Here is a 72,089-nt window from a genome sequence, read left to right as displayed (position 1 = left end):
TAATACTAATTTGCTCATCTGCATTCCGTTTTCGTTAGCTGCTACCGTGATTGGACAATGCCCATTTGTGCGTGTCCCGGTTTACTACTTGCACGTTAAACTGGCTAGAACCAGTTTAAAACCCATGTTACTGGCGCGTTTATTTTAGTGCATCTAGCCTTAAATCAGTACTTGGTGCAATGGAGGGTTAAGTGATTTGCCCAAGATTATAAGGAGCAGCAGTGGGATTAGAGCCCTGGCTTCCCTGGTTCCGCTCTAACCAATTCAGGTAATAATAAGTTGTTTGAAATAATGGTTGTTCTTTGTGAGGGTTTGTTTGAATAGGAACGATTTGAGGATTTTGCGGAATCTAGTATATGATATGCAGCTAGAATCTCATTTTGTCCACTACCGACACCTTGCCCATGATTGCTGTTCCGATCCAAAATGTTATGAAAGAAATTATCTGTAAATTATCATAGTAACATAGTAAATGACGGCAGATAAAGACCTGTACGGTCCATCCAGACTACCCAACAAGATAAACTAATTTTACATGGTATGTGATTATGTATACCCGAGTTTGATTTTCCTTGCCGTTCTCAGGGCACAGACCGCAGAAGTCTGCCCAGTACTGTTCTTGTACTAAGTTCTGAAGCTAACGTCAAAGCCCCTTAAAATTTACACTCCAGCCCATCCCTATCTATTCAGTCACAAACAGGGCGTAGACCGTAGAAATCTGCCATTTTGTTTCCCAATTATCGGCGGCGTCACCCAATCTCCGCTAAGATTCCACAATGCAGAACCATTCCTTCTAAACAGGATTCCTTTGTGTTTATCCCATGCATGTTTGAATTTGATTACCGTTTTCATCTCCACCACCTCCCGCGGGAGGGCATTCCACGTAGCCACCACCCTCTAAGTGAAAAAATACTTCCTGACATTAGTCCTGAGTCTGCTCCTCTTCAACCTCAATTTATGTCCTCTAGTTCTACCACCTTCCCGTCTCCGGAAAGGTTCAAAGGGACAGGAATGACTGCATCCAGAGTGAGTAAAGAATCCATAGCTGCCTAAGTCACCGATTCCTTGACATCTTTAGAGGTATGACTGGGTGGGAGAACTCTAGTTTGTAGCCATCTCCGAGTATTTTCAAAACCCACTGGTATGATGTGATCAAGGCCCACACCTCTACAAAGTCCTGAAAACGACCTCCCACTGGGAGAGGAGAGGAATGTTACATGTTATCATATTATCAATACAAATTCTTCAAATTCAAATTATTGTTTAAAAAAGTCTACATCGCTGTGACATCATTAAGAGTAAGCTGATACCCTGGGGGTTCTTTTTTTCAAAATAATGGTAGTTTTACAGTGTAGATATTTTTGAACAAGTTTTCCACTCAAAGGCTAGGCAGAGACGATTCTACTACTAGTTAGACTAGACATCCTCCTACAGTTGACACACTTTTGGGGGGGGGGGGGGGGGGAGGAGGCAGCAGACTAGCAGGAGCACAGCCAGCAAAGCAGCTCTCTAAAGCCACTGTCAGCATTGGGTCTTTAATCAGGCCATGCAGCTATTTACAGGCTTCCTGACCCAATTTCCTTTCTGTTCTGGTAGTGTGTGAGTGGGAGCAGGGGGAAGGAAAAAGGAGGGAGAAGATACTTGAGGAGAGAAAAGGGGAGATGTATAACACATTGGGGAGAGAGGAAAAGAGAAGGATACAGGTCATTCTTTTTTTGAGAGGGGGGGGGGGGGAAGAAGGCACTGCACATCTTAGAGAGCAGATGAGGAGAGAGATGCTGGACTCTTTGGTGGTGGTGGTGGGATAGAGGAGGAGATGTAGGAGACAAGGAAAGGAAGGGGATATACTTGACTACATGGTGGAGACTTGAGCCTCCGGGGGAGGGGGGGGGGGAAGGCCTTGAACCACCTTGGAGTGAAGGGAGTAAGATCTTGAGCCAACCAAAGGAGAGGAGAGTAAGGCCTTCACCTAAGACATCAGATACTTTTGGGCCAGCCAGCCATCTCCTCACAGATGGAAAGTGCCTTAGAGTCCTTCAATGCCTGTTCATTACTAAGCATTTTGCAACTTTGTTAAACCCAGGGCTTTTTTTGAGGGGGTACTGAGTACCGGCACCTTTTCCATTGTCTGCTAAAATTGATCCATGGACCACCCCCAAGTTTTAATGAAAGAGCTCAGGCTCTACACACCAATTCTGCCTTGTCATAGATTCTGTGACTGGTTGCAGGGGGCCTGGCTATTGTGGGATGGGTCGCTCAGTGATCATCCCCACCCCTGAAAGGTGGCCTAGCATTTGAGTACCGCAGTGGAGTACCAAGGGGGGGGCGGTGGGGGCGGTCCGCCCCGGGTGCACACCGCTGGGGGGGTGCCACGGCGCGCGCCTGCTCAGCGTTGGCTGAGTTCGCTGCAGCCTGCAGCTCCCTCTCTGCCCCGGAACAGGTTACTTCCTGTTCCAGGTCAGAGGGAGCTGCAGGCTGCAGCGAACGCGCCAACTCAGCCAACACTGAGCAGGCGCGCGCTGCAGCACCCCCCACAGCGGCGTGAACCCGGGGGGGGGGGGTGTCCACGCTGCATCGGGGGGGGGTGCTGCACCCGGGGGGGGGGGGGTTCTTTCGCCGGGGGGGGGGGGGCGTCCGCGCTGCATCAGGGGGGGGGGTGGTGCTGCACCCGGGGGGCGGGGCGCCGCCCCGGGTGTCCGCCCCCCTAGGAACGCCACTGGAGTACCGGCACCTTTTTTGCTAGAAAAAAACGCACTGGTTAAACCTGTACATCTCTTGCTGGTGAAGAACCTGCCAGTGATTTGCTGATTTTCCCATGCTAAGTTCATTTAAGCCTCTTCCACTACTCTTGCCACATTTCCCTCACCTTCCTTGAAGCTTTTGGAGGTACTGAACTCAGCTGCAACTCGTATGCTAGTTCAGACATGACAGCAGCTGCCTGTCTCCTGTAGCAGATTATCACTCAGTGTGGCAGCGTTAAAGTTTGGCATAAGTAAAAACGAACAGCTACCCAGAGCCCCTAAGGGAAGGCAGCTTCCAACAACTGTAGAAACCCATCAAGAGCCATCTGTCTGTCATTCCCCAAAGCATCCCTGAATGAAAACCAGGCTCCTTAGACTGTCTGAATCCAAGGTGTGATTTCCAGTTCTTGGGCAAATAAATGATGGAAACCAATCTTGCTCTTGGCACTATCCCTGGCTGTAGTTCTTGAACCCCAGTGTTCTCAGTTCAGCAGCTAAGTCTTCAGCAAGACTTGGAAAATTCTGTGACAAAGTTTCTGAAATTGTGTGGCAAAATTTGTGATCTGCATATTGAATGATGTACATTTTATTTTATCAGGTCATCATCTGTCCTTTTTTATGTGCCTGGATAATTGATTTTTTTTGTTTGAGGACTGGGGATAAAGGTTCCTAGGGGCCATTTTACTAATGTATTTATTTATTTATTTAGATTTTGCTCACACCTTTTTCGGTAGTAGCTCAAGGTGACTTACAATCAGGTACATTGGATATTTTTCTGTCCCAGGAGGGCTCACAATCTAAGTTTGTACCTGAGGCAATGGAGGGTTAAGTGACTTGCCCAAGATCACAAGGAGCGGCAGTGGCCACCTCTGGATTTCAAGACCGGTGCTCTAACCACTAGGCCACTTCTCCACTGCTGCGCGTCTACGCGCTCAAATGGAGTTACTACCCGGCTACCGCGTGACTCTTGCAGTAATTTCATTTTTGGCGTGTCTGATACGTGCATCTGAAAAATAATTTTTATTTTCGGACGAGCATATCAGACGTGCACTAAATGGCATTTGGTGTGCATGGGTCATTACCGTCCAGTTACCATGTCTTTACCACTAGGTCAATGGCTGGTGGTAAGGTCGCAGACCCAAAATGGACACACAGCAATTTTGATTTTGCCGCACGTCCATTTTCGGCAAAAATTTAAAAAAAGGCCTTTTTTACAGGCGTGCTGAAAAATGGATCGACGCGCGCCCAAAACCTGCGCCTACACTACCATAAGCTATTTTTCAGTGCACCTTAGTAAAAGGACCCCTTAGTGATCAGTATAAGAGGAATGGGAAAGAGGTGATCCATGGGGGGGCATAGAGAGGATTGGAGATGGCGGGAGGACTGGATCACAGATGTGGGGTGAACAGGGCAGGTGGAAGGATTAGAAACTGAGAAAACGGGATCTTCGGAAATGAATGACTGGCAAAGAGAACAGAGAACGGAGAAAGGAAATCCAGGGTCAAGAGACAAGAGGTGGCAAGAGCTACATAGTCAGAAAGAAAAATGTTTTTAAAGTTTTTTTTGTATGGAAATCATACAATCAATTATACGATGCCCTAATGTGGCTGTGCCACATGAACTTTATCTTACCACAACATCGCTTTGTATTTGTTCACACCGGAGTCTGCAAACGCCCTCTCCGGTACTATGTAAGCCACATTGAGCCCACAAATAGGTGGGAAAATGTGGGATACAAATGCAATAAATAAATAAACTCTGGTATAGAGCATGATCTCCTGTAGTGGAGGAGTGGCCTAGTGGTTAGGGTGGTGGACTTTGGTCCTGAGGAACTGAGTTCGATTCACGGCACAGGCAGCTCCTTGTGACTCTGGGCAAGTCACTTAACCCTCCATTGCCTGCCGCATTGAGCCTGCCATGAGTGGGAAAAGGGTGGGGTACAAATGTAACAAAAAAAAAAAAAATGCACACAAAAGATCGAAGTTGACCAGAATAACACACCTACCCTGGCTTAATGTCTTTGCCAAGGCTACAGTAGAACCCACCACAGTTTCAGTTATGAATTGTTTCTGAAACCCAGATTGAAAGTAATGCAGAATAAAATGTGACCGTATGTATGTGTTACTCTCAAACTTTGCTGAATGTTTGAATTCCAGAATCATTTGGTAGATTTAAACTTTGGGGCTGGGTCTTAGTTTAATATGCTTTTTAATAAAAGTTAAAACATACCCTGCCGATCCAACATAAATGCCTGATATCTAAAACACAACAAAACTAAAGTACGTAATGGACAATAACACAACTCTTCCGTTTTACAATGCCCTAAGGTGGCTGTGCCACATGAACTTTCTTAACACAACATCACTTTATATTTGTTCACACCGGAGTCTGCAAACGCATATCCGGTACTATGTAAGCCACACTGAGCCTACAAATAGGTGGGAAAATGTGGGATACAAATGTAAGACAATAGAATAAGCGGATCTGATTAAAACAGATATGCAGAAAAATAAATGGAGGGGGGGGGGGGGGGGGGGAAGACCTCAGACAGGTGATAATCAGCCAAATTGCTGGAATTGCAATTTGGCTGATTATCACCTGTCTGAGGTCTTTTCCCTCCCTCCATTAATTTTTCTGCATATCTGTTTTGATCAGATCCGCTTATTCTATTGTTGTCTAACATAATTTAAAGCGGTATTCCCCCCCCCCCTTTGCATTTGTTACCTGGATACAAATGTAATAAATAATAATAATAATATGTTTTTCTTGAGTTCACTCATTTAGAGAGATTGCTTAATGAGAAATCCTCTTCCTAATTTCTAAACCAGTGAAGGGTTAGATAGGTAGAGTCCTAGTCATGTTAGTCACCACAGAATTTGGAGATGTTCCTAGGTCTCTAGATTTAGCACCCTTCTTCCTTTCCATGATGTGGGCTAAATTACTTGCTGTGCTTAATATATTTCCTTTTGGGTGATGTTATTTGTGTTGAGTTTCTTTTTTTCCTGTATTCAGCAAGATAATTTTCTCTGATTTGTGATTGAAATGTATTATTTGAAATGCCACTAAAAATGTTTTGATTTTATTCAAATTGTCCCATGTCCTGTTATCTCTTCTGATACTGGATCTGATTAATCGCACATCCTGTTATCAACCCAAGTGTTGAGTGATCACCATATACTGCCCCTACCTTTTCTATTCCACTCTGCATTATTTAACTATTGCACATTGCCAATGAGTCATCTGTCAGAACAATAAATCTTCATGTAACATTATTATCTTATGAATGCTGTTTACATACATAATAAAATTTTCTTGAAGACAAATAACATTTTCATTAAACTAATAAAAAGTGAATCCATTTATCACTCTTTCAAAATGTACAGTGGTAGGCAAACTTCTACAGTCTGTGCACTGAGACTGGCAAGGACAAATGAAACTTGGGTATACATATAAATCATTGCATACCATGTAAAATGAGTTTATCTTGTTGGGCAGACTGGATGGACCATACAGGTCTTTTATCTGCCGTCATTTACTATGTTACAAAGACCATGGGACACTCAATGAAATTGAATGGAAATACTTTTAAAACAAATAGGAGGAAATATTTTTTCACTCAAAGAATAGTTAAGCTCTGAAACTCTTTGCTGGAGGATGTGATAACAGCAGTTAGCGTATCTGGGTTTAAAAAAAGATTTGGACAAGTTCCAGGAGGAAAAGTCCATAGTCTGTTATTGAGAAAGACATGGGGGAAGTCACTGCTTGCCCTGGGATTGGTAGCATGAAATGTTGTTACTATTTGGGTTTCTGCCAGGTACTTGTGACCTGGATTGGCCACTGGTCTAAATGGACCGTTGGTCTGATCCTGTATGGCTATTCTTATTTAAAATAACCACATAAGGAATGTTAAAGAAAACAAATATGCTTTCAGATTTTTACAAAAGATTTTTAAAAATTCTTACCATACGTCAATAGACAAAATAAGAGGTCAAACAAATGTTTATTAATGCTACAATACTTGAACCAATTAGTAATGTGTGTGTAGCAAAAGAAGCACATTGATCCAGTTGGTGCAGTTTTTGATCAGTAACCCCCCCCCCCCCCCCCCCCGTTTGTTAAGCTGCGGGCAGTGCCAGCACAGTGCGGCTTAGTAAACAGAGGGATAAAATTGGGTGTAGTCTAGTGGTTAGTGTAGCCGACTTGGATCCTGGGGAACTGGGTTCAATTCCCACTGCAGCTCCTTATGACTCTGGACAAGTCACTTAACCTCCATTGCCCCTGGTACAAAATAAGTACCTGAATATATGTAAACCACTTTGAATGTAGTTGCAAAAACCACAGAAAGGCAGTATATCAAGTTCCACTTCCATTATCAGTTCTTATCCACATGTGCTTTTAACTCTATGCTGCCTGATTGGTGAAACATAGCCATGTTGAGCATTGTTTTTTTTATTGTTTCAAGTGCTGGAGTAACATTAATAAACACGACCTCATCTGGTCTGCTATCTCAACTTCGCTGTGGTTTTTGTGGATCGGTTGCCTTGCTGTTTTCTTGTACCTTCTAGGACAGGCAAAGTGTTCCATAACTGATCCCACCACTGAAAATAGTTGTGCACACACATATGTATTGTGAACAGATTTCTCTTCACCCCCATTAACTTGCACAGCTGCATTCTCCACCAATTGCAATGATCTTATTGCAGAAACCAAACAACAGCTGAACACAAGAGTCCCACGTAGTAAATGCAAAACACCAAAAAAGTGGAAAATGGAAGGCGGCTTAATATACAAGGGCACTTCAAAAATACTATGTTTAACTTACATATATGGTATAGAAATGACATAAAATGGAACTTGTATTGCCGTTACATAAATTGCTGTTCTTGCAAGACTCTTGCCGCTACCTAAAAGACCCGATACGGCACCATGTTTTGGCATCGAGTGCCTGCCTCAGGAGTCTTTTCTAGATATAATCCAATACTAAAACTGAACAGCTCCAAAAAAAAGGGATATCAGATGGTCTTTCAAAAGACCGTGTACAAGAAATAAAATGCACAATGTTGAAACAAGTCCTTTAAAAGACTGTGCAAAAGAAAAAGTGCACAATGTTGAAATGTGTTCACAAATAACACTTAGACAGGGGCGTGGCTAGGTGGGGCATGGGGGCAAGGGCCTCCGTAGATTTAGCCCTGGCCCCCCTGCTTTCACCCCCCCGCCACTGACCCTCCCCTGCCACATTCGACCCCCCCCCCCCTCCCACCACCGCCAACCCTCCCCCGCCGCTGCTGTCAGGTACCTTTGCTGGCATTCACTGATCTGGATTCTGTTTTTGTGAGTCCTGACGTCCTGCACAGAAACAGAATCCAGATCAGCAATGCGCCGGAGACTGCCGGGCTCCGGCGCATTGCTGATCTGGATTCTGTTTCTGTGCAGGACGTCAGGACTCACAGAAACAGAATCCAGATCAGCGAACACGCTGGACTCGGAGACCAGTGCTGAAGGGTACTTCGGCTGGTGGGGGTTGGGGCCCCAGTAAAGGTACCTGGCGGTGGTGGGGGAGGATTGGCGGCAGCGGCGGCGGGAGGAGGGGTCGAAAGGAACGGGGAAGGGGCGACAGCGGGGGGGGGGGGGGGCAAAACTGGCAGTGGGGGTCGGCAGCGCCGGGGGGACGGACTAAAATGTGCCCCCTACCTCGGGCTCTGGACCCCCCTCCCACCGGTCTGGCTACACCCCTGCACTTAGATGACTCCTCTTTTAAGTTTCCAGCAGTGACAATGGCTGAAGCTCAGACTCCAGCAGAGGATTACCACACATTGCGTTCCATCAAGCTCTGGTAGAATATATATTAAAATACTCTGAGTAAGGTAATACGAAAACTTGCATCACTAATCAACAGCTTTCAAAATTTTGGGAATCCCCTCAATTCACATGTAATTCTCAGTTGAAAAAATACAGTTTTAATAAGAACATAAGCCTTGCCATGCTGGGACAGACCAAATGTCCATCAAGCCCAGTTTCCAACTGTGGCCAATCCAGCTCACAAGTACTTGGCAAGATCCCAAAAGAGTAAAAACAGATTTTATGCTGCTTATCCTAAAAAAAAAAAAAAAAAAAAAGTAGTGGATTTTCTCAATAACCTGAAACTAGTGAAGCATACAGTGAGAGATGCGTACGTGATTGCTAGATAATTTTGCATTCAGAATAACTCTCAAATGGAAATGATGCTGGTGAATATTTATTTAGGTATCACCATTGCCTTGGTAATTTTAAAACTATTACAATCCTGGAATAACACAGTGGTAGCATATACATAGTAAATAATTGCCTACAGATTGGTTCAGGTCTCCGAAGTCTACAGTAGGACATAATCCCTTCTGTCAGAAAGTATCTGCAAAAGAAGCTCCGATTTCTTCCCTAAACATGTTCTATGGCGTTCAATTATTTAAAAAAAAAAAAAAAAAAAAAAGCCCACAGATTTAACCATGGGCATACAACATTGACAAGGACTGGACATACACAAAAAAGTGTTTTAAACTGGAAAGTAAACCACAGGTAGCATGTAAATGCATGCTAATGTGCTGCATACAGAATTGCTTTAGATGTCTCAAACTGCACTAAATCAGTTTACTTCAACTTTCACGCCTTACGTGCATGAAAAACCTGATTTTATAAATCCCTCTATTCTCAGGAAACACAACAGCTGGTAGTTTTAAACATCTGAAATAAATGGCACTTCCCCCCCCCCCCCTCCAAGAGTTTAGTTCTTAGGAAATGTTTGGATAACAGATTAGCTATCAGCCTTTGCAGGAGACTTGAGTGCCTTTTACCCCAGGATGGCTCCATTATCATTACATGCTGTCCCTTCTCTGCTCTTTTAAGGCCTTCCCTAACTAAAAGAGAATTTGGAAACCTATTTATCAGGTGGCAAGATGGAATCACCCTTTACCGTATAAATAAACCCTAGATTTAGATGTATGGTGTATCTATCTAATGCTCTTTTCTCCCTTTTTAGGCATACAATCCAAATTTAGTCAGCATTTCATATACCACTCACTTGGCAACCTTTCTAAGCGGTTTTCAAACTTTTGACTTGCTGTTTTGTTTTTACAGTTTTCTGTATATTTATAAAATAACTAGGAAAAAATGCCCGTTTCTGAGCGGAATGAAACGGACGCTAGCAAGGACCCCCTCCCTCCGAGCTACTTGCCTTGTTCGCTGCCTGTGGCGTTTCCGTTTCGGCCCTCGTCGAGTGTCATAGCTCCGGCCTCGACGTCATGACGTTTTGACGCAAGGGCGGTGCAGACACTCCAGTGCACACCTGATATCTCAGGCGCCTCAACTTCCGTGGAGGCTTCAGAACGTTGGGGTTGCCTTTTATATAGAGAGAAGATAAATTCAAACTGACCCTTAAAGAACAAAAGCGTTGTGAATGAGACTTTTGTTAAAAGAAAATAAATTATAATGTAAGGGTCTTCCCTCCCCTCACAACTGGTATCTCTATGAGGAACAGCACTGGTGATTTCCTGTTATCAAGGTGACTAGGTTAAACAATGATGTTACCAATTTGCAGTGACAAACAGTTTACCTCTGCAGGGAAGAGTTACACAAATAAGTCCATTTTCATCTGGGCATTTTAAAATGCTGGAGAGAGGGAAAAGGGAGATTGGAACATAAAATTTTAAATTATTATTATTATTTTTGCACATTCAGTTTTTTATTGAAAAACAACCACCAAGCTTGGCGTAAATAAACATACGTCCGAACCAAAACATATAGGTGGAAGATGAACACATCAATACAAACTATGGGCCCTGTTTACTAAGGCGCGTTAGTATTTTTAACGCACCTACAATTAGCACATGCTGTGACAAGGCTACTGCCAGGGGGGCTAGGATGAAGCATTTAGACCCTGAAATACAAGTACCAGAAGCCATTGCAAGGAGGGAGGCAGAGAGTAATCTGGAAACAAGGGGATGGATTCCCAGCTCCAGCAGAGGGGGCCAGGGGGATAGCCAGGCTGGAGCCTATAATTTCGTCCCCCACTAGGGGAAGGGGGAGGGAAGAAGTTCAGTTCCCCTGGATACACAATCAATATACCATGCGGCCCAGCTGGAATAGAGAGGGGCCCATGGAGAGGGAAGAAGAGGATTGGATGGATTATATGGAAGGAGGGGTAGATCAGAGGGGAGAGGAATCCCAGGAGGGGGGAGAAGAAACTTCTATGGAGTGGGAGAGTTCCAAGGCAGAGATGGCTAGCTCTTGAGGGTTTGGAAGGGTGTTGGAGGTGAGAGTAACCTGCTTTATTGGAAGCCTGATGTATTTGGAAACCTGCTTTATTGAAAGCCTGACTTATTTGGAAGCCTGCTTTATTTACTACTACTACTACTTAACATTTCTAGAGCGCTACTAGGGTTACGCAGCGCTGTACAATTTAACAAAGAGAGACAGTCCCTGCTCAAAGAGCTTACAATCTAATAGACAACTGAACGGTCGGTCCGATAGGGGCAGTCTGGATTCACTGAACGGTAAGGGTTAGGTGCCGAACGCAGCATTGAAGAGGTGGGCTTTAAGCAAAGACTTGAAGATGGGCAGGGTGGGGGCTTGGCGTAAGGGCTCAGGAAGGTTATTCCAAGCATAGGGTGAGGCGAGGCAGAATGAGCAGAGCCTGGAGTTGGCGGTGGTGGAGAAGGGTACTTGCTTTACAGGAAACCTATGTGTTTGGAACCTGTTTGTTTGGGGATAACCTATGTACTGAAGTTTGTGACAGCTGTTATTGGCTTGATAATAAAAATCGTTTGACCTAGCCACTGTCTGCAATTGTGGTGAGATCTGGAAAAACGGCTGGTGGATGGCTCCACCTTGCTGGGAAGCAGTGGACCCTTTTCACAATGCGCTGTGTAGGCGCCTATATGGATATTGTAGGCGCGTACATGGTTAACGCGCATTATAAACGCTAACGTGCCTATAACGCGGGTTTGTAAACAGGGCCCTATATAAGAAATCCCCTTCAATCAACTCCCTGTGACACACACCCAACTATTTCGCTGTGACATCACCACCCCCACCTGTCAAATCCATAAACCTAAATATAAACATGAGCATCATATGTAACTTAAACCCCCAAAAGTCCTTTCCATAGCTATAAAAATCCCTACCCCTTCCCTTCCGCAACAAGGAACCAACACCATACAGGCGATGAAGCTCCCACACACCGAAACAATAACCAGGAAAAATGGAAAAAGAAACAAAATTAAAAACCCTTTCCTACCAATTACAAAAGGCACATGGTGTAACAAAAGAATGCTCATATTAAAAATGCTTATCTATAAGGAAACGTGGAAAAAAAAAAACCTTGGGCCCAGTGGAGGAGTGGCCTAGTGGTTAGGGTGGTGGATTTTGGTCCTGGGGAACTGAGGAACTGAGTTCAATTCCCGCCACAGGCAGCTCCTTGTGACTCTGGGCAAGTCACTTAACCCTCCATGGCCTGCAGCATTGTGCCTGCCATGAGTGGGAAAGCGCAGGGTACAAATGTAACAAAAATAAAATGGATACTATTGGAGATTCTACATGGAATGTTTCTACTATTGGAGATTCTACATGGAATATTGCTACTATTGAGATTCTGTTGCTACTGTTGGAGATTCTACATGGAATGTTGCTATTATTGGAGATTCTACATGGAATGTTGCTATTCCACTAGCAACATTCCATGTAGAAGCCTGCGCGGCCACAAGGGCCGACTTCTACATGGAATGTTACTAGTAGGACTCTGGGCAAGTCACTTAACCCTCCATTGCCCCATGTAAGCCGCATTGAGCCTGCCATGAGTGGGAAAGCGCGGGGTACAAATGTAACAAAAATAAAATAGTAACAAATAACTCACAAAAAAGGACAAAAATACAAAGAGGCATTAGAGGACACAAAGACAAAGAGGCATCAGATGACTATGTAATGGGCTGTCGGACCCCATATAGCCCCACCTATTTCATATCCTAGCTCCTCTCAAATGCATCAATCACTTGCCTCAAAGTCTTCAGCGCCTATTCTAAGATTTTTAAATATTTGGATTTAATACAGAATTGTAATCAAATATAATAAAACGCACCCTCAACGTTCTGAAGACAACGTTCTGAAGCCATCTGACGTCACTCCCAGGCTGAAGGGTTCGTGGATTCATGGTGGTGAAGCCATCCCACTCACAATGTCTCTCTGCCCTGCCCTCGCGTCAAACGTTATGACGTCGAGGGCGGATCTGTAACAGTGAAGGGATCGCTCGAAACACCCGACCACGCCCCCACCCACACAGATGTCACTCTCTTCCTCCAACGCTGCCACTTCAACGCCCCTCCCGTCCCTCCCACCGACTTCAACACTCACCCCTCCCTCCAATTCCAACACCCCCCTCCCTTCGCGTTACTGCCCCCCCCCCCGGACCCCCCCCCCCGGCACGAACCTGAGGACAACACGCTTTCCTGCGGAAAACATCACCCAAAGAACGAACACTGCCTCTCATATCGCTTCTCTTCGGGTCTTCTTCCCTCCCTGTGTCCCGCCCTTCCGGAACCTACGTCACAAGAGGGCGGGACACAAGGAGGGAAGACGACCCGAAAGGAAGCGAACTGCTGGGCTGGCGAGGTGTACTGCGTGCAGCACTAGACCGGAGCTTCTGTGGGCCAAGAAACAGGTTGCTGCGCCAGGGTTGGAAATGGTGACCGCCGATCTCAGGGGCAGGGCCATGGATGGCCTGGCCTGCTGCGTGCAGCACTTTATAACGGGGGTAAGATGCCGCGGGGGGGGGCGGCCGTGACCGGCGAACTCGGGGGCAAGGGTGACCGCAGAACTCAGGGGGAGGGCCATGGATGGGAACAGAAAGGGAATGATGCATGGCAGGGCAATGTAGGAGAAAAGGCAGAGAAGTCAAGGAAAACTCTGGAACTGGGAGGGAGAGAGGACACTCCAACTGTGACGGAGGAAGGGATCCAGAAACAGGGAGGGAGGGAGGGAGGATCATCAAACACAGAGGGAAGGAGCTGGAACCTGGAGGGAGGGAGTGGGGGACCAGGAACTGGGAAGTAGGGAGGGACCAAACCTGGAACTGGGAGGTAGGGATGACCATGGAAGAGGTGGGGGGGGGGGGGGGGGGGGAAGTGGGGAGTGACAACAACCCTGGAACTGGATGAACCACACTGGAACTGGGAGTGAGGAGAGGGGAGGGGAGGGGGGACCCTCCCCCCACACACTCTCATTATCACACACACACACACACTCTATCACATACACACACACCCAGTCTCACTCTCTGTCACACACACTCGCATATTCACTCTCTCTCTCTCTCTCTCTCATACACTCACTCTCACACACACTCTTTCAGACATACACACTCTGAGGAAACACCTTCCTAGCGCCCGTTTCATTCGTTTCAGAAACGGACCTTTTTCACTAGTGTAATATAAAAGCACCAATCAAAAGCAAAATATGATGAAGTACTAGTGTCTACTTATCTCAAACCGCGGTGAGAGCACTGCAAAAATCTTCAAAAGGCTTCCATCTGTGATTCATGTGGAAGAGGGTTTTGTTGCTCTTTTTCCCCCCATAGAATAACACATAGCAAGATGTGCACCCAAATCCAAATTGATGCCAATTAGCACCCAATTATTGGCACTGATTGACTTGTTAGCCAATTTAGTTGGACAAACATCTTGGATCGGCACCCAATTTTGGAAAAGGCCCACACACACTCCTTTGTAAAGTGTGCACTCTTTCTAAAACAATGTGCACTATTTGAAAACAACAGGGAAAATGTTGTGTCAAACGAACGCACATCCCTACTTCCCACCCTAGACTTCAGAGACAGTTACTATTGGTTAGTTATGCTTAATAAGGGAGCAGTCAGGGGGTGGGAATATCCTGAAAGCCCCAACTGGCTGGAGGTGTGCCGTGAGGACTGGGTTGAAATTAAAACTTCTGGATTAAGGAATGAAGAGATAAATTAGGAAAATATTCCTTTTTAGCTTTGTTAAGGTGGAAGTTGAAATGAAGTTCCTTCCTGAAAGCTTGCTGGAAAGCTGGTGTGCGATCAAGTTACATGTAATTTACAGTATTCTATAAGTTATACACATATCAGCCCCACCTATGCTCACCACTGTTCCCTCTGAGCGGGTGTCCTCCAACTGCACTGCTGCCGGGGGGGTGGGGGCGTGGGGGGGGGGGGGGTGCTGCTTTGATATTGTGTCTTCAGTCACTAGTGAAGGAAGGTTCCCTGGAGTTCTGCAAAGCTTGCCTGTCCATCACTATTAAAAATGTGACAGTGAAACAGCACCCTCTACTGGCAGGTCTGTAGGTGGAGGACTTCCTCTCAGTTTAGAGGAAACAGCGATTCGCTCGCCCATGCCCCTCAATCATGACCACCCCAGCACATAGACGCACTACTGCCAATTTACTCGCAAAAGGCACATACATTTACAGTGGGGGAAATAAGTATTTGATCCCTTGCTGATTTTGTAAGTTTGCCCACTGACAAAGACATGAGCAGCCCATAATTGAAGGGTAGGTTATTGGTAACAGTGAGAGATAGCACATCACAAATTAAATCCGGAAAATCACATTGTGGAAAGTATATGAATTTATTTGCATTCTGCAGAGGGAAATAAGTATTTGATCCCCCACCAACCAGTAAGAGATCTGGCCCCTACAGACCAGGTAGATGCTCCAAATCAACTCGTTACCTGCATGACAGACAGCTGTCGGCAATGGTCACCTGTATGAAAGACACCTGTCCACAGACTCAGTGAATCAGTCAGACTCTAACCTCTACAAAATGGCCAAGAGCAAGGAGCTGTCTAAGGATGTCAGGGACAAGATCATACACCTGCACAAGGCTGGAATGGGCTACAAAACCATCAGTAAGACGCTGGGCGAGAAGGAGACAACTGTTGGTGCCATAGTAAGAAAATGGAAGAAGTACAAAATGACTGTCAATCGACAAAGATCTGGGGCTCCACGCAAAATCTCACCTCGTGGGGTATCCTTGATCATGAGGAAGGTTAGAAATCAGCCTACAACTACAAGGGGGGAACTTGTCAATGATCTCAAGGCAGCTGGGACCACTGTCACCACGAAAACCATTGGTAACACATTACGACATAACGGATTGCAATCCTGCAGTGCCCGCAAGGTCCCCCTGCTCCGGAAGGCACATGTGACGGCCCGTCTGAAGTTTGCCAGTGAACACCTGGATGATGCCGAGAGTGATTGGGAGAAGGTGCTGTGGTCAGATGAGACAAAAATTGAGCTCTTTGGCATGAACTCACTCGCCGTGTTTGGAGGAAGAGAAATGCTGCCTATGACCCAAAGAACACCGTCCCCACTGTCAAGCATGGAGGTGGAAATGTTATGTTTTGGGGGTGTTTCTCTGCTAAGGGCACAGGACTACTTCACCGCATCAATGGGAGAATGGATGGGGCCATGTACCGTACAATTCTGAGTGACAACCTCCTTCCCTCCGCCAGGGCCTTAAAAATGGGTCGTGGCTGGGTCTTCCAGCACGACAATGACCCAAAACATACAGCCAAGGCAACAAAGGAGTGGCTCAGGAAGAAGCACATTAGGGTCATGGAGTGGCCTAGCCAGTCACCAGACCTTAATCCCATTGAAAACTTATGGAGGGAGCTGAAGCTGCGAGTTGCCAAGCGACAGCCCAGAACTCTTAATGATTTAGAGATGATCTGCAAAGAGGAGTGGACCAAAATTCCTCCTGACATGTGTGCAAACCTCATCATCAACTACAGAAGACGTCTGACCGCTGTGCTTGCCAACAAGGGTTTTGCCACCAAGTATTAGGTCTTGTTTGCCAGAGGGATTAAATACTTATTTCCCTCTGCAGAATGCAAATAAATTCATATACTTTCCACAATGTGATTTTCCGGATTTAATTTGTGATGTGCTATCTCTCACTGTTACCAATAACCTACCCTTCAATTATGGGCTGCTCATGTCTTTGTCAGTGGGCAAACTTACAAAATCAGCAAGGGATCAAATACTTATTTCCCCCACTGTAAGTGACCTGTTATAGAAATGGGGGGGTGGGGTTGTGGTTTTCAAAAGAACACTGCAGCAACAAGGAAACTTCTGTACCCTCTAAGGACGTTACAATAGCCCAACATCTAGATAATTACTGTAGATGCCATTTTTGCGAATGAGCCTGTGGAACCTTTTCCACATGCCTGTTTTCATGAAATGCACAATTAATGAGGTGTTTTGCAGTAATTCACATCATTGCAGCACATTATTTAGAAACTTAAATAAAATTTCGTATGTACTGGACTAAGGAGGGGACATTATCAATGTGGACTACCGTTAAGATGTGTTATTTTACCACGGTCCCATTTTATGCAGTGAGACCTAGTTACTAATAACTGGGCTTAACAGTAAAATAATCTATGTTTGTAACTTTCCCCCAAGCGTGAAAGTTTTCTAGTGAGAAGGGCCAACATTTCCATGTTTTTCACAAATGCAGTTTTGTATGGACATACAAGCCCACAAAAATGTTGGCATTTTTTTGTTTTATGGCTCAGGGTGTTTTCTGCACATTGTGTTGTGTGAAGGATCATCTGCAAAACATATGTTTAAATACATCAGCCTTTTCCGACTCAAATGTTCCAGTGATTTCTCTAAAATGTTCTTAATTTAGACTTTGTAAGAGATTTTGTTCTCTTGAAAATGAGAAGAATTACATGCTTTTGTTCTTTTAAATATTACACAATATACAGCTGGGGGGGTCCCCAAAATATTTAATGTAAAGGGCAACATAAGTCATTTCAAGTCACTGACATGGCTCAAAGGATGCAGGTCCTTTTTAAGAACAGTCTAATGAGGGAGACAAAACCATGTTTGACCTTTTCAGTGATTGTGCTAGATAACCTTTACCACCTGTTTCCCCACTTTCCACAGCAACTGCCTCCTGGAGGAGATTGGGTTGTGTGGGTTTGTGTGTGACGTTCTCTCTCCCCCTTCTCTCCTCTCACTTTTTTTTACCCCTGCTCCTTCCAACTCCCCTTCCTCCCTTCCCTTCTCTCATCTGCACATCATTTCCCCCTAAACCTGCATTTATTTATTTTTATTTATTGCAATTTTATCCCACATTTTCCCACCTATTTGCAGGCTCAATGTGGCTTACAGAGTTTTGTTATGACATTGTCATTCCAGGATATCAGATGCAATTAGTAATGCACAGAGATTAAGTACGGGAAGAGAAAAAGGAGAGTGTTAGGCGGGTAAGTATAGAAGGTGACCTTTCGTAACTGGGTGGTTTGGCCTGGTAGTTTAGTAAGGCTATTGGTTCTCTTTGTAGGCCTTGTTGAAGAGATATGTCTTCAGAGATTTGTGAGTTAGTTATTTCGTCAATAGTTTTCAGGGTTGTAGGTAATGCATTCCACAACTGCGTGCTTATGTAAGAGAAGATGGTGGCATGCATCAGTTTGTATTTTAGTCCTTTACAGCTGGGGAAGTGCAGATTGAGAAATTTGCGGGATGATCTTATGGCGTTTCTGGGAGGTAGGTCCACGAGCCGTGGAATGCCAAGGCACCCACAGGCTTTCTAGGGCCTTCCTCCATGAAAGCAGGCAGTCGCAGCTAGCTTGACCAAGATTAAGAAGCAGCCCCCCCCTCCCCACCTTGATAGCAATGGTGACCAGCCTATGACAGGTATAAGCTGGGGCTGAGCTGTCTTTGTAAGACCAAAAGCTGAGAGGATTCATCTTTGGTAGGCATGGTTCATTAATCCCGGGCTCTAGAGACAGCACCTACCACTGGCCCCTTTGCTCTCAGCATATTCCTGAGGCCTCTGTCACTTCACAAGAAGGATCCAAGTAGTGAGAGCTACTTATCCATGTGTGAAAAATATAATTGTTTCCGTACTTCCTCTTTTTCTTAACAGGCAGCTAAAACATGGCATTTACTCCCACTTACCATTAGATCTGAATCAAATTATAAACTGTTTCGTCGCCAAGTAAAACCTTTTTTTGTTTTTGAGATAAGATTTGAATTTTTATTAGTTTAGATAACCCCTCCATAATTTGTGATATCTCAGAAATGACTATTAAACTCTTATTGTAAATCTGCAATCAGCCAGTTAATTGGTAATCACAGTATAAAAGTATTCCTATTATTATTGCTAGAGTTGGGGCTGATTATAAGCTGCATGCTGAAATCTTCCAGAAGGGAAGTGGGGGGGGGGGGGGGGGGGGGGGAGAGAGGGGCAGAAATGGGGGATAGAATGCATGGGCAGAAAAAAAAAACAACCTTGCTTGGTAAGTCAGATCCAATTTATGGACCGGAAAAGCATGATGGGAAACAGCATGCTCCGAGAGCTGCCACCCACCCGGGACCAGTTTAGAGACCCCCGTTATGCTTAAGTGAAGTTTCCATTTTTTGCTCTATCAGGAGACAGAGTTCGTCTTATCTCCTCAGAAACATTAGGCTGAAAGGTCTCAAGCAAGAAAGATGAATAGCCTCTTCAGTGACTCTCTGAAGTAAGTAGGTGTTTCCAGTGGCGTAGGAAGGGGGGGGGGGGGGGGGGGGGGGGGCCAAGTGTTGCTACTTGCTGCCAGCAAAGAACTAAAGGATTTAAAGGTATAAGTGGTTGGGGGAGTATTATTGTGGTGACACCCCTCCCCAGCCTCCTAGAGGCAGTGTTGCCAGGTGGGCGGTTTTACCGCCCAATTGGGCGGTTTTCCGCGACCCGCCGCGGGAAATTTTTGCCCGCGGCGGGTTGCGGTTTTTTGGGCTGTTTTTGGCCTTCAGTGCGGTTTTTTCGGCCGCGGGGGGGGCGGGGTTAGTGACGTTTTTGGGTGGGGTTAATGACGTTTTGGGCGGGGTTAGTGACGTGGGAGGCGGGGCCGATGACGTAGGAGGCGGGGCCGATGACGGGGAGGCGGGGCCGATGACGTGGGAGGTGGGGCCGATGACGGGGAGGCGGGGCCGATGACGTGGGAGGCGGGGCCGGTGACAGCGGGGGCGGGGTTGATGACGGCGGGGGCGGGCGTGATGACGCGGGGGTGGGGGTGTCAGGGGCGGGGTTTGTGTTTGGGCGGGTTTTGGGCTGTTTTTTGGGCTCGATCGGGCTGGAAAAAAATTTTCCACCTGGCAACCCTGCCTAGAGGGAGAGATGCTGGGGGTCTTCAGCTGGTGGGGTTAGTGGATCCTGCCAGCCACATTGCTCCTGTGCTGCTGCTGGGTGGACCTGAGCCCACCAGTGGCTACACCACAGGCTGAGGAGTAGGCAAAACAGGGATTGGAGGAGTGGCCTAGTGGTTAGAGCACTGGTCTTGCAAGCCACAGGTGGTCGGTTCAAATCCCACTGCTGCTCCTTGCGATCTTGGGCAAGTCACTTAACCCTCCAGTGCCTCAGGTACAAACTGAGATTGTGAGCCCTCCTGGGCCAGAGAAATATCCAGTGTACCTGAATGTAACTCACCTTGAGCTACTACTGAAAAAGGTGTGAGCAAAATCTAAATAAATAAATCAGAAGTGATGGCAACATAGGAGGAGCCAGATCTCTGTAGGTACAGGAAGGAAAAGTACTGCAAAAAAGACATGTGGGAAGGCAAGTAGCGTCTTGTGGTTCTCATCCATCTTCATAGCATCTGCTTGCATTGGTAAGAGAGAGAAAGTCTGGACATTTCAATCAGCTTGAACTTTCAAATACAAAAGAAAAAAATATTTCCAGAGATTTAGACAGTGGAATGCACCAAACTGTGTCAGTCAAGCCTGCTTGGCTGTAGAGAGAGACAGCTGGCTGGAGCAGACAAGAAGAACTTTGCATGTCTGCAATCGACCGTTTGGAACTTTAAAGAGACTCTGAGTTACTCCCACCCCTTCATTTTTGTGCTGGACCGAGACCCAGTACAAATTAGATGCAACCTGGGCCCCGAAAGGGGGCCGGACAGGACCGAGCCTTCCCCCTTCTCGAAGGCAGTCGGGGAAGAAAGGCAAATCCGTCCTTTATCATCTCTCCCCGCCGGGCCATCTAGTCCCAGACCGTTCAGCTGGGGCGGGGGGCGGACGCAGCTGAGCCTCCCGCTACCCCCATGGCGGGCCAGAGAGGGGCTGGGGCGACTCTACTCACACTGGCCTTCCTCCTGCTGCTCTCCCGGCCGGGCCGCGTCGCCTCACACCCGCAGTGCCTGGACTTCAAGCCGCCCTTCCGGCCGCCCAGCGAACTCCTCTTCTGCGTCCAGTACAAGGACTTCGGCTGCTGCGACTCTACCCGGGACCGCGACCTGCTCGCGCGCTACCACGACGTCCTCGCGCGCCTCGACCCGCACAGCCAGGAGACCTGCGCCTCGCACGTGCAGGACATCCTATGCCAGGTGGGTGAGCCGCCGCCCCGCCCTGCACGCGCTCTTCTCCCCTCTCTCATAGTCCCCCACCCCCCACCAGCCCGCGCGCCTCGACCCGCACAGCCATGAGACCTGCGCCTTGCACGTGCAGGACATCCTATGCAATGCCAGGTGGGTGAGCCGCCGCCCCGCCCCGCCCTGCACGCGCTCTTCTCCCCTCTCTCATTGCCCTCCCCCCACCAGCCCGCGCGCCTAGTGTAATGCTGTCTGCTGCTCTCTCTATTACTGCCACTGTTGTCCTAACTAATCGCTCATTCTCCATGGTCCTGTTGTCTTTGCCGTTTGTCCTTGCTCTCCCTGCCTGGGCTGGTTAGGAGGCAGGACGGCAAGTACTGGGTGCCTTACCGTCCCCTCCCCCCAATTAAATTTTGGGACACAATTTTGGGCAGGCCTGAGCCCAAAGTGGGTGGGCACAATATTTCTCTGCCCCACCTTGGCATCACACCTCAAAATAAATACCTTAGCTAATTAGGATCCCCAACAGTGGCATACCTAGCTTGGTTGCCACCCTGGGCAGGGCACCCCCCTCCAGGTGTATCACGCCCCTGCCCTGCCAAAATACCATCTGGCTATGCCTCTGACAGGTGCTGCCCTGCCACATCTTCCCTTTCTGCTGAGTGGCCTGCCCCAGTTGAAACAGGAAGTTACCTCAGAGACAGCAGGCCACTGAAGTAGAAAGAACATGGGGCTGGTGGTAGGACAGCGCCTGTGAATCGCTGCCGCCGCCGCCTGGCAAGTTTTGAAACAAATTAAAGGTAGACTCGGGAAGAGGGGAGATGCTGGGTGTGGGGGGGGGGGGGGGGAAGAGTGTGAGAGAAGTTGGGCTTGGGGCAAGGAGGCAGGGCCGGTGGAACGCGGTAAGCAGGGTATGCATGGCAAGGGGGCGCCAACATTTGGTGGGGGCACCAGAGACTGCCATTCTTACCCTTCCTTACGCTCCCCCCACCACCATAGCAATGCTGCCACCCCCCTGCCGCTACTCCATCTCTGGCGCTCTCCACTTTTCTGTGCCGCGGACGGCCCCGCCGTATTTTAAAAATGGCTGCTGAGGGTTCTGGCGGCAGTCGAAGGCTCAGCAGCCATTTTGGGAAAACACAGCGGTGGCGCCCTCAGCACAGAAGCGGAGAGCGCCGGAGACGGAGTGGTGGCAGCGGGCAGGAAAGAGTGGGATTCTTTTCTGACCACACAGAGGCCACTACACCACCAGGGTGGATGGCAAGGTAGGACTCTAGAACACTGGAGGGGGATGGCAGCATTGCTATGGGGTGGGGGCAGTTTTTGGTACAGTATATGTCATCACAAGGACAAAATATAAGGAAACCAATGGACTGCATTAGGGGCTTAAAGCCCATTTAGTTATGTTAAAACAAATGAGAGATCTGCATGAAAGAAAATATTTCTTTTTATTATTTTGACGTATGAAAACCACTTGTCCCTGAAACATGCTCAAAACAGAATAATCAATTTGTACAAAAGAGATGAGATGAAGATGTGATTCCATGTGCCCCAATGAAAGAAGAGTTTAATTTTATTTCCAGTCTTTATAACACCAGGCGTCCCAAGACAGATTACAACAACAGTTAAGATGAACCCATAAGTAAACAGGATATCCTCACTGAAATTTGGCCATATATTACTGTATTTATAGGACAATGTAGAAAAAGGAGCATAAAATATAGCCTTTATTACTGCTGTTTCCACCAGCTACAATTAGTTTTTAAAGCAGTTTTAGTGATATTCAATTTTATTGCATGATATTTATATCTACACTACTAAAAAAGGCCCGTTTCTGGAGCAAATGAAACGGGCGCTAGCAAGGTTTTCCTCCCCAACACCCCCCCTCCCTCCCTTCCTACCTACCCACCCACCTGTTCGTCATTCTGAAGCCACTGACGCCATTGCTCCGGACCTCGTGAACGCACCTTCATGAGCTTCTTGGTTCTGAAGCCAATGACGCCATTGCTCCACCCTCGATGCGTTGAGCCATTGCTCTACTCTCGACGTCATCACGTTTGATGCGAGGGCGGGGCCCAGAGACTTGGTGCTTTCGGTGGCTTCACCACCATGAACCCTTCATGACGGAAGTGACGTCAGTGGCTTGGCTGCATTGACATCAGTGTCCTCAGAACGTTTTGGGTGAGTTTTATTATATAGGACTAGTAAAAATGGCCCGTTTCTGGCGCTGATGAAACGGGCGCTAGCGGGCACGGGACTCCCTTCCCCTCCCCTTCCGGTACCTGTTCCGTCGGCCCAGGAAACAAAGAGCCCCCTCTTTCCTCCCATTGCGGTGGCTTCCTTGCTGCATGGTGTGGGAGTCGGGCTCTCGGCATTTCAAAATGGCCACCGAGAGTTGAAGTCTCGCGAGGCAGCTTGAACTCTCGGCGGCCATTTTGAAACGCCGAGAGCCGGACTCCCACACCATGCAGCAAGGAAGCCACCGCTACGGGAGGAAAGAGGGGGCTCTTTCTTTCCTGGGCCGATGGAACAGGTACCTCTAGACCACCAGGGAAACATGCAATAGGGGAGGGGAGGTGACAGGAAAGGAGGGAGGTTGGTGAGGTTAAGCGTGTGCAACCGTGGGCGGGGCTATGTGGCGAAAGGGGCGGGGTTGATGTGCACGTCAGCGGCGGCTGGGATTTCTTGGAAGGGGAGGAGTAGGAAACACGCTCCGCGTGTTTCCCTACTGCTCCCCGTGCATTAGTTTTCGTGTTCCGCCCTTGACGTCATCATGTGTGACGCGAGGGCGGGGCATGAAGATGGTGTGGTGGCTTCACCACCATGAAACCACGAACCGGTGTGTGAGTGACTTCAGTGACGTCAGTGTCCTCAGAACGTTGAGGCTGCGTTTTATTATAGTAGATAAGGAAAGCTATCAAGTAAAAAAAACAGAAAAATTTTGTTCTTCACCTTTTAAGGCACTGGGCTGAACAAGGGGGCAGGGTGGTAGAAAGGGGGGGGGGAGGGAGAAGAGAGAAAGGAGATGCTGGACGGAGGGGGGGTCAAGTTTATTTCAATTTACTAATCCACCAGCTGGACGTACCATCTAGGCGGCTTACAATGTAATCAAATATAAAGAAAGTATGTATACACAGTGTTTTTAATTACCTCTTCTTATAGACCTCTTTCTGACTCTGTCATACGGGGGACTAAAGGTACTTATTTCATATAACAGATTCTGTATAGTTTCTCTGACCTCCATTGTCACCCAATCACAAGGTCTATTCTGGGGTGGCATTAGGAGCCGTAATTGAAAACTAATTCCCATAATTACTGCTTTCTGTTTTTTTTTCCTGGATCTAGATATACTCTGGGCCATTTATGTTCCCACATAAATCTTATTAAACATCTGTCTAAGTTTCTGCAAAGACTGAGTGTCACTTGTATATGATCTACCTGGTAGGCTAAATATAAGGTAAAGAGAAGATAGAATCAATAAAAATAAAGACAGAGATAGGTTTAGATAGATAGATACATTTTATTTCTTACCCAAACACAGGTCTTCAAGTTGATACAAATACAGACATCAGATTCTGGTTTCAGCCGCACAGGGCTTCGCCGTCTGACAGAGGCTTTGGAGAAGACTCAAACTAAGCCAAAATCTCCCCTCTTTTATACTCTACCTTCTCCATAGAAGTGAATGGTGAGATACCTAGCTCCTAATATTTCGCAATTTCTGAGAGCATACTTTCCCATGCGGTCTGCTGTCTGATGTGCCCACCTCCTTCCGTTCTCAGCTACTGCTAATTATCAACATGTTTTGGGAAGCGTTGAGATAACAGTTTCACATCTTCCGGCTGCAATACTTTTCATACCATCTCATGAACTCTGTATTACCTCTGTATCATTGTATACCAAAACTAATAAGCTCCATTTTATTCATCTGATCTTTCATTACAGGTGCTATATTTGATTTAAAGGTTGTACCAGTTTGTATCAGGACTCATTGTTCAGACCTGCTTTTTTCAGATTCTCAAATATTAATTCACTTGCTTGCTGTTTGGCCTAGTCAGTATTTTTTCCAGTTGTTCTTGGCTGCATAGCTTTGGCCATCACTATTCCAGTGGTAGCCTTAAAGCTAGGCCATATATTAACATTCCCCTCTTCACCCTATCCCATAGGGTGACACCAGGGTTAACGTACCTTGGTACCATCCATTCCAGAAGGTATTCTATGAGGCCATAAAATTATCTGAGTCTTAAGGTCAACTGGTACAATTTGTTTCGTTTTCGGTTTGAAAGTATCATCTTGGCAGTACTTCAATTATGTCAATCCTACTAACACTTATGGTTACTACAATATAATTTTTCTTCAACCTTTTAATATGCAGGTTCTATCTTATTCTTATGTATGTCAATATATTTATATTGTTATAAATCACAAATTCATTGGTTATATACTGATTATATCTTAATTATACATTTGCATAGATTTGCACAATTTATCATATCATCTTATACAGCTTTATATGGTTACATTATATCCCTGTGCGCTATTATCTGATTGTACAGTTGCAGACATCTCTCCAGTGTCTCTAACAGTTGCATAGCGATTGGTCCTTCCCAAAGGGAGATAGTCCAATGGGTTATCTCCTGTGGTGTTGGGAAGGAGGTTTTCGTGCAGGGTATACTGTCCCGCTACTGTCTTTTTCATTATTGCGGTTTCAATTAAGCGTTCTACTAAGCCTCTAGCACAAGGGATTATGCAACATCCTACTAGAACAAAAATTGCTACCACTATGATTATAGTCGTGGCAGCTGAAATGATAAATGTTTTCCATTTACAAAAACCTCTATCCATCCAACCTGTCCAGGATGTATCAACACCAGAGTTCTCTGCCAATTCTTGCGACAGTGAGGTTAAGCCTTCTAAAGCTCTGGTAATTGATCCATCTGGAGCTGTATTGTTGGGGATAAAGGTGCAACACTGGGTGCCTATCTTTTGACACACCCCTCCATCCGCTGCTAGAAGTTGGTCAAGAACTAATCTATTTTCCAACGTCATCCGGCTAGTGGCGTCTAATTGTGTTGCAATTCCTTGAACTGCATCCCTAGTGTAATTCACAAATCTCTGCTGATTGTAATATATATAGTTGATCCAGTCAAGATTCTTATTGATAGTCGCCCACCAAAAGAAAACTGATTCAAATCCTGCAGCTATCTGGTTTCTAGCTTTAAACTCATCAGGAACCCCTCTTGGAACTCCAATAGCATCTATATAGACCCGATCATCAAAAGATCCAGGCATTGCATTTCTCTTCACTCGTGAGGAAGAGCTGCTATGAGGAGGAGGCAAGGATGCTATAATGATTGGAATGACCAATTTGACTAGGGCACATCTGCCTGTCCAATTGTTAGGAAGTGTATGGCGGATAGTGCGGGTTCCACAGTACCACCATATGTCTGCTCTAGCTTGTGAGAACCGTGTTAGGTTCAGATTTTTCAGAGTCCCATTTCCTAAGGTTGTGTTACAATTGGTTAAGTTTCCTAAAAACCGTGTCTTTTTCACCCCATATCGTTCCAGACATGTATGATATTTGGTAGCAGGATTTGGAATCCTGAATGCAGGTGGGACCCTCATCCGAGGGGGTAAGTAGGGGTGGTGCTCGTCAAGATGTTGACAAGACTGATTTATGTCCTCTTTAACCTGCAATAACTGCAACATACACCAAAATCCATCTGGATCATTTTGGAGATCTAAGGGGAAAGGAACAACTGTTGGTTCTGCTCTTGCATGGGAACAAAAATAACAATTAGAGATATTCAGACTCTTTGTTGTATAATGTGCCCAATCGAGCCATAGGTTTGTCTCTCCAAATCCTGTTTCTAGCGCCACCAAATCTTTAGAATCATTAATTGGTACAATCTGGTAGGGAATTTTTATTTCTGGGATCTTTGTCGGCACTAAAGGATTGGTCGCTGTAGGTTGGGCTGGGGGTGGAACAATCTTGAATTTTCCAATGGGGTCTCTACCTGGGGCATCAATTCCTATGGAATAAGTTCTGTATGTAACATCCGTTACTCCTCTAAAAGTGATAGCCACTGGATTACATTTGGTCATTTGGCAGAGGCCAGTGACTCGCAATTTCATGATGGAAATGCTCCTTTTTAGATCTGGAATCTCAGTACCTGAGTAGGGAACCCATGAACCTGTATACCACCATACTTGTGCCCAACTTCCGCAATTGGGGAAGGGACACAGGTATACTTCAAAAGCTGACAAATATTGCTGCACAGGATGTTCCCCACACATTGTGTAAGCACACACATCAAGGGTGATAGTGGTTGTGTCCTTGGTAGTGGGTAATGTTATTTCATAAGTGGTTGTAAATTGTTCTTGAAAATTTGCTAGGTACTGTGTTCCATGTATCATGGGTGTGGTGAGCACACACAACAGGAGGGCTAAGCACTTCATGTTGGTAGTTTTCATAATGAGGCACTGTATCACAATTGTACGAAAGGTAAGTAACGGCTACTGATTAAGGAGAGCGACAAATTTATCCCAAGGGTTTTAGCAACAGGTATTTGGGTATGGGGGGTAAATTCTAATAGCCCCTATTTCAGTAGGATCTGGGATTTGGAAAATACCATATACTTCCAAAGGTCTCGATCCAACCTCTCTGATAAACAGAAAGGGAATCCAGTCAGTGCCCAGTACAGCGTATGTAATTACCCAAAAATCTACAATGTCACCAGTTTGTGGCCTGATTAGGAGGTCGTCTGTTTGTTCAATTTGTAAGCCTAAGATTCCTCCAAACAGTAACTGAGTGTGTGTAACCGTACGGCTAGGACCTAATGTCCAACTGTCAAACAAAGGTTCACACAGTGTGTGGTATCTGGTGAAGGGGTCCCAAGTAGGATCGTCTTCTGGAGCAGGGTCCCAATGAGGATGAATTAATGGTCTTAGATATTCTGGGGGTTCAGGGATCAAGTGTGCACCTAAATTTAAGGGCGACGGTGGGGGAGAATCAGGTGGAGAAGGCGGAGTGTCTGGTAAATTCTGGGACATATATTGATGGTCACTTAGGCGTGTGGAGCTATCTGGGAGGACGAGTGGCTGGGATGGTGATGTTTGACGTGGCTAAAGTAGTATGTGTGGGAGGAGGAGCGTCACTAGCAGGAACCAAAGAAGAAGGAGGAGGGGTGGGTCGTAATTCAAGCAAGGCAATATTATCCTCAAAAGTAGTTGTACGATTGGGGACAATATGGACCGAGCTACTGATAGGATTGGGAACAGTTGTAGAATACAAAACAGGAGGATCAGTGAGGAAAGGAGTAGTTGCAGAGGTTTCAATAGGATCTGGAGGATTGCCAGTTGAAAAGTCTGTCGTGGCAGATGTGTCTGCCCAGGGGGTGGGATGACTGGTGGCAGCGGGGCTGATCTTTGAGATCGTCTGGGGGGGGCTATATCCAAACGGGCGCGTGATTGTGGTGTACTGTTGGAGTTTTGTGTAAGATGCTGTAGTAGGTGGTAGAGCAGGAGTGGATGCAAATACAGAAGTAGTTGCAAGTATTGCTGGGGTAGTCGCAAGTACTGAAGTAGTTGCAAGTACCGTAGCGTTTCCGGCTGGCAAGGTAACGTTGCCAGTGGGAAAGGCAGTAAGGGTGATCCAAAGATCACTGGCAGCAGTATAGGTAAACAAGGTAGTGAAAAGCAAAACCAAACCTATACACAGTATGATCATGCACACGAGTCCAACAGCAAACAGTCTGGCAGATGGGAAGCAGAAGAAGAGGGTGTACTGATGTAACACCGTTACAGCAGAGGCAACACTTGGACGAGCGCTGGTTCCGGCCTTGTCGTCAGAAATGGTGTCGGCTTCCAGATAATTGTCATCCAAGTCTTTGGACCAATGGGAATTTGTATCAGATACCTGTTCAGAGTCACACTTATGTAGAGAAACAGTCTGTAAGGGGATAAATACTTCTGAAGTGCACAGCGGCGGAACTTGCTGTGGCATTTATCTGGCTTGACAGTAAGGTAAAAAGGGAGGAAATCCATATATTTAAGTAAGACAAAGAGGGGGCGAGAAAAAAACAGTAGGAATGCTCCGATTCTTTCAAAGTGTAACCAGGCGCTCTGCTAAGGAAGAAAATTAACTAAAGGCATCCTTGAATAGTTACGTCTCAATGTCAGTTAATAGGGAAGTCTGTTTCTGCAAAGAGACAGGTAGAAGGTTCCATAGATACGGTCCCTGTACTGAAAAGAAGGAGACACGAGTATGTTCATGTTGAAGCTGTTTGTAAGTTGGAACAATGAGCAAATTGTGGTCGAGAGAGTGGAGAGAGCGTATGGAAGTATAAAGAAGGATCACAGAAAAAGGAAAAGTTATTGATTCTGTGAATGTTGGTTGATTTCTCTTTTGTACAATGGTATATATATATAGTGGAGGAGTGGCCTAGTGGTTAAGGCCACTCCTCCACTATATGGGGCAATGGGGCAATGGAGGGTTAAGTGACTTGCCCAGAGTCACAAGGAGCTGCCTGTGCCTGAAGTGGGAATTGAACTCAGTTCCTCAGGACCAAAGTCCACCACCTTAACCATATATATATATAGTGGAGGAGTGGCCTAGTGGTTAAGGTGGTGGACTTTGGTCCTGAGGAACTGAGTTCAATTCCCACTTCAGGCACAGGCAGCTCCTTGTGACTCTGGGCAAGTCACTTAACCCTCCATTGCCCCATGTAAGCCGCATTGAGCCTACCATGAGTGGGAAAGCACGGGGTACAAAAATAAAATAAGCATATTTTTGCTGCATTGTATTGATCTTATCGTCAATAAAACAGATTTAAACATAAAGAAGGAGCAGACGGCAAAGATAAAGTGGTTCTGTTGAGTCTAAAATTTTGTAAACCGTAAGTAGCAATTTATACGTGATATGGTGGGATATGGGGAGCTAATGGGAATTCTTCAAGAGAGGGTTGATATGATCAGATTTCTTCGCATTGTGTATTAATTGAATAGCAGTCGAAAACCTTTATGGAGAGAGTTACAGTAATCAATTTGAGATATGACTAGTGAAGGTACCAAAGTAGTCAAAGCAGAACAGTGTAGAAGTGACTTGAGAGAACGGATTAATCGTAATCAAAATAATAAGTACTTCACGATCTGTCCTATTCCCTCAACGATACGCTGACTTTGTCTTCGCATAACTCCTCACAATGTAATTCCATAACCGAGTTGTAACAAATTGTATTTCCATCATTCACAATGTATTGTAAGCCACACTGAACCCGCAAATAGGTGGGAAAATGTGGGATACAAATGCAATAAATAAATAAATAAATAAATATGGTTTGTAAAAAGTAATAGTTTTGACTTATCTGGATTAAGAATTAAAAAATGTTCCTGAAGCTATGTTGTTATTTTTTGAAAGATTTGCATTGATATTAATAATTGTTGTAGGACTAAAGTGATCTATTAATGAAAGAAGTTGGATATCATCAGCTTAAACAAACAGAGTGAATCCCAACACTCCCAAAAAAATCACTAGTAGTCTAATGGACCCCCCTGGCACCTCCCCCCATACCTTTAAATTGGGAGGCAGGAGTGATGTCTGCTCCTACCTCTGGTTAAAAGATAAAAAAACGGAGAGTAGGGTTAAATGATCAGTATTCTCAGTGGAGAAGGGTAGATAGTGGGGGGTTCCCTGGAGTCTGTGCTAGGATCACTGCTTTTTAACATTTATAAATGTGATCAAGAGATGGGAATAACTAGTGAGTTTCATTAAATTTGCTGAAGTCACAAAGTTATTCAAAGTTGTTAAATTGAAAGAGGATTGTGAAAAATTTCAAGAGACTGGGCATCCAAATGGAAGATAAAGTTGAATGTGAGCAGGGCTGCCGAGTGACAAAGCTGGGCCCGCGCGCCACCCCCCTCCAGGCCCACGCCCCCCCCCCCCCCCCCCCCCGCCTGCTTACTTGCATGTATTCTCTCCTGCTAGCTCTGTTCTGCTGCCCAGGTCCTTCTTCCTCCCACGTCCAAATAGGAAGTGCTTTACACAGGAGGCAGGACGTGGCAGGAAGAAGGGCCTGTGGCCGGCAGAGCAGAGTTAACATGATAACTCAGCTCTGCGACACAGGAACAGGCGAGCCATGCTAGTGCCAGGCAGGCACCAGGCCCCCCCCCCCCCCTAGGAGGCTGGGCCCTGGGGAATTTTGCACCCCATCCCCTCTCTTGGCGGGCCTGAATGTGAGCAAGTGCAAAGTGATTCATGGGGGAAAGAGGAACCCAAACTATAGCTACGTGATGCAAGGTTCAACATTAGGAGTCACTACCCCAGGAAAAGGAGCTTAGCCTAGAATGGGTGGCAGAGCTGGTGGTTGGGAGGCGGGGCTAGTGTGGGCAGACTTATACGGTCTGTGCCAGAGCCGGTGGTGGGTGGCAGGGATAGTGCTGGGCAGACTTATACGATCTGTGCCAGAGCTGGTGGTTGGGAGGCGGGGTTGGTGGTTGGGAGGCGGGGATAGGGCTGGCCAGACTTATACGGTCTGTGCACTGAAGAGGACAGTACAAATAAAAAAAAGTAGCACATATGAATTTATCTTCTTGGGCAGACTGGATGGACCGTGCAGGTCTTTTTCTGCTGTCATCTACTATGTTACTATGTTAGGTTTCATCGTTGATGATATGTTGAAACCCTGAGCTTAGCGTGCAGCAGCGTCTAAGAAAGCGAATAGAATGTTAGGAGTTATTAGAAAAGTAATGGAAAACAAAATAATGAGAATGTTATAATGGACATGGGGGAAGCCACTGCTTGCCCTGGGATTGGTAGCATGGAATGTTGCTACTAATTGGGTTTCTGCCAGGTTCTTGTGACCTGGATTGGCCACTGTTGGAAGCAGGATACTGGGCTGGATGGACCATTGGTTTGACCCAGTACGGCTAGTCTTATGTCCTTATGTTCTTTGTATTACTCAGTGGTGTGACAGCACCTCGAATACTGTGTAATTCTGGTCACTGTATCTCAAAAAAGATATGGAGGAATTAGAAAAGGTACAGAGAAGGGCGATGAAAGTGAGAAAGGGTACGGGAGGACTTCCCTATGAGGAAAGGCTAAAACGGCAGAGGGGCGATATGATAGAGGACTATAAAATACCCAGTAGAGTGGAACGGGTAGATGTGAATTGCTTGTTTACTCTTTCCAAAAATACTAGGACTAGGGGGCTAAGTAAAACAAACTGGAGAAAATATTTCTTCACGCAATGTGTAATTAAACTGTGGAATTTGTTGCTAGAGAATGTGGTAAAAGCAGTTAGCTTAGAAGGGTTTAAAAAAGGTTTGGATAATTTCCTAAAAGAAAAGTCCAAAAGACATTATTAAGATGGATAGGGAAAGTCCACTGCTTATTTCTAGGATATGCAGCATAAAATCTGTTTTACTGTTCTGGGATCTTGCCAGGTACTTGTGACCAGGATTGGCCACTGTTGGAAACAGGATAGTGGGCTTGATGGACCTTCGGTCTGTCCCAGTATAGCAGCGTTTACGTTCTTATGTTCTAATCTTTCAAAATGGCAGTGCCTGACTTCATGCAGAGCTAGTCTGCCAAAATATTGCAGAAGTACATAATTGCCGTATTAGGGATAGACTGAAGTTCAATCAAGCTCAGTATCCTGTTTCCAACAGTGGTCAATTTAGCTCATAAGTACCTGGCAGGATCCCAAAGAAAACAGTCTATGCTGCTTATCACAGGAATAAGCAGTAGCTTTTCTCCAAGTCCACCTTTAGTAGAGATTGTCTAAATATTTTAGTAAACCACAAGACACTAACTGCTTTTGCTACATTCTCTGGCAATGTGTTCTAGAACTTAAATACATGTTGAGTGAAAAAATATTTTTTTCCCCAATTTGTTTTAAATGTATTATTTAGTAACTTCATTGTGTGCCCCCTAGTCCTTGTACTTTTGGAAACCGTAACAGTGGCGTACCAAGGGGGGGGGGGGTGGTGGTGGGGGCGTTCCACCCCAGGTGCACGCCGCTGGGGGGGGGTGCCGCGCGCCGGTCAGCGTCGTTCGTTTCCATGCTCCCTCTGCCCCGGAACAACCTGTTCCGGGGCAGAGGGAGCATGGAAACGAACGACGCTGACCGGCGCGCGGCACCCCCCCCCCAGCGGCGTGCACCCGGGAGGGGTTTCTTTCACCAGGGTGGGGGGCTGTCCCTTCGCCGGGGGGGGGGTCAAGCTGCACGGGGGGGGGGGGGCACTGCACCCGGGGGCGGGGCGCATCGGCGATCCGCCCCAGGTGTCAGCGCCCCTCGGAACGCCATTGAACAGTAAACATGCGATTTGTAGTTTCATAGACCTGTATTATATTTGTCTCTTTTCTAAGCTGTAGAGTCCTAACCTCTTTAGCCTTTCTTCATATGAGAGTTGTTCCACCGCCTTTATCTTTTTATTGCCTTCTCTGTAACTTTTCTAATTCTGCTATATCTTTTATGCCTCATTTGGCAGACTGACCTTGCGTGCTGTGTCCCAGGATGCACTGTGTGGGTCAGGTATCACTTTTCTGAAAGATGTTGGTGGTGGAGGCAGAAGTGAGTGGGCATCAGTCCTGTCTTGCCTCAGTTACAAATGCAGATTGTGAGCCCTCCAGGGACTTAAAAACACTCACTGCACCTGAATGTACAGCGCTTCTGTAAGAACATAAGAATAGCCATACTGGGTCAGACCAATGGCCCATCTAGCCCAGTATCCTGCTTCCAGCAGTGGCCAATCCAGGTCACAAGTACCTGGGAGAAACCCAATTAGTAGCACTTTCCATGCTACCAATTCCAGGACAAGCAGTGGCTTCCTTCACGTCCATCTCAATAACAGACAATGGACTTTTCCTCCAGGAACTTGGCCAAACCTTTTTAAAACCCAGATATATTAACCACCGTTACCACATCCTCCGGCAGCAAGTTCCAGAGCTTAACTATTCTGACAGTGAAAAAAAGATTTTCTGCTATTTGTTTTAAAAATATTTCCATGCAGTTTCATTGAGTGTCCCCTGGTGTTTGTACTTTTTGAATGAGTGAAAAATCGATTCATCACCACCACCCACTCCATACCACTCAGGATTTTGTAGACCTCAATCATATCACCCCTCAGACATTTCTTTCCAAGTTGAAGAGCCCTAACCTCTATAGCCTTTCCTCATATGGGAGCAGTTCCATTCCCCCCTATCATTTTTGTCGCTCTTTGAACCTTTTCTAATTTCACTATATGTTTTTTGAGATACGGCGACCAGACTTGAACACAGTAATTCGTGAGGTCGCACCATGGAGTGATACAGAGGCACCATAATATTTTTGGTCTTATTTTGCATCCTAATAATTCCTAGCATCCTCTTTGCTCTTTTGGCCGCTACTTCACACTGGGCAGAAGATTTCAGCGTATTGTATACACTGACACCCAGGTCTTTGTTTTGAGTGCTGACTCCTAAGGTGGAGCCTAGCATCAGATAACTATGATTTGGATTATTCTTTCCAATGTGTATCACTTTGCATTTGTCTACATTAAATTTCACCTGCCATTTGGATGCCCAGTCTTCCAGTTTCCTAAGATCTTCCTGCAATTTTTCACAATCTGCCTAAGTTTTGACAACTTTGAATCGTTTCGTGTCATCTGCAAATTTAATCACCTCACTCGTCATTCCGATTTCCAGATCATTTATAAATACGTTAAATAACACCAGTCCCAGTACAGATCCCTGCGGCACTCCACTATTCACTCTCCTCCATTGAAAAAAATATGGTCATTTAACCCTACCTTCTGTTTCCTGTCCAATAACCAGTTCTTACCACAGAAGGACATTGCCTCCTATCCCATGACTTTTTAATTTTCTCAGGAGTCTCTCATGAGGTACTTTATCAAAAGCTTTCTGAAAATCTAGATACATTACATAAACTGGCTCACCTTTATCAGCATGCTTATTCACGTCTTCAAAGAAATTAAGCAAATTGGTGAGGCAAGACCTCCCTTGTCTGAATCCATTCTGACTCTGTCCCATTAAACCATGTTTGTCTATGTGTTCTGTAATTTTATTCTTTATAATAGTTTCTACTATTTTGCCCGGCACTGAAGTCAGGCTTACTGATCTGTAATTTCCCTGATCAGCCCTAGACAGTTTTTAAAAATCAGTTTCACATTGGCCATCCTCTAGTCTTCAGGTACTACGGACGATTTTAACGACAGGTTACAGATCACTAGCAGCAGATCAGCAATTTCATGTTTGAGGTTTTTCAATACCCTGGGGTGTATACCATCCGGTCCAGGTGATTTATCACTCTTTAACTTGTCAATTTGGCTCAGTACATCTTCCAAGTTCACCGAGGTTTCTTTCAGTTCCTCCGCATCGTCACCTCTGAAAACCATTTCTGGTATAGGTAGATTTCTTATATTTTCCTTATCTAAGCACAATATCACACTTAGGTTCACTCTCTAAAATTAGTTGTAACTTATCAGATATACCAATAAAACAGAGACAGAAGCAAAGAATTCTTTCGGTCTCTCAGCTATAGCCTTGTCCTCCCCGAGTGCTCCTTTTGCTCCTTCCTGTAGCTTTTAAACTTGTAGGTGGTATATAAGAAATTAAATAAATAAATAAATAAAACTCCTTAAAAGGTATGCAGGGGAGGGGGCCAGGGTCTATTAGATCAGGGATATTTTTGGAGGGGGGGGGGAATTGGAGGTAATTTCTGGGGAAGGGAGATGGGGTCCATTAGTTCACCAGGGAATTTTTTTGAGGTGTGTTGGGAGGGACTTGAGGGGTCATCTCTGGGGTCAGGGAGGAGGTCCACTAGACCTCTGGGGAATTTTTTTAGTGGTATCGGGGTAGGACTCAGGGGGGGGGGGGGGGTCAACCCTAGGGATTGTGGGATGACCTCAAGATCACCAGGGATTTTTTTGGAAGGTGTTAGGGGAAGTGAAGTAAACCCAGAGGGAAAGCGTCATCATTAAAAAAACAAAAGTCTCCCTTCCTGTCAGTGCATGAGCCAATCACTGCTCATTCACTGACAGGAAGGGCGACATTTTACCAGTGGCGTACCAAGGGGGTGGGGGCGGTCCACCCCGGGTGCACGCCGCTGGAGGGGGGGGGGGTGCCGCGCGCCTGTTGGCTCCGAATCCGCTCATTCCCTTCTGTGCGGAACAGGTTACTTCCTGATCCGGGGCAGAGGGAGCAGCAGCCAGGGAACGAGCGGACTCGGAGCCAACAGGCGTGCGGCACTCCCCCCAGCAGGTAAAAATGCACCTGGGGGGGGGAGTAATTTTGCCCGGGGGGGGGGTCGTGCATCGGCGATCCGCCCCGGGTGTCAGCCAGCCTAGGAACGCCACTGCATTTTACTCTTCACTGTAGCAAATGGCTGCATATTACCAACTCAAAAATGAGCCAATCCCTATATATATATATCTGATAAGTGAAACTCAGGTTCTAACTTGCTCAATATATAAATTTTGAAGGGAGTATAGCAGAATTCAGTGTAACTGCGCCTGCAGCACTGCATACATTTAAAGTGAATCCAGCTGATAAACGGCCCACTTAATTGCTCTACACATCAACAATCTCCTTTAATTAACTCCAATTTTTATATGTGAAACTTTTCCTGAAATTTTGATAAACCCATGATTAAATATACCAATAGTGATCTTTAAAATGTAGTGCTATGGATAATCATACCTGCGTTTTATCACATTGCTTAGGAGCACTGTCCAATCCAAGCAGTCCACAAGCTTTGTGCCCAGGGGCATTATCACAGCCAATGAGGTCTGACTGAGGCATGATAGTAGTTAGTTGTGCTATGGATTTTCAGGAGATTTCATTTCTAGTATACTGCTTGTATTCAACTTTTAATAATTTTATGTATTAGGCTGTCAATCAGGCCCCAGGGCATATCTAAGTGGTTTACAGTCTAAAACAGGGGTTCTCAACCCAGTCTAGCCAGTCAGGTTTTCAGGATTCCCACAATGAATATGCATGAGAGAGATTTGCATGCACTCCCTCCATTGTTTGCAGATCTCTCTCTCCTGAATATTCATTACAGATATCCTGAAAACCTGACTGGCTGGGTGCATCCCGAGGACTGGGTTGACTAATCTGAAATAACAGAAATGAAAACATTTAAGCAACCAGGACCACTCAAATTCTATCTTCTACCCTAAAAATTCTTATTGGTTCTTTAACTGGTTACTGGTTGACGATATTATTGGTCTACGAAGAGCCAAGGTGAAGGAATTTGTTTTGCCGTAACCCTTTCTAGGAACGAGATCTCCTGAACTTGTGTGCGTCAGATGTTTTGTATTCACAGGTGTTGCATCTTGAGGCCCATAACTTTGTTCAGATGTGTCCTCTCTTTCTGTTAGGAATGTTCTCCTTATGCTGCTCACTTGTACGACGCTGAAGATTCTTCAACTCCCATGCGGACCATTGCGGGGCTTTGTGACGATTATTGCATAGATGTGTGGCAAAAATGCAGGTCCATATTTGGTTATATCTCTGGAGACAAACAGCTAATAGCATTGGAAAATCACATGGGAAAGTTCTGCCGTTATTTGGCACTTGATGACGTGGACTACTGTTTTCCTCGACTCCTGTCAAATACTAATCTTAACCAAAACCTTGGGTTAATGACTGCCGACTCGGAAGGGTGTCTGCAAGTGTGTCTGGTAGAAGTAGCGAATGGCCTACAGAATCCTGTGGCTATGGTACATGCGAACGACGGCACTCACCGTTTTTTTGTTGCAGAGCAAGTGGGCTTAGTTTGGGCCTACCTCCCCAACAGAGCCCGGCTCGAAAGACCATTTCTGAACATATCTGACGTGGTCCTTACTTCACCCTGGGAAGGAGACGAAAGAGGTTTTCTAGGAATTGTTTTCCATCCTAAATTCAAACATAATGGCAAATTGTACGTCTACTATTCGGTGGAAGATGGGTTTGATGAGAAAATTAGAATCAGTGAGTTCAAGATTTCCTCTGTTGATATGAACGTGGTGGATCATGCTTCTGAAAGGTACTGGTGTGTTAGTGCACAAATTTTTCAAACATGTATTTTATTTACTTTTTAAATGTTTATTAACAGGGGGCTCGATATTCAACCAGCGGCAGGCTGCGCGTTTGCTGTCTGCTGCTGGTGTTAAACCTACGCCAGCTCCAGTCTCAAAATGGCTGCTACAACCTTCCACGGCAGTCTCGGCAGCCATTTTGATTGTGGAGCCAGCATGGACAGGAGTGACTGGGGATTGCTCCTGCCCACGAAGAGGCCACTAGATCACCAGGGAAAGGTCCTATGGGTGGGTAGGAGGGCTGCAGCGGTTGGGGAGGCAGAGCAGAGAGTAGTTGTGCTTTTGGTCCAGGAGGGATTTTCGGGCAAAAATGGCCAAATATGGATAATGGCCGAATATGGATTTCGGGCCAGTTTTGACACCAAAACCGAAATTTGATTGGCTTCTAAAGTGGACACACCTAAATGTTGGCATGTAAATGCCATCTTAGCTAGTGATCTATAAGATTGCTTATGTACCCAGGTATAGAATTGGCCCCTATGTTTGTTGTAACATAGAGGGTAATTCTATAAAGATCACCCAGCTAAAGCTGGGTGCAGTAAGATGGTCCGTAAGTGAGAACTCTATAATGGCAATAGTGTGTGCAACTGCCGTTATAGAATACTAGAGTAAGTCTACATTTACACACTTAGGGCCAGATTCTGTATATGGTGACTAAAAAATCTGCGCGGTAAACAGTTCTCTCTAAGCGTATTCTATAAGCCGTGCCTTAATTTAGCCGTGGTATATAGAATACGCTTAGTTGGTATTCTACTGCCTAAAAGTACGTGCATCCATTTACACCAACGAAAATGTTGCATAAATCCCTGTGCGTAAATTTACACGCACTGGACCATATTCTGTAAGTAGGTGTGCAAATTTTGGAACGCTCACGAAATGCCCATTTCCACACCTATAACCACATCCCTTTTTGCCTGCGCATGTTAAAATGTAGGCGCATTTCGTTATAGAGTAGTGTTCCTAAATTCTAATTCTTGCCAATTAGTGCTCATTATTGCTTGTTAAGACTTGCTATGAACCACTCAGTAGCTTTTTAAGCCAATTAAGTTACACGTGTAGCTATAGAATACGCTTGGATTTCGGCGTGGATCCCTAGGCGTTTAACTCTAGGCTTGAGCACTTAAACTGGCATGATGGCTGGCATAAATGCTTGTGTGGAGGAGTGGCCTAGTGGTTAGGGTGGTGGACTTTGGTCCTGAGGAACTGAGTTTGATTCCCACTTCAGGCACAGGCAGCTCCTTGTGACTCTGGGCAAGTCACTTAACCCTCCATTGCCCCATGTAAGCTGCATTGAGCCTGCCATGAGTGGGAAAGTGCGGGGTACAAATATAACAAAAATAAAATAAATAGTAGTATATTATAACCCTTGTGCCTAACTGTCTGACATACCCTGGCCCACCCATGCCCCTCCCAGGTCCACGCCTCCCTCAGAGTTCTGTGCTCTAGAATTTGAGTACATGACTTATAGAATACTGAATAAGGCAATGCTTCTCAAATCTTTTTTGGCTGTGATCCTATGATTACGGCCAAATAAAGTTGTGTGCAGAATAATGATGCACCGATGGAGAGTCCACTTAGGTCATTACCCCAAACATAGGGTCCCAACCCACAATTTGGGACGCTCCAGACTAAAGGGTAGTTACATGCATAACTGCCAATTAACACCAGTTATAGCAAATAATTAGTTGTTAAGGCCAATTAGTGGCTAATTAAATCATTAGGTTATGGAACTATTTTATAAGTTGTGCTTGCAGATTTGCAGGCTAGTCGGAAATGTGGGCACACGACCTTCTAGAATTAATGGATTGATGACCTGATACTAACAATGACTTCTCTCCAGACCCCCTCCCCCCAATCAAGATGTTGATGGCAGAGATTGATTTGCTCGTTCCTCACAGGTTCTACACAGATTCCTCTGCCTTAGTTCCATTTTCTAGACTTTGTAATCCACCGCAGTTATTGAACCTATGTCCAATACTTTTCCCATAGGGATTCAAGCATACCAAGGGTGGGGCGGTGAGAGTGGTCCACCCCAGGTGCAGGCAGCAAGGGGTGCGCTGAGCAATCGTGCGGCTGTCGGCTCTGTCAGTCCCCTGCCCCCTCTGATGTCAACTTCCTGTTCCAGGACAGGGGACCGGCAGAGCCGACAGCCTCACGACGGCTCAGTGCACCCCTTTGTTCAGAGGAGGGAGGGTGTTGGGACACGCTTGGGGGAGGGGGGTGCTCTGCCCCAGGTGGCAACCAAGGTAGGTATGTCATTGCCTAGAGGCTCCACTTCCTTCATTTTCTGTATATGCATGGCCATTGACTTGTTTACCTCACGGTCTTCGCACATACATTTTCATTCAATGTGCCTTTTCTTTCTTCCGTATTTTTGAATAGGATTGTAATGGAGATAGATGAACCTGCATCCAATCACAATGGAGGAGAGCTGCTCTTTGGGGATGATGGATATCTTTACATATTCACCGGGGATGGAGGAATGGCAGGTGACCCATTTGGGAAGTTTGGAAACGCCCAAAACATGTATGTTATTTCACATTCTGTCTGGAGAGGTATCGTCGCTGGGTAATTAAGCTGTGAAAAATATAATAACTGTGTTACCTAAAATATAAGCTTGCTTGTTCTTAACTTTATTCTCCATTTTTGGCACTTTTGTGTAAACACTTAGGGGCCCTTATATTAAGGCACAACAGCACTACCGAGGGACGCGTTGATCCATCCCAGGGTAGTGTTCTGCGGAGCGTGCGCTAATCCTGTGCTGAGAAATATTTTTTTATTTTCTAGCACGTGGCATGTCTGGGAGCGGAGAGTAGGCGTGCCTGCACTAATTGGGTAGTGTGGGCACATTACTTCACACTACCTGATTACTGTGGGGCAGTGGCGTAGCTACGTGGGGCCAGGGGGCCTGGCCCCCCTAGATTTGGCCTTGGACCCCCCTGATGATGACCCTCTCGACCCCCCCTCCCGCCGCCAACCCTCCCCCGCTGTCGCTGTGGGCTACCTTTGCTGGCGGGGGACCCCAATCCCCGCCAGCCGAGGAGGTCCTCTTCTTCCCACGAAGACTTCATTCTGTTTCTGACGTCCTGCACGTGCAGGACATCAGACTAGAACGAAGCCTTGCGCGGGATTGGGAAGAAGAGGACCTCGGCTCGGCTGGCGGGGGTTGGGGTCCCCCGCCAGCAAAGGTAGCCCACAGCGACAGCAGGGGAGGGTTGGCGGTGGGAGGGGGGGTCGTCGGGTCGTCAGCAGGGGGTCCAGGGGCAAATCTACGGGGGGGGGGGGGGGGGGGGGGGGCCCAGGCCCCTGTGGCCCCATACTAGCTACGCCACTGGTCATATCTAATAGGGATGTGCGCAGGTAAAGCAAATCTAGTTACTTTACTGTTTAAGATTTGTCAGGTGTTTGATGTACACATTTGTTTAATAGCTCCACTTGAACATGCACTCTAGCATTTTAATGTGCACTAATTGGTTTAAGGCACATTAATTCATAGGTTAGTCTGTCTTAAACCAGTTTCGCCTGCACTAATGAACCAAATACATGCTAATGAATGCATATCCCTAAGATCTGAAGTCAGAGATATTTTGACCAATAGTTGCATGTAAGAACAAAAGAATAGCCATACTGGGTCAGATCAATGGTCCTTCTAGCCCAGTATCCTGTTTCCAATAGTGGCCAATCCAGGTCACAAGTACCTGACAGAAACCCAATTAGTAGCAACAGTCCATGCTACCAATCTCGGGGCAAACAGTGGTTTCCCCCATGTCCATCTCAATAACAGACTCCTGGAACTTGTCCAGACCCTTTTTTTAAAGCCAGATACACTAACCACTGTTACCACATCCTCTGGCAGCAAGTTCCAGAGCTTAACTATTCTTTGAATGAAAAAAAAAAATTCTTCCTATTTGTTTTAAAAGCATTTCCGTGTAATTTTATTGAGTGTGCCCTGGTCTTTGTACTTTTTGAAAGAGTGAAAAATCAATTCACTTTTACCTGTTCTGCACCACTCAGGATTTTATAGACCTCAATCATATTCCCAGACATCTGTCAGGTGAACCATGGCCAGTCAGGCCTTCACAATGACTACTCAAGAGACAGAAATGGTATCATTTCTACTTGTTTGTTACATTGCCCCCCAGCTTTTCTTTGGAAGCCTTCACAGTTTTCAGCTAAATCAGCTGGGTCTTTATGTTAACAGTTAAATTAATCTGTACTGTAGTTCTTAGTCCCCAGCGCACATAAACACATGAATCGTACCATCCTGTGTACATCATCAATAGGACTTCAGATGAGCCAATTGAGTGCCAATTCAGCAGCAATTGCACTTATCTGCATGCGCCCTAAATAGAATGAGGGGGTTAGGGGATAATTTTATAAGGAGGGCACCAACATTTAGGCCAGTGGCATAGCTACAGGTGGGCACAGAACCACCCATTCTTGGCTCAGGCCCACCCAGCAGCAGCACCTCACTCCCCTCCCTTCCTCTCCTCCTCCGGCGGCCTGGCATCTGCACCCTCTGTTGCATCCCACTAGTGAGGAAACAGGAAGTGATGTCATTGGGGGGGGGGGGGTCGCAGGACGAGGCAGAGGGAAGCCTGTGGGGGCTGGTACAGGCAGCAAAGATGAATCGCTGTGGCCATCAGGATGCTTCTGAGGTACACCGGAGAGGGATGGGAGGATTCAGAGAGGGGGAAGATTCTGGTCTTTGGGGGTGGAGGGTTGGGATGGACAGAGGCAATGCTGAACTAAGATGAGGAGTTGTAAGGGCCCACTCAAATTAATTGTAGGCCCACCCGGAATAGTAGGTCTGGCTACACCACTGGTTTAGGTGTCAAGAACACATGTAAATGACCAGAATACCGGCATATATATGCATATGTGTCACTTGCATGTATAAATGCCATTATTCTGACTCCATGGTACTCTATAAAATGGTGCCTAAGTACGATGCAGACACATGGGTGGAATCTGGGGGAAAGTGTGCACAGTTACTGTGTGTGAATCATAGAAACATGATGGCAGATAAGGGTCGTATTGCCTATCCAGTCTGCCCACCCTCAGCAACCACTAACTCTTCCTTTTGCTAAAAGATCCAACGTGTCTGATGCCTTCTTAAACTCAGACACAGTCTTCGTCTCTACGACCTCCACCAGGAGGCCATTCCATGCATCCACCACCCTTTCCGTGAAAGAGTATTTCCTCAGATTCGTCCTAAGCCTATTTCCTCTTAACTTCATCTTATGCCCTCTCATTCCAGAGGTTTCCTTCATTTGAAAAAGGCTTACCTCCCGTACATTAACTCCACTGAGGTATTTAAACATTTCTATCATATCCCAGCATATACCTGTTGAGGTTCATGATCCTGTCCCTATATATTTTATGACCGAGACCACTGACCAATTTTGTAGCCGCCCTCTGGACCAACTCTATCCTGTTTATATCTTTCCGTAAGTACGGTGGTCTCCAGATTTGCACACAGTATTCTAAATGGGGCCTCACCAGAGACTTGCACAAGGGCACTATCACCTCCTTTTTCCTGATAGTCATCCCTCTCCTTATGCACCTCAGCATCCTTCTGGCTTTGAGCGTCACCTTTTCTACCTGTTTGGCCACCTTAAGGTCATCCGACACAATCATCCCCAAGTACCACTCTTCTTTCGTACACAGAAGCTCTTCACCCCCTATACTGTACCTTTCTCTAGGGTTTTTGTGACTCAAATGCATGACCCTGCACTTCCTAGCATTAAATTTTAGTTGCCAATATTCTGACCATTCTTCAAGCTTCGCCAGATCCTTCCTCCTTCAAGCTTCGCCAGATCCTTCCTCATGCTATGGGTGGTGTCCACCCTATTACAGAGTTTGGTATCATCCACACAGAGACAAACCTTACCAGACAGCCCTTCCGTAATATCACTCATGAAGATGTTAAAAAGAGCCGGCTCAAGGACTGACCCCTCCTGTACACCACTTGTAACATCCTTTTCCTCAGAGCAAACTCCATTTACCACTACCCTCTGTCTCCTTCCGTTTAACCAGTTTTTAACCCAGTCAGTCACTTTAGGTCCTATACCGAGTGCTATAGTAAATTGAATCGGATTACCACTCTTCCTTTCTAGATTACTTAAAATCAGTGCGTTTTTTCTACAAAAAAGGTGCCGGTACTCAAATGCTAGGCCACCCTTCAGGAGTGGGGTAATCACTGAGGGACCCATCCCATAATAGCCAGGCCCCCTGCAACCAGTCACAGAATCTATGACAACACTGAATTGGTGTGTAGAGCCTGAGCTCTTTCATTAAAACTTGGGGTCTATGGGTCAATTTTTTGCAGACAGTGGGAAAGGTGCTGGTACTCAGTACCCCCAAGTACCCCCTCAAAAAAAGCCCTTACACTTTAAATTGCAATTAAATTGTTAAAATAGTAACAGTAGTAACCCAGAAGCTTGCAATTTAAAGTGTAAGTGACACATGATTTTTAACATTCTTGATGTGAGCATTTACATGAGATCTATGACAGGTTTATGTGGTCATGCCTAAAATATATGCATGTATTTGTGCTAGTATTCGGTAAAGGAAAGCAAGCGCCTATTTTTCCTTTATAGAATAGACTCCTGATAGATGCCTAAAAATAGGCAACTGCCTTATAGAGTCACCGTATGAGGGGGTAATTTTATAAAGTCGTTTTTGTGCATACTGAGCTCACGTGGAAAAGTGCAAGCGTGTCCTGGGATGGAATTTGGGCATAAAATGTGTGCATTCATGGGTATTGTATGTGTGTAGATTTATACCTTGGATGGACCGTGCAGGTCTTTTTCTGCCGTCATCTACTATGTTACTGCACGTTACATTTCTGCCTGCTTCTGAGCATGCGTATATGTACGTGGGTGTGTTGTACCTGGGATTTCTGCAGGATTTGTGGTAGTATTTTATGACGACTCTACATGTCTATAACCGAGGCGCCTTCCTGCCTTCTCAATCCAGGTGACTTTTTATTAAAAATGACTCCCTTAGCCAGTAGTACAATCTCCTAAAAGTCAGCCTCATGCAGGTATTTTCCAGTGCTCTACCTCTCCACATGTAAATAACAGTCTTTTTTTCTGAAAAAGAATCGCTATAACCTCACCGATCTTCAGAATCCTCATGCTTTGGCCTTATTCACTGTGATCCCTCCTTTCATGACACTTAGCTGCTTTCACATTAACCAGAGACATTTTTCTTTTCTGTGCCACATATTTTACGTCTGCAGATCATTATGCTTACAGTAAAGGGAAGAAACAGGCATGAAATCCTCTCTAACGGTAATGCTGAAGTTCCAAAGTAACTTTTACACCTCTTCAGACCTGGCATTGTGCTCAGCTGTACACTTCTTCGCATCTGCCCTGAATAGCCAATAATCTCATTACCATGGATGCATATAAGTATATAAGTATTGCATCCTGTTTCCAACAGTGGCCAATCCAGGTCACAAATACCTGGCAAGATCCCAAAAAAGTACTAAACATTTTATGCTGCTTATCCCAGAAATAGTGGATTTTCCCCAAGCCCATTTAATAATGGTCTGTGGACTTTTCCTTTAGGAAGCCGTCCAAACCTTTTTAAAACTCTGCTAAGCTAACCACTTTTACCACATTCTCTGGCAATGAATTCCAGAGTTTAATTACACATTGAGTGAAGAAACATTTTCTCCGATTCGTTTTAAATGTACTACATTGTAGCTTCATCGCATGTAAATGCGCTGTTTGTGTGTTGGACTTGGCACATGGCACATGTTTAGCTCATGTGCAAAACTCATTTTTACATAGGGCGACCACAAAATTGTGTGCTGTAGCCAAGCTAACCGGTTCCCAAAGCCCAGTTCACTTTACTGCATCGACCCCTCAGTATGCTGTCTGCTTGGGGTTCTGGTAGAAGTGACTGGGCAGGGGGAGGTTTCAGATGCTCTGAGCATTAACCTCTCAGGTGAAGCATAAATCTGAGTGAGCAACAGGTCTTGTTGATAATTTAATTTCTGTTTTAACTGCCTCCTGAATCTTTTCATTTATTCCAGCTCTGCTGTTGTAAATTATTAAAGAATGCTTAACCATGTAACTTAAAGTTATAGGACTGTGTGACTGGGGTCTTTCCAAACCTGTGCTGGAGACCCCAGGGCCAGTTCGGTTTTCAGGATATCCACACTGAATATGCATGAGAAAAATCTGCATGCAGTGGAAACAATGCATATGGAAATGTATCTCATGCTTTTTCAGTGTGGATATCCTTAAAACCCGACTGGTCCTGGTGTCCCCAGGACAGGTTTGAGAAGCTCCCGGTTACATAGTTCTGTAGTAGCGCTATAGAAATGATTTATAGTAGTAGTAGTAACTGAGTATGTTGAAAGAAAGCCAAGGGGTTGAATGTTGCAACAAGAAGGAAGATGGTCATACCAGATGGACCTCCTTGTGGTCTTTATCTGCTGTCCTCTGGTGTGCTGTTCTTCCAGTGATCCAGCAACTCTCTCCATGTGTTAATTCTGTGATAAAGTATATTATCATCACTAAATGGATATTTTCTTTTCCTTTGATATCCACAGGTCAACCTTGTTAGGCAAAGTTCTACGTATCGACGTGGACAATAACAACCATGGGCCTCTTTATAGAATTCCTCCAGATAACCCGTTTGTTAGTAACCCCAAAGCTCGACCTGAAATCTATGCGTATGGGGTGAGGAACATGTGGCGATGCTCGTTTGATAGGGGTGACCCCTACACAAAGGAGGGGAGAGGACGTCTTTTCTGTGGAGATGTGGGACAGAATAAATTTGAAGAAGTCGACATTGTAGAGAGAGGAAAAAATTATGGCTGGAGGGCAAGGGAAGGATTCAGCTGTTATGATAAGAAACTTTGTGCCAATTCCTCTCTAGGTAATTACACATTGAACTGTAATTTAACTGAACTGTGCACTTGCTTGGTTCTGGTGTTACAATGTTTGCAGGAACTGCTTTCTCAGTGACGCCGACTGGCGTGTGACAGCCTGGAAGAGAACATTTCACCCTTTTAAGCTGCGCTCAGTAGTTCTGTAATAGCTATAGTGGAGCATCGCATCAGTGGTATAATCTCATTTTGATTGGTGGCTCAACAGAATATTATTGGAATGGTGCAATTGCATATTTAAAAAAAAAAATGGGAAATGAGTATTGTAACATGAATGGTATCTATGAATAGCATTACTAGAACTCTAATGGATTCACAACAGTGACCTCTGCAGTGCAGGAGGACCTAAGGAAGGAGTGGGGGCCCTTTGCAGCTGCTCCCATATCTTCAGAGGTGGATCCCCCCTGCTCTGGGCACCTTTTTCAATATTTTGCTTGGGAGGGGGGGGGGGGGGGGGCCTTCATATGAACTGCCACTGATTCACATTCTTGTAATATATAATTACTCTGTGTATTGGCCAGGGGCATAGTTACATGGGGCCACGGGGGCCCTGTAGATTTGGCCCTGGACCCCCCTGCCGATGACCCTCTTGACCCCCCCCCCCTGCCGTCTCTTACCTTTGCTGGCGGGGCACCCCAACCCCCGCCAGTAAAGGTAGGCGATGTCAGGGGAGGGCTGGCGGCAGGAGGGGCGGGGTTGAGAGGGTCGTTGGCAGGGGGGGGGGTCAAGGTGGTGGTGGTGGCAGCGGGGGAGGGGGTCGGCAATGGCTGGGGGGGCTAAAATGTACCCCCTTACCTCGTGCTCTGAACCCCCCTCCCGCCCCTGGTTTTGGCTATCGTCTCTAGTGTATGTTTATGAAACATGTTTTTTTCACTTCAGATGTATTATTTGATACCTCATTTTAACCCATGAACTGCCTGGCTCATGTACATAGATTTTGGATTGAATCTTTCCTGTTCTTGCAGTTGTGGCAGTGGCAGACTTATACGGTCTGTGCCAGAGCCGGTGGTGGGAGGCGGGACTGGTGGTTGGGAGGCGGGGATGGTGCTGGGCAGACTTATATGGTCTGTGCCAGAGCTGGTGGTTGGGAGGCGGGGTTCGTGGTTGGGAGGCGGGGATGGGGCTGGCCAGACTTGTACGGTCTGTGCACTTAAGAGGGCAATACAAATAAAAAAGTAGCACATATGAATTTATCTTCTTGGGCAGACTGGATGGACCGTGCAGGTCTTTTTCTGCCGTCATCTACTATGTTACTATGTATGTTACTATGTTACTATGTTTTAGAAGCTAACACTTAGCTGATCTATGCACATAAGTTGCAGGGTACATACAGAAGGGAAATTCTATAAATCGCGCTCAAAAATGGTGGCAGAAAAGATCAGCGCTAGCCCAATTCCATAAAGAGCTCATGTCCTTCCTAGAATTGGGCTTAATACCGGTTCCTGTGCCCAAGCTTTGGGCACCAGACTTACACCTGCTGAAACCACGTGCAAAATGCTGGCGCCCAAGTTGGACATGCTGAGCCAGTATTCTGTAACGTGCACAATTTTTTGGAACGCCCCGGAGATGCTCATGTCCGTCCCATGGCAACGCCCCTTTTGGATTACAACACTATGAGATTTGGGCGCCTAGTGTTAGAGAATAGCGTTCAGCCAGATGGGTATGCAGAACCTATGCATTGCCAATAAACGTCAATTATTGGTTGTTAGCAATCAGTTATTGATAGTTGATGGGTTTTTAAGCAATTAAGTTGTGTGTACATCTCGGCAGCATGCCTAAATTTAGGTTCCATATATAGAATCCGGTGGACAGTTGTGCTGTTGAACTGTACCACAGTTAACCCAAAGTCATAGTGCTATTAAGAACCATAGCAAAAAGGTGGCAACCTAGGAGAAGGAATTGCATTGGGCACAGGACATTAATCTGGGCATTTTTAAAAGTACTTTCTGCAAGTTGTGCCTTGCATTACCCATGGAAATGTGCCTGCCTGCCTTTTGCAGACCTGCCAAGTCTCCCACATTCGGGGAGAGTCACCCACTTTTGCAGGTCATCTCCTGCATTGCCGCAGAAGAACTGGGATCTCCTTCTGAGGAATTTCCCCTTCCATTGGCAGCCAGAGATGCCTGAATGAAATGTCATCTCCTGCTGGCAGGGGACCAGTCTAATGATAAGAGCTGTGGGACTAGTCCCCTGGCAGCAGGAGATGATATTTTACTAAGGCATCTCCTGCTGCCACTGGAAAGGGAGGCGACTTCTGGTGCCATAGCTGCAAATCGGGGTGGAGCTCTAGGTGGGGATGGGCGGAGCTGTGGGCGGGTTCTAAATCTCCAGCAGAAAAAGTAGGAGCCCTTGGCAGTGCTGTTTGTGTGTGAGTGAAAGTACAGGGCCGCCGAGAAGAGGGGGGCAAGATTCCCTGGGCCCAGCCTCCCAGCGGGGCTTGGTGCCAAGGTCTGTCTCTCTCCTGCTTCTGTGTGTCGGGACCCAGGTGATTGTGTTAACGTGATAATCCGGGTCCCATCACACAGGAGCAGCGAGAGTGACAGACCAAGGGAGAAGAAGCAGGAAGGTAAGGGGAGTGGGAGGCATCCCGAGTGGTGGGGCAGGGCTAGGGCAGTGGCCCTGCTCCGGGTCCAGCTCTGTCTGTTAGCAGCCCTGAAAGTACACACAAACGGACCGATATTCAGACTGCAGAAGTTAGACCGGCTAACTGCCGTGGTTGGCACTATGGGCTGGATTTAGTAAATATGGGTGGAAAAAGTTGTCACCCAGTGCTATTCTCTAAAGGGCATTGGGATGAGCGCTCTTTATAGAATAGTGTTAATCGCCGAATTCTTCACCCTACTTTAGGTGTGAGAACACCAACTGAAACCAGGTGTAAATCCTGGTGTACCAGTCAGGGGCGTAGCTATGGGGGCTTGGGCCCCCACAAATTTCGTCCGGGCCCCGGGTTTGGCTCACGGGGGTCCCCAACCCCGCCAGCCAAAGCCTTCTTCAGCGCCGATCTCCGGTGCAGCCGCGTTCGCTGCCGTGCTCTTCTTTCTTCTTGCTCCTCCTCTGCATGCTGATGCTCCTTTACGTGAAACTGAGAAGAAGCGTCAGCGTGTACAGGAGGAGCAAGAAGAAGGAAGAGCAGGGGGCAGGCAGCGAACGCGGCTGCGCCAGAGACTGGCACTGAAGAAGGCTTCGGCTGGCAGGGGTTGGGGACCCCCCCGCCAGCAAAGGTATTTGTTTGTGAGGGGAAGCGGCAAGGAGGCACAGCAGTAGGGGGGGCGAGGCGGGGGGGGGGCGGCACTCAAAATGTGCCCCCAACCTCGGGCTATGGCCCCCTCCCACCGTGAGGTCTGGCTACGCCCCTGGTACCAGTTGGACGTGGATCCGTGGTATTGTATAATACTGTGTGCAGTTTTCCAGAATGCCCTTGACCCACCCATGCCCCTCCCAAGGGAACACCCTCTTTGCATTTGCACATGGATGCACTTAGGCGCTATCCTGTAACTGGGCATGTAAGTGTATTTCCGCGCTGAGCTGCCGTTTCAGCGCCTTGCATCTGTTAGAACGCATTTCCATGCCAAACGTTGGGCTCGGAATTAGCACCTAACTGTAGGGGCCATTTATAGAATCCCCCAGTAAGTGTGTTCATTTGTATATGCTATTTTTATTTTTACACTCACCTGCATAAGTCATCCACCACAATGACAGTCCTCAGCAGGTGGCTGCAGACCTACAACCCAGGTATTAGCTGGACTGAGGAAGGGGAAGAGAGGGCAGGGTGAGGAAATGATGCGTGCAGATCAGATTTTCTAACCTGTGCACCTTCTTTACCAGGAAATTTCTTCAGGTGAAAGTCGGTGGGCACTGCGTACCCATAGGTGTAAATTTCCTTTTAAAAATAGCTATAGTCAAGCTATATGGATTGTTTGAAAATTTGACCTCTCCCCACCCCCAACAGCTCCTCACCTCACACACTTAAAATAGAATCTAGTTACATCACATGAGGCAAGCAATTCTGTCTTATTTTCCCTTACAACAGATGATGTCCTTCCGATTTTTGCTTATCCACACAAAATGGGGAAATCTGTTACAGGAGGGTATGTCTATCGAGGATGCGAGTCTCCAAATTTAAATGGACTGTACATATTTGGTGATTTTATGAGCGGGTAAGTAAAGTCCAAGACCAGCACTGAAACTTTCTCTTCTTTCACACATTCTTCCTCTGTGCCCCTGGCTAACCAGCCCTGGCTCTCCTGAGGTCCACATTGTCGATTCACATGCATGACTCACGTTATTGTTCTGCGTGACGAGTGAGCACCATGTCTCCTGTTTGCATGTGTGGGAGGAACAGAAAAACAGCAGGCTGGAATTAATGTCACATTTTATATTTTGTAAGAATAGTGTTTATGACAAGCAGTAGCAAAGCTATTTAAAGCAGAAAGCATGCAGAGCAGTGGAGCAGGAATAAACACTGCTTTTTAACACATCTATAATTAATAAATCCGATGCTCAGTTTCTTCCAGAACCAAGGGATAGCTGCTTATGCCCTGGCTGTGCTCCACAGCATCTGTGGACATGCAGTCCTCCCTTTCTTAGAGAAACCAGAAGCAGTGGGGTAAACCCACGGGCAACTCTTTTACCCCCAATCCTACCAGCTTCTCTGAGGCTCTCTGCACTGAAGACAGGACTCTTGACCATTGTTTGGCCTGGACCCAACACTCCTCCAAGTCATTCCCAGCTATAATGGAGGAATTTCTTCCTTATATTACCCACCCTCGTTCCTCATCTGAGCTACTTCAGTGGCAGAGCCAGAAGACAGTTTTTGGGTGGGGCCAATGGACAGGTTGGTTGGGCATGCATTTTCTCACTCTGCTCCCCCCACAAAACTTTTAAAATTAAATACCTTGGTTGACAAGGATCCCCAAGCCCCACCAGCCGAAGATGTCAGCAGCCCACTGAATTTGTGAAACCCATCAAACTATGGCAGCACCCCGTGCAGGGTGCTGGCATCAGCAACTTGGGGCACTGACTGTCATGAATTTTGATGGGGGAGGGGGTCGCAACTTTGGCAGGCTGCCAGTGTCTTCAGCTGGTGGGACTTGGGGATTCCTGCCGGCCACACTGATGGTATGCCACTGCTGGGTGGGTCTGAAGCAAAAGTGGATGGGCCCAGGCCCTCCCAGGCTTACCCATGGCTCTGCCCCTGGCTACTTCTGTGGCAGAGAGGTTGGGAAACTTCCCCACCTCCCTTTCCAGGGAGGAGAGACTCCAAATCCTCCTTTACTGTTGCTAGGTGATGTCCGGTACCAGAGGCCCTCATACCCCGATGATCAGAAGCCCTGCGCTGTTCTAAACTGTGCGCTAATAACACTCCTATGATCAGAACTAATAACATGCAAATTTAGGTAGGCTATTAGCTCTGATCACAGGGGAAAAGTGTGGGAGGATTGTGCCTGAGCTCAATCCTCATGCACTTGTTTGACAGATCTAGGCTGTCAAAAGCCCAGACCTGTGAAACACAGAAGACGGAGGTGCATTGGACCCCTGTCATCACTCAGCCCTGGTGGCTTGGTGTCCCCCCAAGCCCCCCCCCAGACAGCAACACGGGGGCTGGAGTTCTGATGGACCTCCAGTCCCTCGGACCCCACCCCTGACACAAGGGCCCAGTTGGTGGATATCCAGCCCCCCTAACCCCCCCCCCCCCAAATCCCTGGTGGCCCAGTGGAATGCTACCCCCACCCACCCTGGTGTCTAGCGGCCCCTGACTCCCCCTCCGTAGGCCCGTACCTCATCAATGAGCGGAGGAGGGAGTAGCACTTCCTCCTCCTTCCAGCACCACCTTCAAAATGGCGGTGCCTTGCCCTGCCCAGTGCATCCTGGGATGCGCTGGGCAGGGCTTCATACCTTATAAGGGAGTTTGCTTCTGATCATCAGGGCATCATGTATTTGCTACCTCCTATGGATGCTGCCTCTGCACTTCTGATCCCCTTTCCTACCTCCTGCAGATGCTGCCTCTGTACTGATGCCAAATTCGCAGAAGCAGAGTTCACCAGTATTCATGTTGCAGGCAGCCCTGATTAAGTAATACTGACTGAGGTTTGATGCAAAAGTCTTTTGCCCGTCACTTTTTATGTTCCCTGTTGCAGACGTTTAATGTCACTGGAGGAGAATCGTAAAACTGGTGAATGGGAATATAATGAGATTTGTATGGGAACTGGACAGACTTGCGTATTCCCCGGTCTCATCAATAACTATTACCAATACATTATCTCATTTGCTGAAGACGAGGCAGGTAATTGTGCTTAATATACTCCTACGCTACCCTGCAGGATTAAATTTAGGGATTGAATATGTGTTTAATGTTAGTGTGTTTCTTTTAATATATTTGCGTTTTGATTTTAATTATGGTTGTATTGTGTTTACCTAGAATATTAGATAGTGCAGATTATAAACAGTAAAATGAATACATTAATTAATTTGTTACTTCCTCTTACGCCTGATTGCTGTATTAATACGGTACTATGTAAGCCACATTGAGCCTGCAAATACGTGGGAAAATGTGGGATACAAATGTAACAAGTAAATAAATAAATAAATAAATACAGTGATTCTCTAACACACACTTTTATGCCCACAGCTGGGGGAAGTAAACCTGAAGCAGAAGAGAAGGGCAGATCTAAAGAAAATTCCAAAGAATTCTGATTATTGTGTTAGTTTTGAGTCTTATTTTTTCAGCTTTGGTTCTTAGGGAGTGATCGCCCTCTTTTTTGCCACTCCTTTGTTAAACATGGCAGTCTCAGATGCTTGTACTTAAGGCGGCTGTGATCTCTTGTCTGTTGAATAGTAAAGATGAGTGCTTTTCATTGGACAGACGTCAGAGTAACTCTACGACTGATGTAACTGCCTAGAGTTGAAGCACTATAAAAGGAACGTGCACGTGGTACTCGCAGCCCGTGGGAGAGACACTGTTCGCTCTGAATTTTGGCCAGGCTGCTAGGCAGCGGCTCACAACAGCCTTTTAGTTATGAGAGCGAGGCAAGCCGAGGCTGCTGGCTTCTGAATAGAAAAATCTCATGCCAAAATGCCCGATGTCTGCTTACCGATTTCCTGAAGCAAATGATAGGAGTGGGACTCTGAGTAAGAGGAATCTGTGATCCTTCCTTTGTTTCCCAGTAAAATCGACAAACTGAACCGCTATTAACAAGACTGGAGTTGCTGCAAACAGTAATTCTCATAGTCGCAGGTTGTGCATTTTAACAAGGAATCACGGGATCTGTGAAATGACCCCTTGGGACACTGCAGCTCTGTGACTTATCTTTCACAGTGCGTCTTCCTAGCTTGGTGTGAGGGACATTTAGAGAAAGGATGCAGAAGTCCTTGGAAGCTATAGCATAAAAAGTGTCAGTCTACACAAGGGGTTCTCAGCCAGGGGCACAAAAGTGTCTGGTTTTCAGGAGATCCATAGCAACAATTCATTGGAAATATTTGCATTCATGTGGTCGAAGCCTGAAGCAGGCTAGCACTGCATAGCCTGGTTCACCCGGGAACCAGGGACTGTTTGTGACCCTTGAAAAACAGAATTAAGAGCCTGTCCCCACACTACGATATAAATCTATGTGCTTGCTTTTCTTGCTGTCCAGCAGAAATAAGAGTATGAATTATTTATTACATTTGTACCCCGCGCTTTCCCACACATGGCAGGCTCAATGCGGCTTACATAGTAACAATATGAAGAATTACAAAGTCGTAAAAAAGAATATACAATTTGTAGTAAACGCAATATTAATGGGGTTAATGGATAAGTAAATTGAACATAGGAGGAATTTGGTGCAGAAGGAAATGAGCGTTGTTAGGAGGTAGGCGTAGGAAGATGGAGAGGAATGGATATGGGATAGCAATAAGGATAATGGGAAACATGGTCAATGTATAACAATCGTCGATAAGAATCATGTGGGAAGGCTTAGTTAGGTTGAATCGTTCTGTATTTTATGAGCTGTTACATTTTGATAACTGAATCTAGGAGTGAAGAAGTGTATTATTGTGATTTGCTTATGATTATGTCTGTCCTCTTCTGTTTTCAATCTTATTATGTATATTTGTATGGAAACTACCTAGGTTACAGGTGATATATACATTTAAAAATAAATAAATAACGAAATGAATCAACTGTAAGCAGCGGCGGACAGAGTGGTCTGGGCCCCCCGCCTGGCCACTGCCCGATGCCCCCCTATCACCGCAGCCCCCCATCCCAGTTCTTTCCTACCTGCTGCGCTGCTGATATTCCCCTGCCCGCAGATGCAAATTTCAAAACCTGGCATATTTCAATCACTATACTAGTATAAGTTAACAAATACACATAAAACAAAAAAAAATGGAAAATATGATGATACCAATTTATTGGATCAAATATATTTTCCAGTTAGCTTTCAGAAGCCAAAACCTCTTTCCTCAGGTCAGGACAGTATACTGCTATTACGGTATTCTGTTCTGACAAATGAAAGGAGGGTTGGGTCTCCAAACATTAGCAAAAATATATTAAAATTAGTCCAATAAAGATATCTTATTTTGGTCTGAAAATGAGAATATATATGTGTGTGTGTGTTAGTGTCCTGCAGGATGGCATGCTTCATCCCCTGGCACTGGCTGAGGAGAAATGTGCACATGCCTGTCAGCAGGAAAACACCGAGATGCCATTCAGATATTTTATGGCCCCTGTTCTTTTTGTTTTCTTTTCTAAGGAGAACTTTACTTCATGTCTACTGGGATTGCAACTGCAACCTCTCCTACTGGTGTGGTTTATAAAATTGTGGACCCCTCACGGTAAGACTTGATTGCCAGTTTTGAGATTTAACGTTCTCATTATTTATTTAATTTATTGGGATTTATTAACGGCGTTTATGAAGAGATTCACCCAAGGCTGTGTACAGCAGGTCCAGTTTAGCATAAAACTTACAATTTTGTTAACAGCACAACAATAGTAAAATAACCAAGAATAAACATAAATACAATAAATGAGGTGAACTTGAAAACAGTAAATTGAAACCTAATAATAGAACTACTACTAATACTTGACATTTCTAAAGCGCTACTAGGGTTACGCAGCGCTGTACAATTTAACATAGAAGGACAGTCCCTGCTCAAAGGAGCTTACAATCTAAAGGACAAATGTACAGTCAGTCAAATTGGGGCAGTCAAGATTTCCTGAAAGGTAAAAAGGTTAGGTGCCGAAAGCAACATTGAAGAGGTGGGCTTTGAGCTAGGATTTGAAGATGGGTAGGGAGGGGGCTTGGCGTAAGGGCTCAGGAAGTTGATTCCAAGCTTAGGGTGAGGCAAGGCAGAATGAGCGGAGCCTGTGAAACAGTATTTTTAGATTTAGATTTTTGCTCACACCTTTTTCAGTAGTAGCTCAAAGTGAGTTACATTCAGGTACACAGAGCTCACAATCTGTTTGTACCTGAGGCAATGGAGGGTTAAGTGATTTGCCCAAGATCACAAGGCGCAGCAGCGAGATTTGAACCAGCCACCTCTGGATTGCAAGACTGGTGCTCTAACCACTAGGCCACTCCTTAAAATATACACATTTAACAGCAATGGAATTCAAATACCAGAGATACCATACAGTGTTAGCATAATACTAATGATACACCTAATAAGCATGCATTAGAGCATTCAACTAACATAGATATGATGCTAAAGACTTTCTACAATACGGCTTACCATATAGCTGAGGGACCAAGAGCAGATATATGATGGGAACAAGATGCGTGGTACAGTTGACCTAATGGTAGGGATGCCAACTGGTTACAAGGACAATTGCATATTTTACAGAACTGCATGTTTAAGTGTAGCTAATGATGAAACTGTGCAAAAAGCTACCATTTTTAGACATTTGGACATGGTGAAATATACCAGAGAGGTAAGCAGATTGTTCCCCCTCCACCCAAATGAACAGATGAAAGAGCAACTGCTCATCCCTGGAAACGGGCTCTGACAAATAGATCTACTTTTTGGAATCTTCCTGGGATCTGTCCACTCATATGGCCACTGTCGGAGAAAAGATGCTGGGCTCAATGGACCTTGTTCTGACCCAGCCTGGCTTTTCTGATGTTCTTATGAACCTCAGGTCCAAATAGGCACTTACTTTGCCCCTGTCACAGTGGCGTTCCTAGGGGCGCTGACACCCGGGGCGGATCACCGATGCGCCCCGCCCCCCCGGGTGCAGCGCCCCCCCCCCCCGGCGAAATAACCCCCCGGGTGCAGCGATTTTCTTTCATAAAATGCCCCCAAATTCTATTAATGGCACCTTAAGTAGTGCATGATAATTTGGCTGCATGGCCAAGCTGCGCACACAACATAATTGATTAACAAGCCAATCAGCACCGATCATTGGTATTTAACAACCAATTTGCGCACTAATTGGCTTTAATTAGAATTAGGCGCACAACTTTCTAGTCATATTCTATAACTTGATGCGCGTACATTCTAATGTGTTCAGCTGAAAAGGGGGCGTGGCCACGAGTGTGGAATGGGTGGGTTGTGGGCGTTTCAAAAACGATGCGCACTATTATGGAATACCCCTGATCTGCGCCTAAATCTAATATAATAATTTGCACCTCCAACCTTCTGAAGCTGACTCCGTGGCAGTGAAGCCGTGTAGTGTTTGTAGGGTTCGTAATCGCACTCCCGATCACTGCACCTCCCTCGAGGGAACTCTGTATAGTTGCCAGGGAAAGAAACGCGACGTCAGAAGGAGAAGGGACCAACCCACAGGCAATCGCACTCGCTCTCACTGCCCCGCCCTCAGAGGGAAGGGAAGGCTGCATAGTAACGCCACGACCAGAGAACAGAGGACCACGGTGGCGGGAAGCACACAAACCGCCTGACAGGACTCTCACTTTCAAGAAAGTTGAACTCCAAGGTACGGACAGTGCACTACAAATGCTGGCCCCTACCACGACCAAATGCCTTGGATTGGGCCAGGTTTGAGATGGCCGGCATCGGTTTCCATTATCGGCGAAAACCGATGTCGGCCATCTCAAAACCGGCCATCTCTGACATTTGGCCGGCCCCAACTGTATTTTAGAAACGAAAGATGGCTGACCATCTTTTTCGATAATACGGTTCGGGACCGCTCTTTGCGGTGTCGGCCATATAGATGGCCGACGCCGGTCGATTATGCCCCTCCACGTGTATCTCTCTCTTCCACTCTCTGAAAATGAACTCCAAGGTACAGACATCAAAGGAAGAGGCAAGTGGAGAGAACGGAAGGGGAGAAGAATCTTCCCTTAAAAACATTAATGGCAGAAGGTCATTACCTTGCTATCGCCCGTTTCATTTCAATGAGAAACGGCCTTTTTTTACTAGTATATTATAAACTATGCCTAACTTTTGGCATAGTTTATAGAATCGCACTAAGCGCGTGGTTTTTCAGCATCGATTTTTAAGGTGCCATATATAGAATTTGGTCCAAGATATCTAGCAGCATTCCCAACCTTCCACATTAGAAAAAGTAAAACTATGCTAATGATGCACCCACAACCCCGCCCCTTCCAAACAGTCCACGGCTCTTGTACATAGCGGTTTTCTTAACTCATGATTTACACACGTAGACTATTTATACATGTAAATGCTACTCAGGCCTTGTAGACCAGTGTTTCCCAAGTCCACTCCTGGAGTACCCCCTTGCCAGTCAGGTTTTCAGGATATCCACAATGAATATTCATGAACTATACACTGTCTCCATTATTTGCAAATCTCTTTCATGCATATTCATTGTGGATATCCTGAAAACCTGCCTGGCAAGGAGGTACTCCAGGACCAGACTTGGGAAACACTGTTCTAGACTAACCTGTAGTTTCTGTTGCTATGACCTTCCCTGGGAAATGAGCAGAAATGAGCTTGTGTGTTTGCAAGAAAGCTGGCTGCGTTTGAACAGAGAATTAATGTTGCCACCTATTTTCTTGCGTTTGTAGGAGGGCACCGCCAGGAAGATGTCACTTTGAGCCTCTGCCAGTTAGAGTGAAAAGTAAAGCCATTGACTTTGTGCCAAAGGAAAGTGAGTTCTCGTCATCTGGAAACATCCATAAATATGTATACAAAACTAATGTATGTTCTTGTGATCAGTAATAAGGGTTCCTGGAGTAGAGGGAACACAAAATGCAGTTTTGGGGTCCTTTTACTAAGCCGCGTAAGCGTCCATGAACGCCCAACACGCTCCAAAATGGAGTTACCGCCCCACTACCGCTTGGCTCTTGAGGTAGTTTCATTTTTGGCATGCGTCCGCTACGCGTGTCTGAAAAATATTTTTTATTTTCTGACGCGCGCAGGTCATTACCGCCCAAATTCTTTCCCGCTAGATCTATGGCTGGCGGTAAGATCTCAGACCCAAAATGGACACGCAGCAGTTTTGATTTTGCCGTACGTCCATTTTCGGGGGGGGGGGGGGGGCTTTTTTACAGGTGCGCTGAGAATTGATTTTACGCGGGCCCAACACCTGTGCCTATGCTACCGCAGCCCATTTTTTCAGTGCACCTTTGTTAAAGGACCCCTTTGTGATTAGTGAACTACAGGACAGTACTGCTCAAGCCTTTTTTTTTTTAGCTAGCAAATATCCCCACACTTCAAAAAAATTTGCATATGTGTCCCTAGTAGGAGAAGTGAATTTAGTGCTACACAAAGAATGGTATGCCAATTTTTTTTACCTTAGTTTTGAGAAGGAAAGGGGGTAAATGGTGGGGGGGGGGGAGCAGTGACAGGAAAAGAGGATGAGAGGGGTCAGGAGGATGCCACAAAAACAGGGACTCGGCAGTGCTAAGGTAATATTTCCTGCTCCTCACAAAACCCCATTAGTGGTTGCGTTGCTGGGAGAAGGTGGGAGGCCCCAAGCTCCTTACAAAACAAAGGTTCAGTGGGCCCAACAAAACTTCTCCCCCCACTCCCGTCCGAAACAGGAGTTTGACAGCCCCAGCAAGACATCTCTTACCCACTTCCAAAAACAGCCTCAACACATCTCCTAACTCCCTCAAAAACACCAATTTACCCCTCACCCTCAGTCCATTTCATCAGGGCATACTGTGATGAGCAGCTTCACCCCACTCTCCTCCTGCCCCCTGAACTGGGCTCATCAGCTCATCCTTCTCTCCCATACCCTCTTGTCCCCTCGTTCCTCCTCCCTACTCTTTAGCACCAAGAAATGCAATCCAAGACCAACAAAACGTGGCAGAAAAATATAGAAGTATTTTCCTTTTTTCTGGGTTTCACAGGCTTGATTAAACAGAATTTTCAAGCACACCTGGCTAAGTTGTCTATACATGTAACATCTTATGAACTCCAGAAGGAAACTCATTTTGGCATGATGCAAGTACTACAGTGAGCATTAGCAATAAATTTGAGGAACTGGGATCCTACTCCACATACCCTGGCTTAGGAGTAAGGTTCATTCTGTTTGGTATGCGCAAAACTAACCCATTTGGATACATTAGCCCAGAGAGACATCAATATCCCCACCATTACTTCTTCTCCTTTCTGTGTCCAGCAGTTCCCTCCACTTCTCCCTTCTAGCCCGTACCAGTGGCGTAGCCACAGGTGGGCCTGGGTGGGCCAGGGCCCACCTACCCTGTTTCCCCGAAAGTAAGACATCCCCCGAAAATAAGACCTAGTAGAGGTTTTCCTGAATTGGTAGATATAAGGCCTCCCCCGAAAGTAAGACCTAGCAAATTTTTGTTTGAAAGCAGGGCCGCCGAGAGCCGGACAAGGCCGCACCGGGCCGCCCCCCCACCCGAGGTCGCTGGGGCCCCCCACCCACCCTCTGTCGCTCCCGGAACTAACCTTAAACGCCTCCTTTCACCTTCGCAGCAAGCAGCAGCAGGGCAGGCCTCTCCTTCCTTCCGTGCCCCGCCCTCACGGACGTTACGTCAGGCAAGGGCGGGACACGGAAGGAAGGAGTGGCCTGCCCTGCTGCTGCTTGCTGCGAAGGTGAAAGGAGGCGTTTAAGGTTAGTTCTGGGAGCGACGGAGGGCGGGCGGGCCAACCCCGATGTTTCCCCGAAAAATAAGACAGCCCCTGAAAATAAGACCTAGCGCATTTTTGGGGGCAAAAATTAATATAAGACAGTGTCTTATTTTCGGGGAAACACGGTACTTAGGGCTTAGGCCCACCCAACAATAGCACAAGTTTAGTGGTAGCTGGTGGAGATCCCAAGCTCCGCCAGCTAACGCTACTCTCAGTGATACCGGAACCTGCGCATGCTCAGTTTTCAGCGCATGCCTTTTCAGACTGCCAAGGTGGAAAGAAGCGTTTTCCTACCAGCTTAGATATTTTTTTGGTGGTGGGGGGAGAACATTTGGTGCCCACCCCCACTTCTTGCCTAGGCCCACCCACATTCTGTTGTCTGGCTATGCCCCTGGCCCGTACTCTTCTCCTGTCATCCCCTCCCCCACCAAAAAACAATCTTGCAACAGTGTTCCCTGTCTATTCTTCACTCCTTCTCCTCAACCTATCCATTCCAGTACCCAGCATCAGGGGCCCTAATGCTTTGTTCTCCATGCTTGTCATTGTTGGGGTTGTACCTGCTGCATAACACAGGTTAAATTTTCCCATAGAAATGATTTACTGTGTGCAGTTCTGGTCACCGCATCTCAAAAAAGATATAGTGGAATTAGAAAAGGTACAGAGAAGGGCAAATGATAAAGGAGATGGGACGACTTCTTTATGAAGAAAAGCTAAAGCTGCTAGGGTTCTTCAGCTTGGAGAAAATACGGTTGAGGGGAGATATGACAGAAGGCTATAAAATAATGAGTGGTGTGGAACAGGTAGATGTGAATTTCTTGTTTACTTTTCCCAAAAATACTAGGACTAGGGGGCACGCAAAGAAGTTACTAAGTAGCATATTTAAAATGAATTGGAGACAATGTTTTTTTTCACTCAACGAGTAATTAAACTCTGGAATTCGTTGCCAGAGAATGTGGTAAAAGCAGTTAGCTTAGCAGGGTTTAGAAAATGTTTGGATAATTTCCTAAAAGAAAAGTCCATAAGCCAGTTGTGCCAGAGGGAAAGCTCAGAGCTGGCAAGCAAGGGGAGTGAGTTGTTGCTCACTGCTGGTGAAGACCTAAAGGATGTAAAGTTATCGGGGGGGGGGGGGGGGGGTTGGGGAGTAAAATTAGGTGATTCCCCCCTCCCCCAGTTGCCTGAGGTGGTGAGGGAGAGATGCAGGAGGGCAGGGGGCTGTGTTGTGCCTGCCCACTTTGGGCTCAAGCCCACCCAAAATTGGGTGTCTGGCTATGCCCCTGCCACAGAGGCTGCCCTGTTGTTGAAAAGCAATAATGAAACAGGGAATCTCTCTCGGGAATGAGAATTTTAGTACTGTTGATACTTCAGTTAGACTGTATGAGCTTCTCCTGACAGAAATTGCATGGATTCCTATAAGCTTCCAAGTACACTGTACTGATGAAGAGTGATAATGTGATTTCAGATGTGTCTTTTTTTTTTTTTCTTAAATTGAGAGTTCCTCTGTTTTGAAGTGGAGTTTTTTTTTTTTTAATGACCTATGATTATACATTTCCAACTCTTTATGCATTGTGGCTGAGGTTGTAAAATTATTGACTTAAGGTTTTTTTTTTTTCTTTCTTTTTTTTAATGACGGTACGAAAATGGTTTTGTGAGTAAAATAAAGGTTCTCTTGCGGATTGTGTTTTTTGGGTTTTGAGTTGATATTTTTGATTTTCTTTTATTTTTTCTGCTCAAGTTCTCCTAAGAATTGGTTGTGTGACATAATCTGGTCCTTATTTTACATCCTCATCCCCATCATATTGCTACCGTCTCCTCACCATCCCTGTGGATTTCCTGTTGTCCTTGTCCCTACGCACACCTCTAGATAGACTAAAGAAAATCAAAAATAGTTGAAGATTTAGGGGTCTTTTTTACTAAGCTGTGGTAACAGATTTAGCATGAGCTAAATGCCATACAACCCTTTATATTCCTATGGGCTGGATGACATATAGTTCACCTTAGGAAAAGGACCCCTTAGATTTCAGAAAGAGGCAGTTTAGCAGATGGACTGAGAGACTAGGATTCCTTTTTGATGAAGATCAAGGACAAAAGTACAAAAACAGGATCAGTTAAGTGACTGGGCATAGCAATTCTGAGTGGGGAGGGGTGGTGTAAGCCACAGTGGACAGGAAAAATGTGAGGCATAAGCAATACTAAAAACAGGAGTGCAAAAGTAAGCATCTACCTGTGCTAATAGTCACAGACAAAGCCAGGTAAAGGAGTCAGCCAGGAGAGGCCCCAAGGAGCACCACTCCTTGTGTGAGCTCCTTCGGCACATGCCTAGGTGGCACATGAAGTCACCTTTGTGTGCCAGTGAAGCGGCCTAGGGAAATGTAGGATCTAGAAAACAGTGGCACACTTTGGGGGGGGGGGGGGGCAGTGTTCCAAGTTGCACCTATAACACAGAAACACAGCAGCATTAAGCACAGGCGACAGGTGAGAGTGCAGGATATCTTGGGGGAGGGTGTCTGCTGGGGAATAGGGGTTAGGGGTATCTTGGGGGTCTTGGCTGGGAGGAGGGGGACCCTGGACCTTAAGCCTCATTGAAAGCACTGGTCCCCTTTAAGAGAGGCTCCCTGAGAACATCAGGCTAATACATGGCTAATACGAGAGTCCAGTGCTCTCGTTACTTCTCTACTGTGTATGTCACTAACCTGCGGTACTGAGTTACCACTGGTTAGTAACTCTCACGCCCCCTGCAACCAGTCACAGAATCTATGGCAAGGCAGAATTGGTGTGTAGAGCCTGAGCTCTTTCATTCAAATTTGGGGACCATGGGTCGCAGACAATGGAAAAGGTGCTGGTACTGAGTACCCACAAGTACCCCCTCAAAAAAAGCCCTGCTATATGATATAGCAGTGATTTTGAATTCAAGATGCATTTCTTTTGTCTTTAATTAAGGAGGGAAGTTATCAACGTGGGCTCCCATTAAGACATGTTATTTTACTGTTAAATCCAGTTATTAGTAACTAGGTCTCATTCCGCCCGTTATTCAAAGCCATTTAAATGACCTAGAGAGGCTCTTTGCAGTTTAAATGGCTTGCCCTGGACTATCCACGGATATTTGGCGGCACTTAACTGGTTAGTGCTGCTGAACATCCCCTACCTGGTTAGGTTAGGGGTGGGCTGGGGACAAGGCATTGGCGGAGCTCAAACTTGGCTGGTTAGTGGTGATTTTCAGCACAATATTCGGCCAAGTAACTGCATAAAGTTAGGACAATAAAAAGGCTGTCCTAATTTTATGCGGTGAATCTAACTGGGCAGCGGTCTGAATATCGGCCAGTGCCGGTTAACTTCAAGATGACCGCTGCAGGGACGTAGCTACGGGTGGGCGTGGACAGGCCCAGGCCCACCCACTTTTGCTCTAGGCCCGCCCCAACCCAACAACGTCGCTGCCGTGAGTGTTGCCTGCCTGAAATTCTTCTCCCCGCTGCTGCCTCGGTCCCTGCAGTATTCTTTTTTTTCGCCCGTGACCAGCAGCGCTACGATTCACAGAGGCCGCTCCGCTCCCCACTGCAGCGTCCATTCGGCCCTCCGAAAACAGGAAGTGCATCAGAGAGGGCCGGATGGACGCTGCAGGGGGGAGCGGAGCGGCCTCTGTGAATCATAGCGCTGCTGGCGACGGGCGGAAAAAAAGAATGCTGCAGGGACCGATGCAGCAGCGGGGAGAAGAATTTCAGGCAGAAGTTCTGCGAGAGTTGCTGCACAGGGGGGTAAGGAGTGAGGGAGAAAGTTGGACATGGGATGGGAGGGAGAGATGCAGAAGAAGAAAGAGGGAGAGAGAGAGAGAGAGAAAAAATGTTGGACATAGAAGTAGGAGAGAGGGTGACATGTGGGAGTAGGACAGGGGCAGAAAAAAATGTTGTGCCCATCCAATTTGGGCTCAGGCCCACCCAAAATTGGCTGTCTGGCTACGCCACTGGACCGCTGGAACCAGATATTGAATGCCGGGAGCTGCACATGCCCTGGCATTGAATGTCCAGAGTCAGTTCAGTGGCTTAAACGCTGCTTAACGCCGTCGGCTGAATATCAAGCAGTTTGCATAAAATGCTAAAATAGCACAAGTTAGTGGTATAACAACACATCTTAATGGTAGCTCACATTGATAACTACGTCCCTTAAGCGTTTGAACATCACTTGTGAAGCACCCGGAGGATTGGAGCAAGCTGGTCACGTGTAAGCCTTACCACAACATAAATACATGCAGGGCCAGTGTTAGAGGGATGCAGCTGGTCCTGCCTGAAGCCTTTAGGCCAGGAGTTCTTAAACTTTTATTTTTGTTCCTGCACTTCTCTAACTGATCAATTAAACTTTTGCACTCCTTTCCTAAACCACAGGCCCACTAGGAGACTACTGACAGCTACTTATGTCAATAGCCACTAATAGTGCTATATATATATATACTTTATTTCCATTTTGCTCACACCTTTTTCAGTAGTAGCTCAAGGTGAGTTACATTCAGATACACTGAATATTTCTCGGTCCCAGGAGGGCTCACAATCTTGGTTTGTATCTGAGGCAATGGAGGGTTAAGTGACTTGCCCAAGATCACAAGGAACAGCAGTGGGATTTGAACCAGCCACCTCTGGATTGCAAGACCTGTGCTCTAACCACTAGGCCACTCCTCCTGTTCTGTTAACATGTCACTAAAATTACATTAGTACACAGTAATCCTACCAATAACTGTCCTAATAACTGCCTTCACTCTTATCTAGAAAGATTCAGTAGGTTGTCTCAGATGTCAAGACCCTTCTCGCACCCAATTTGACCCCTTTCCTTACCTCTGGTTAAGAACCTCTCTGCCTTAGGCTTTGATGCCCCCTTCTGAAATTCCTGCTCTGGGCCTCATGTCTAGCACTGACCCTGTACAAGAGACAGTTAATTTCTAAGCTCTAAAGAATAGCAAACAGATTTCTGCAGGTTTCTAAAACTGCTTAGTCTGATAATGCAATGCTGGGATATATTTACCAGTGAAGGGAATTTTTTTTAGAACTGTGGATGCCACAGTTGTTAAAAGGAATGCTACGAGTAAAAACTATTTTTAGAAAATGTAACTGTTAAAGAGAACCACGAGCCTCGTTCAGATTAAGCTGTGATTGTTTCTTTACATGCGGGTTTTGATCAGCTATTTTTGCTTTATCTTCCCAGAGCTAATAGGGCCAACTACACCCCCTAAAGTGAAACCAACCCCGAAAGTCAGACCTACAGTACAGCCTCCCCAGAGCACTACACCTGATTGGCTGGCTCTGCTCCTGCAACTTCTAAGAAATGAAGAGAGAAGGCAAGGGGTCTCTCCGGCCAGCAGGCCAAGCACAAAACCTCCAAAGCCCAGGAAAGAGGGAAAAAATGGAGAGAGGAGGAGACAGGGAAAGAAAAACAGATCCAGAGGGGGTTCGGCCGGCAGGACTAGCTCTTCGGAACCTCGGAATGGCGCAGTACGGTTGATCGACCCTCGAGGCAGAACTGACCGGGGAAGGGTTGAAGTTTTTATTAATGGAGTGTGGGGCACTGTGTGCGATGACTTGTGGAACACAAAGGCGGCAGCCGTGGTGTGTCGCCAGCTAGGGTTTCCCTTTGTGACCCGGGCAAGTACACAAGCTGAGTTCGGGGAAGGCCATCCCCTACAGATCCTGCTTGACGATGTTCAGTGTACTGGAAAGGAGAAGAACTTACTGGAGTGTAAACATGCTAACCTGGGTCAACATAATTGCTCTCATCAGGAAGATGCAGGTGTTGTATGTGGTCATTCAGAAGGTGAAAACTAGCAACAATTAACCGATGGAAACAGAGACTTACATAGGTAGCTTGGACAAAAGTTGAGTTTACTGATCTTGTGTTTGACTCTTAGCCAACATTAGCCAATGTCTAAAACAGTGCAGGCCCCAGAGAGTCATAAACCCTGCTCTAGATGTGTCTTTTAACACATTTTGTGCCTTTTGCCTTCTAGACCTGCCGCCTTTGATATGGAAATGTTTGGTAACCGACAGTGTATGTGTACTGAGAAGGGATGATTAGGGAAACAAAGTACCCTAATAATAATCCTGGCTTATGATTTGAGCCTTCTGGTGCACATGCTCCATCCTGGCATGTATCTTTATGAATTCAAAAACTTGTCTTCCGAAATGAAGTAGAACCGTGCACGAAAGCAAAAGAATTTTGCAGAAATAGCACTTGCATTATGGTTACGCATTGGGCGTATGAGAAGATTGGGGCTCTGCCAACCATGAATAAGGGAAGGAAGAACGGTTTTAATGGTGACTTTGAAGAAAATGCAACAAATTACCTTCCTTTAGAGCTGGGTCCTCAACCCAGTCCTCAGGGCGTATCCAGCCAGTCTGGCAGTGGCGTTCCGTGCTTGGCTGACACCCGGGGCAGATCGTCGCTGCGCGCACCCCCCTCCCCCCCCCGGGTGCAGTGCAATACGGCACCCCCCCTGGCATCGGCACCCCCCCTGGTGTGGACCCTAACCCCCCCCCACCCGTTGACACCCGGGGCGGACCGCCCCCACCGCCCTGCCCTTGCTACGCCACTGCAGTCTGGTTTCCTAGGTATCTACAATGAATATGCATGAGATAGGTTTGCTTACAATGGAGGCAGAGCATGCAAATTTATCTCATGCCTATTCGTTGTGGATATCCTGAAAACCTGACCAGCTGGGTATGTCCTGAGGACTGGGTTGAGAACCATTGTGATAAAGGATAGTGGAGCTGGCATGAAATCATAAGTAAACCTGCCAAATTGGAAATTGTTCCTGAAGAAACCACACTGAATTTTGGGGTTAGAGCAGGATCTTTACTTCAGCTTGAGGAACAGAACAGACAGAGCCCCTCCAGCAGAGAGCCTCCATGCAGTTGGACCCCCCCCGGATCAAAAATATTCAACTGATCTGGGGAAGTGTCCTTCTGGTCTGGCTGCCATTTTGAAAAATGGCAGTTGACCCCCTAGTGCTGCATCTCAAAACTCCGCTAGGGGTCATGTGCTGCCATTTTCCAAGATGGATACGTCCTCAGGCCAGGTAAGTATTATTGGTTGGGGGGGGGGGGGGAATCCAGCTGTATGGAGGCCAGGGTCACCGAGAGGGGGGCCAGGGGGGACAAAATTCCCTGGGCCTGGGCCTCCAAGGGGGGCCCGGCGCTGCAGTCCCACCCGCCCTCTGTCGTCGACCGTCTGCCACTGGGCCGGGCCTCCTATATTGAAATCACATCACCTCTCTCCTCCATGTGAAAGCGCTGCAGGCAGCAAGGCAGCAGATCGCCTCCCTTCGGGCCTCATTCCCTCCCTGCGTCCCGCCTTTGTCTGACGTAACTTCCACAAGGGCGGGACACAGGGAGGGAAGGAGGCCCAAAGGGAGGCGATCTGCTGCTGCCTGCAGCGCTTTCATATGGAGGTGAGAGGTGCTGTGATTTCAATGCAGGGGGCCCGGCCCGGTGGCGGACGGAGGGGGGAGCGGCGACTTCGGGCGGGGGAGGGCCCAGGGGCGGCTCTGATGGAGGCTTTCTGGTCAAGGAGTTCTGTCTTCTCAGTGCCCTGGATCAGGTAGCACCGAAGGGGGAGTTGGGGTCCAGGGGCCCACTCTTCTACTAGGGAAATTTTCCAGGGTGAAGAGTGTAGATTGGGGAGTCCAAGTTTTTTTTTTCAGCCCCTGTGTTTTTAAATGTATCCCTTCCTGTCAGTATGTGAGCTAGTCCCTGTTTATGCACTGACAGGATGGGAGACATTTTAAGATTAGGGTTATTAACCTCACACCTTTTCATTGGTAGTGCAAGGTGAAGTACATTTCAGGTATGGTAGGTATTTTTCTGTCCCCAGGGGTTTTACAATCTAATTTGGTACCTGACGCAATAGAGGGTGAAGTAATTTACCCCAGTTCACAAGGTGCTGCAGTGGGATTTGAACCGGGCTCTCGTGGTTCTTAGCCCACTACTCTAACCATTCTGCTGCTCCAATACAGCAAACTGCTGCAGCTTACCATGGCAGCGTGTAGATTTGTTTTTCTGTTGTAATTTACCTGCTATTAATTTACAGCATTGGGAGTAAAATATATGTTTCAGAATGCTTTGCGTTGAAGCTTAGCACACTGTTCTAATGCACGGCGTATTAGATTGAGGGCCTAGAAAGCAACACCAAACCATTTGAAAGTGTACCGACAAATACAAAGGTTGTATGAGTCCTGAGATCAGCTTTTGCAGAAGTATCACTGCTGCTTCCCTTCTCTAACTTTTCTTGTGTGCTTAGCTGAATATAAGATCCATCACTGTGCTAAAGCTGAGAGCAATATTTAAGGGACGGATCTATAAAAAGAGTCACAGATTTACTGCCTAGTTGCAGTGCGCTGAGCACTAATTCTCTAACGCTCACCTGGGCACCCAGATTCCATGATAAAATATTAGGGCCTTATTTACTAAGCCACGTTAGAGACGCGTTAGCATTTTTAGCACGCGCTAACCACGTAACAAAGTAGATGACGGCAGAGAAAGACCTGCACGGCCCATCCAGTCTGCCCAACAAGATAAACACATATGTGCTACTTTTTGTGTATACCTGACCTTTGATTTGTATCTGCCATTTTCACGGCACAGACCGTAGAAGTCTGCCCAGCACTAGCCCCACCCACCGGCTCTGCTACCCAATCTCCGCTAAGCTTCTGAGGATCCATTCCTTCCGAACAGGATTCCTTTATGTTTATCCCACGCATTTTTGAATTCCGTTACCATTTTCATCTCCACCACCTCCCGCGGGAGGGCATTACAAGTATTCACCACTCTCTCCGTGAAAAAATACTTCCTGACATTTTTCTTGAGTCTGCCCCCCTTCAGTCTCATTTCATGTCCTCTAGTTCTACCACCTTCCCATCTGTGGAAAAGGTTTGTTTGCGGATTAATACCTTTCAAACGAATGTCGATGCCCATAATATTCCTATGGGTGTCTACACGCTTAGCGCATGCTAATTTTTAGCACGTGGTAACAACACTAGCGCACCTTAGTAAACAGGGCCCTTAGTGTAAGTTGGCATCAATCCCCCGATACTATTTAACTGGAGAAACGGCCGCTGACCAGTTAACTAGCATATCGGTGCCTAACCGCTAATATTCAGCCGGAGATAACCAGTTATCTCCACTGAATACTACCAGTTAGCGCCTGGCTATCCTGCGCAACATAGACAGCACTGAATATTGGCATAACCGGTTAATGTTTGTGGTTACAAAAACCCCGGATTTTCAATGCTGGTTGCCGGAAACGTCCTGGCATTGAATATCCGGGTTTAACGTTGGTGGCGGACAGCAAAAGCGCTGCCTGCTACCGGCTGAATATCAGGCCCAATGTGCGTAGCTTTAGCCACACCCACTTATGCCACAGCAATAGCAGGTGTAAATGTGGCACTTTAACGAGTAACTTGCAGTATTCTCTAAGTCAGTATTTCCCAAGTCAGTTCTGCAGAACGCCCTTGCCAGTCAGGTTTACAGGATATCCACAATGAATATGCATGAACTTGAGTTGTATATACTACCTCCATTATATGCAAATCTCCTTCATGCATATTCACTGTGGATATCCTGAAAACCTGACTAGGAAGGGGGTACTCCAGGACCGACTTGGGAAACACTGCTCTAAGTTACCACATAAATGTTGGCCACACCCATGCCCTGCACATTTGTCTCCCCCTGTACATCTCCCCCGCAGTCTATATATGGTGCCAAAGTTTTCGCAACAAAATTGGATTCAAGATGCACTTGCCTACAAATTGGTTAATGAGCCTTTAACTGTCAGTTAATTGACCATAATTATTGACATGATTGGCACGAATTTGGTTTTGCAACACCAAGAACCTAACTCAAAAAGGGGCGTGGCCATGGGCAGGTCAGGGGCGTGCCGAAATGTTGCATGCAATGTTATAGAATTGCGCCATTTACACGTCCAAATGCCATGAGCTCAACACCAGTATTTACACCAGGTTTCAACTAGCATAAATACCGGCATAGGCGCCAACTCCGTGGGTGCTGTGGGTGCTCGAGCACCCCCAATATTTCACCCACCGGAAGTTCCCTTTGTCCCTCCTCCCCTCCCTCCCTTCGAGTTCCAGGCTCCTTCCCTCCGAATTTTAAAAGTCATCATCTTACCTCATCGGGGTTACGGCGGCAGCAGTGGTGAAAAGCATGCAGGCTTGGCGCTTAGACTGAACTAAGCGCCGAGCCTGCACGCTTTTCACTGCTGCTGCCTCCGTAACCCCGACGAAGTAAGATGATGACTTTTAAAATTCGGAGGGAGGAGGCCTGGAACTCGAAGGGAGGAAGAGAGGGAGGGAAAGGAGAGAAAGGGGGGAGGGAGGGACTGGAACTTGGAGGGAGGGGAGGGGGGAATGCACCACCTGTAAAAAAAAAAAATTTCAGCACCCCCAATCATTTTGAAAAGTTGGCTCCTATGAATACCGGCATTCAACTTTGGCATGGAAATCAGCTCTAAGCGCTATTTATAGAAAAGGGTGCTCATCCCGGAATGCCCTTTATAGAATCGTGCACAGTGCTGATTTTTTCCCGGCACTGATTTGTGAGCACTGTGTACAGAATTCCTTCTTTAGTGAGTTGCGTGCTAGGAGTTATAGAATACACGCCCCTTTGTCTAGCTGACTTAAAACATTGACACATTGACTTACTTTGTATTTTGTGAGCTTATTTACATAAAATATAGTACTACCTTGTCTTCCTAAAGGAGAAAATATACATTTCAAAAGTTGTTTGCCTCAAAATTTGAGGGCCTTCTGTCACTGGCTTCTAACCTTTGGTGCATCACGTAAGAAAATGCAGTTAGAATGGGTGACACCTACGTCCGGACTGTAGAGGGTTGGGTTCTCTTTAGAGGAAGTAGATTTTGGGTATGTACAACCCCATATCTTGGAGAATATAACCTGGTAATTGCTGGGCGTCTCTGAGCACGACTTATGGATTATATATTCCCAGTCTTCTGTAAGCAAAG

At 46.3% G+C, this 72,089-nt stretch overlaps 1 protein-coding gene across 2 annotated transcripts; it reads left to right on the top strand.

Moving 5' to 3' along the window:
- Positions 1–20,250: 20,250 nt before the first annotated feature.
- Positions 20,251–67,458, top strand: LOC115477049 (HHIP-like protein 1). Of its 2 annotated transcripts, XM_030213662.1 has the most exons (9): positions 20,251–21,112; positions 37,475–38,121; positions 40,556–40,699; positions 46,743–47,071; positions 51,112–51,238; positions 53,219–53,364; positions 55,811–55,892; positions 59,045–59,127; positions 66,267–67,458. In XM_030213662.1, the coding sequence occupies exons 1-9, from the start codon at positions 20,831–20,833 to the stop codon at positions 66,881–66,883; spliced, it is 2,457 nt and encodes an 818-aa protein (XP_030069522.1). In that variant the 5' UTR covers positions 20,251–20,830; the 3' UTR covers positions 66,884–67,458. The 2 variants fall into 2 exon arrangements, with proteins under 2 accessions (XP_030069522.1, XP_030069523.1); XM_030213663.1 differs by lacking the exon at positions 59,045–59,127 and having other exon boundaries at positions 66,267–66,383.
- Positions 67,459–72,089: the final 4,631 nt, after the last annotated feature.

Source organism: Microcaecilia unicolor, chromosome 9 (assembly GCF_901765095.1).
Source record: "Microcaecilia unicolor chromosome 9, aMicUni1.1, whole genome shotgun sequence".
Taxonomy (NCBI): domain Eukaryota; kingdom Metazoa; phylum Chordata; class Amphibia; order Gymnophiona; family Siphonopidae; genus Microcaecilia; species Microcaecilia unicolor.
This window is presented reverse-complemented; position numbering and strand designations above follow the sequence as displayed.

Excerpts from the sequence above, each read along its gene's own strand:
- LOC115477049 (XM_030213662.1), top strand. The coding sequence starts at position 20,831 with ATGGCGGGCCAGAGAGGGGCTGGGGCGACTCTACTCACACTGGCCTTC. Across the intron at positions 21,113-37,474 it reads TGCAGGACATCCTATGCCAG|GAATGTTCTCCTTATGCTGC; the intron begins GTGGGTGAGCCG and ends TCTTTCTGTTAG. Across the intron at positions 55,893-59,044 it reads AAAATTGTGGACCCCTCACG|GAGGGCACCGCCAGGAAGAT; the intron begins GTAAGACTTGAT and ends TTGCGTTTGTAG.